Here is a 72,089-nt window from a genome sequence, read left to right as displayed (position 1 = left end):
TTTAGTTAGGGATTCTATCAAATTTTTTATTTCGGGATCGGGTTTTACCTCAAAAATAGATGTGGCCTTTGTAACATTGTCCTTTGATGACCTAGACGACTCAATGTGTACCTTTTTTCGCTTGTTTTTCAAGAAAAGTATAAGCGGTAGCTCCTTTGTCCATGAAGCAACCCTGGATTCATTATATCAAGAGTTTCTTTTTGATGATCGAAAGACCATTAAAGAATGAACGAACAAGGACAGACTTTGTCCGGTTGGTGATGAGGACATTCTAACAGAAGATCGATAAAATGACTCCATGCTTTCAAAAAAGATTTCACGAAAAGAATTTTTCAAGCATTTTTTTGAAGATGAAATTGAACTAATTTATTCCGAAGTGAATGGATTGTCCCGCTAGCCAAATTGACGCTTTCTCCGCTAAAGTGAATGGAAACAACCGAAGCAAGAGTTGTTCCTTAGAGGCTGGCTGGATGGTGAAATGTTGTGGCCAATTTGTTGCAGCCTATGAAGATGATTGTAAGGTTTTTCGTGATCCAAACCATGATATATAGGTAACAAACTAAAAACGTTTGGCGGGATACGAAAATCACCGACAATGTCCTCAAGTTTGATGTAGGAAGAAGGTCCTTCCTGTAATGCAGTATAGAAGTCCGATAGGGGCTTCTCAGCTGGTGGAGGATTGTCGGCCATAACGGCAGAAGTTAATGGCGATGAAGGATCGTGATTAAGGTAATTAACAGAAGAAGAACAATTTTTAGGTGAGAACTTACGCAATTGCTTATCGTATTTTTTTCGACGATACGTATGTTCAATTTCTTTAGTGGAACCAGACCTTAATCTCATGCAAGCATAAAATTAGATCTAATTTACAGAAGGAATTTAGTAGTACTCGAATTTTATTATTATCTTTAAACATTAGAGTTGAACAACGTTGGCCTAAGCTGCTGCTAACATAGCAGTGAAGCTAGGAATACGTGAGCATAAACCAATGGTCAGGTCACAAGAGAGATATGAGGGAGGCTTTCCGTGCGAGCACGGTTCTAATTAAGTAACCTCAATCTTTCAAGTTTCCTAGACACCGTTGGAATATGATTAAGATTTATGGAATTAAAATTTATGCAAAGGCGGTATTAATTTTAACTTAATTTTTTTTTAATTATTATTATTATTATTATTTTAAGATTTATGCAAGGGTTAAAATACAAACATGCAAATACGATCTACTCATACAATACTAGGTGCAGTAGCATGTGAAGATACTCTACTCATACGTATAGTTATACGAATACGCAAGCTTGTGTCATCGATAAATACTTCCATACGTACAGGCAAATATACATCAGTAATACGTATATGTACGCTAATTTGTAAATCGATATTACATAAACGTATATCAATAATAACAGACAAATTTGAATCAATCATACGTATCTAAATACATTAGCATGCGAATATATTATACATACGCAGATAAATACGACAAAACTAAGCATGCAAAGTATTATACATAAACTAAAATACGACTCTTGTATTGCATAATAATTCGATTTCGACAATACTCATTGAGATTGCGAGTGTCATATAGAGAGCAGCTTTACCCCATAGGGTTTAGAAACAACTTACCCAACTCAGATTTTAACCCTCGTTGGAATGTTCTCCTCTTTCTTGACAAAATCGACTTATTAGACAATACCGTGTATGTATATGTAGAGAAATACTAAACATGCAATAATAGACACTTATACATATAAATATAGATACCCATGCAAAACAGTACCGTTGGTATGTACATATACATTAATATGCAATTCATACCCACTTAATCGCATATAAATATTTATGGGCGTATTAATATGATTCATGCATATTTCTAGCCTAAGACGTAAATAATAATCCATAAACTAATTTATAATAACTACGTACATGGCATTCATGCAATAAAAAAAACAGTAAAACGTTGGAACCTGTAGCTTCCCGCTAGTCCGCCAAAGAGTGAAATAGACGTTTCAATCGTCGACGTGATTAATCCCAATAGATATTCGAAATTTCAGGTACAGGTCCGAGATTTAGGCCGGATATGGATCAAGGTAGATCGGGGGATCTTTGGAGGTAAATTATTAGCACCAACAGAACAAATGCACCCAGCGGACGCTGAGTTACACTAGCGACGCGAAGTCCGCACTGCGCGACGCGGATGATTATCCCATAGTAAGCTCAAATTTTCAGAGCAACCTTATATGTGGATGTAGTTTACGTTCCCAGTCCTAACTTTTTGTGCCTGGAAGTAGAACAAAAAATCCGTGAGCGAACAGGTTGTTTACGAGTGAAAATTTAAAAAAAAAACGTAAAAAAAAACGAAAGGGAAGAAAGGAAGAGAGTGGGGGTTTCCCCTTGATGCAACTTCCAATCTGTAGAACAAGTCCTATGCCTTTAGAACAGCAGCGGTGCCATTTTGATGTTTACTTTTTACTACGTTAGAGATTTGACTCTCTAATTTGATGCAAAAGCGAATTCAAAGTTCCTTAATCACGATTTTCGCGTTCGTAAAATTGAAGTAAGGATCGAACCAACCTAAAGGTTAGGACAACTACAAGTTGGTTGTTACTCTTAGGGAACTAGTGAGTAAGTTTATATTAAAACTAGGATTCTTACCTACACAAATATTAAATAAAAACATTACGATTCGAAATATGCAACTAAGACAAAATACAATTTACTAAATAAAAGGTGGAGAGCTAACCCTCCTCATGTGAAAATAACATTTAGTTATTGATTTGAAAAGGTTCATTTGATTCTTCCTAGACTCATAGACAAGCCCTAATGGAAGAAAACTTGATCCCTAACATGTATGGCTCATTTCTAAACTCATACATGTTAGCAATTGGAATCAAGCAATGACTTATCTCTAAGCTCATTCCTTGATTCCTAACTAGACACTACACCAACTATCATTTTGGGATAGGATGTAGGTCTAGTTGTTCTTCCTAACAACCTACCAAGCCAACAACAATTATTTTCCCTCACATGAGTTGGATTAACTCCCCAAAAAGGGAAGTTAGCTCATGATCCTTGGGATAAAGGATTACAAACTAGAAGAACAAAAGAGAGAGAGAAAGAGGAAGAAGAAAAACTAACTAAACTCACTTGCTTTTTATTTATTTTCTAGAAGAAAACTAAAGTTTCCTCCATTAAAACTATTACAAGCTTTCTTACAAAACTAAAAACTAAAAAATAAAAATGACTAAGGAACTAAAATAATACAAGGTAAGGAAAAGAAGTCAATGGAGTAAATGGAGTGTCCCCTTGTTTTGTTTTCTTCTTCATTTAAGAGACATCTCATTTCCTCCCATGTGAAACATCAAACCATATTTACTTCATTTTTATCCACCACATTAAAACAAAGTGACACCTTGCCTTTTTTCACTATTAACACCTAATCTAATTAATTACATGCAAGGTGTCAACTTTGCACCAATAATTTGTCATTTTTGTCTTAACATGCTCCATGATTGATGACTCATCCAATCTTGTGGGTCCTCATAGTGGGTCCTATGTGCAGTCCGATGGCGGTCCGGTCTTTTGGCCAATTTTACAACTTCCGCCTATCGCGTAGAGTTCATCATACGATTGTGCGGGTAGCTCACTTGTCGATTCGAGTCCTGGTTCAAGAGGTAGGAGCGGAAGTTTGATTCTTCCGTATGCGGATTTGGAAGAATTCATATATATGTCGTTCCTCATGCTTTATTGCGAGGTTTAAACCATATTTCCATGTTTTTTCTTGCGAATACACAAAAGTATGAAAACATATTTATTTCATGATTATTAAATACATAGTTAACCAAATTTATATGTCTCAACGGGGTTTCATAATACACTTTTGGGTGCTTATCACCTCCCAGGATACAACAGTGGAAGAGTCAGTCAGCAGCAAATGACAAACTCTCTGGAACTCTCAGTACTCCAGACATGGTTTTCTTTGTTTTGGAAGAGAAAGAATTGGATCTACTTTGGAATAGGAAAACGTTTTGTTTTATAGAAACTCGAAGTCGCAACTGAAGGCAAGAATCACGCAAGCACACTCGATCCTAAGGCAAGAAAGGCGTGATTTTGTTTTCAGGAAATAGCTGTTTTGAAACCAACCAAAAGAGAAAGAGATTTTTATTTGCAAAAACAAGCCCAGTACTTGCACCCATGCGAAGCCCAAATGGGTGGATTTGCACACCCCCCCCCCCCCGGCGCGCGACGTGTGTGGGCACACGCGCACTAAGGTTTTCTGGAGCTCCCACCTCTCGAGAGCCCCCAAACCAAGGCAGCTTTGTGTGCACGCAAGCACCTCCTTATATCTCTCTACACTATCCCTCCATAAGGACACAAAGCAATATAAACTTAAAAGACTTAAGTTTAGTAACCAATGTGGGACTAAAGCCCCCACACAATTTCATTCAAGATTCCAACATTTGGCAGTCTTAACAAGTAACTATCGGGTCTAGATTCTTACCTTCGTTAGAGGTTCACGGAGAGATTTTGATTTCAACAAGTGGAAGTTAATAGCCAAACTTCCTCTGATTTTTTTCAAGTCCCATAACAAGTCTGCAATTTTTACACTAAAATCCCTAAATTCTGCAAAGAAAAATTGGAATTTTTTTTTTGAACCCTATCAACAGCTACCAACGATATATAAAGCAAAAACAATTACCTGAGAGCCGATATTGGAAAGATGTAGAATAAAATCACTACTGTGGGATACAAGAAGAGAAAAGTAAATATTAATCAAGCTTTTCTTATTCATTAATGGTGGTTTTACAATGTTCTCTCCTTCCTATCTGGTTTACATGTGAGAAAAAGAAGAGTAAAGTATCGGAAATGAATCTGTCCTTCTCTCTTTTCCCTCTAATCCTTTTATAGTTTCCACATGACTTCATCCAATAGCTTTGTGACATGTGTCCATCCTTGTCTCTTTCCTTTGTACTTGAAATTTATATGAATATATCGACTCTCTAGCCGATATTGTATTAGACATTAGTGAAATAAAGGTGAATATCGGTATGTACGATATTTGGCCACCACAACGCCCTTTTTCGAAATTTTCAAATTTTATTAAGTGAAAATTTGAAGATTTCGAGAAGCAAAAGAAAAATAAACTTGAAATTCGATATATATATATATATATATACGGTTTGGCTATAGTGACACTCTTATTGTGCCACTCTTATCTCACACCCCTCTTGGTCCGTCAGATATAATCTCAGATGATCAAATCTAATTCTGCTAAAAAATGTGAAATTATGAAATTTCAAAATATTTCACGTGGGGGTATTCAAGTCAGTTCGTAGCTTCTTCTCAAATCCAAAATTAGATTTCGTAGCTTCTTCTCCAGCAAAATTAGATCTGAATCAAAGCTTATTTCGTACTCTTATGTCACAAAAGCAAACAAAAGTTCAACACCAAATCTAATCAAAGCCCACGAAAATCTGCACATTCTGTGAGGTTTCATTCCTATTTGTGGGTTCTTTTACATTTGACAGTGAGGGGTAAATAAGCATTGAAGTTTTCTTAGTTGCGGTTCGTAACCAACCAGAGGCTAGATAATAGTGTGAGGATAGGATGTTCGAACATTTGATACGTGTTGCCTTCTTTAGTGAATCGAGTAATATAATCCAGATGCAGAGCATGAATATTATATATTGTAAAAACATGGAAGACTTTCGACACGCCTTTTTCTTGTTCTAATAGAACTTGTCGACCATTTTTATACGTTTTTTTTTTAATCTTTTAAACAGGTTCTCTTTCCTTGCAAGAGAGCTCGAATTCTTGGTTACTGGACATTGTAACACCCACCTTTCTAGTAATTTTTAAACAGAAAGATGTCATTAGATATAACTGAGGAATGGACCTTCAGTTGTTTGAAGTGTCCTCCTGACCTCTTGGAGGCGAAGACAAGAACGACTTTGGTGGAATTGACATAACTTCAACACTTCCTTCTAACATTTCCAGCACTCTACTCAGTGAAGGTCGGTCTGATGGGTTGGTCTGTATGCACCACAAGCCTGCTAGAATCATTTTTCTTGTTATCTGTCTTTCTGCTTGAGAAAGTACCCCATGTAATTCTAGATCCTCATCTAGTTCAATGCGGTTGTATATCCAACTTGGAAAGTATATTTCACTAGTATGATCGACTGCTACATCAATATTATTTCTCGCTCCCGCCATTTCTAGAATCATCATTCCATAGCTGTAGACATCTGACTTGTGTGAGATGCCACCAAAGTTTCTACTGAACACTTCTGGAGCAATATACATTGTGACATAAGAGTACGAAATAAGCTTTGATTTAGATCTAATTTTGCTGAAGAAGAAGCTACGAAATCTAATTTTGGATTTGAGAAGAAGCTACGAAATGACGTGAATACCCCCACGTGAAATATTTTGAAATTTCAAAATTTCGCAATTTTTAGCAGAATTAGATCTAATCATCTGAGATTAGATCTGACAGACCAGGAGGGGTGTGAGATAAGAGTGGCACAATAAGAATGTCACTATAGCCAAACTGTATATATATATATTACTGTTCATCGATACTGTTCATAGATACTGCGCATCGACACTGTGCACCCAACACTGTTCATCCGAGATGGGAATTTTTGTAAGTAACTTTTCAAAATCCCCGTGAGATTTTTTTAACATCGAATTTAGACGTAGACGTCGAGTGTGAAATTTTTTGACATCAAGTTTAGACGTTGTGAGTGAATTTTTTTGACTTCGAGTGTATACGTAGACGACATGAGCTAGTGATAAAATTTTGACATTGAGTTTAAACGTAGACGTCATGAGTGAATTTTTTTGACATCGAGTTTAGACGTCATGAGTGAATTTTTTGATCTCGAGTGTTGACGTAGACGTTGTAGGGGGGATTTTACGTCACTAAACAGATAACACTTGTATGGGAAATAACCTAAGACTATAGATGTTCAGAATGAGACGAGGACCATCGGATTAGTTCTGTGAGTAAGTAATCTCATGCGTAGCACAAGTGTTTAGTGGACATGTGCCAAGCACATGACTGACCACCTTCCAACATAATAGTTACCCTAGTCGTTAGGAACTGATGTAGATAGTTCCTGAACAGAAGGAAGCTGAAGGTGGCGATCTTTGATAATAAGGAAGGAATCGTGAAGACATATCTTAAGAGTTACCTTGTAGATATAATCTTCCCATACACCATAGGATGTTATGATCAGCAAGGAAACTTACCTCTCATAAAAATATGGTCTAGATTCAGACTTCCATAATGAGGGAATTCCTAATAGGAAGATATAGTTCAAAGATGGAAGGGAACTCACAAGCGGTGAAAACATCCCTAACCCTAGGACTCTCAAAGCTCTTCCTATATAAACCATAGGGATTTCGCTCTTAAGAACTATGCAAGATAGGGTTTGATTCTCCATAATAAACAAGGAGATATGTAGGCAGCCGTCAGACGGTTCAACCCTAAACTCACAATCATCTCATCCATTCTCCATTCATTTAAAGGTTCCAAGATCACAAGGCACAGAGAAAGATTAGGAAAAACTCGAAAAATCCCCTACATCTAGTGGCGCCGTCTGTGGGGATGAAAACAGGTAAATATTCATTTCAGACGATTGATTTAGCTTAAAAACTCTTACTGTTGTGATGGCAGGAGCAAAGAAAACAAAGGGTGGCGCTACCACACGCAGCGTCGCTGTGTGAGAAGAAGAGCATGAGACACCTGAAGGGGAGGACAACGCTAGTCACCACGACGCCCTCCAAAGACCCATGACCAGCACCGACGCACCAGCAATTCCCGGTGCAGGCCCTAGGAATAATGCTCAAAAAGAGCGTCAAGATGGTGAGAATGCTGTCCTCACCAACCCAGAGTCTGTTCGGGCAAGCCAGGCAGTACAAGCTCTGGAACAGCAAAGGAGTAATCTTGAACGAGAAATATAGCTGTTGAGGCATCTGTATCAATCTGACACAGGGAAGGAGCTACTCATCGATCTCGATGATGATGAATTTCCAGAAGGTGGCCGTGCAAATAACCCGAGGCGTGGGGGCCCAGCTCGATGCGAGACATCTGAGTCGGAATACAGCAACTCAGATGAGGACTCGGATACAGCATCCGAACCAGAGTCAACTGACCAAGATCGTGATGTCAACCCTTGACATAGAAAAAGACCTCAAACCAAGAAGCATTCTACCAAAGAAGTTGCATGGGAAACTGAGAATAATGACCTGATCTGTCAGATGCATCTGATGACAGGTAAGGGGAGAAAAATGCAAGACTCCCTTGTCTAATCCGCCATAATGGGGGTAGACAGATTTCCTTTCGCATCACGGGTGATGAGGAAACCATATCCCCGTGGTTACAGATAACCAAAGTTCAGTGTCTTTAGTGGCAAGTCAGATTCGGTGGATCACGTATTCAGGTATCGTGCCACTATGGGACAATATGAGAGATATGACCATGTCATGTGTCAGGAATTCAAAGCCTCCTTGTCTGGATCTACGCTCTAGTGGTACCACAGATTACCTGGGCGTTAGATTAGGTCCTCAGAAGAGCTATTTAGGACCTTCATAGACAGGTACTATTCAACATCAAGAAAAAGGATGGAGAAGCATTGAGATCCTACATGCAACGGTTCATGGAAATTTCAATCCAAATAGAGTTTTGTGATGAACAGACTGCTATAATAGTTTTTAAACAAGGGTTGGATAAAAACAACGCCTTATTCAGATCTCTCTCCAGGAAACCACCCTGTGATTTAGAGGAACTCCTTGACAAGGTTGAAACTCATGCGGGGTGGGAAGAAGATGTCTTGAACAGACGTCAAGAAGCGAAGAAAACTAGTCAGACAGTTCCTGGAGTTCCTCAAGAAGGGAATGTAAATTCTTCCCCTCAAAAATCAAATAGAGACCGTAATCGTGGTCGCCAAAGGGCCAAATCCCCATCAAAGGGACGAATGCCCAGAGGGAAATACCAAAATGTAACCAGTAGTGTAGATGGAAAGCAATAGAAGAAGCAACGTGTGGAAGGAGCAGAAGAAGCTCTTCCCTCAATGGACAGAAACTTCGCCCCTCTGAACAAAATGCCAGATGAGGTTCTGGACTCGATAAAAAATCAGAGTTAGCTCAAATGCCCAGCTCCACTTAAGCCAGGTTCCTTGGGTACCAAAGACCAAAGAACCTACTACAAGTTCCATAAGAGTATTTAAAGCAATTTGTGGAAACGAAGCAGGCAAAATCTGATCTGACTGAGGAGATCAAAGACGCGTCGATTCAGGGACCCCAGTCTTGGACCGCTCAACGGCTGACTCCAGATAAATATGATTTCTTGTAAAGCAAGTAAACGAAGTGGATAAATCACTGACAAGGGTGCGCGATATCAAATGCGCACTGCCAAACAGATGAGGATCATGAACAACGAGCTGACTACAGGAGCTCAGGTTAATGCGGTACCCCAAAAAGATCCGCTCATTCTTTTCACGTACTAAACCCGACTGCCTTAACATCCAAAGTCCACATGAGGATGTGCTGGTTCTCACACTCCCTTTTAGAGATTATGATTTGCATCGCATATTGGTGGACCCAGGCAGTTTAGGAGATGTACTTTACTATGATGCATTCAAAAAGTTGCAAATCCCAAATGCGGAGATGGTTGCTACCAGCTCCAACCTGTATGGATTCAGTAGGGACAAAGCCCTCATAGTTGAGGAGATCCAGTTACCTGTAGCCACTGGTTCGGTAACTCTTATCATAAATTTTGTTGTGGTAAAAGCTAACACACCATATCACATTATTTTAGGCAGGACCTGGCTACACAGACTCAGAGCCGTTCCCAGCACCTATCACCAATGTCTTAAATTCCCACATCATGGAAAAATTGAGACAATCATAGGAGATTAGGTAGCTGCCAAGACGTGTTATGTTTTGGCAACAAAGCAGTCTGCACTCCCTTTTGAACCAATGGAGGTGGGGTCACTTTGCAAATATCAATTACAGTTGGATCCCCCTCTCCCAGACCTGGTCCCAAGAGAGAGGGAGGATCTCCCCTCACTAGAGCCGTTGGAAGAAGTGGATATTGGGGGAGGCATCTCGGCAAAAACCACTTTCATCGACACCATGTTGAGTTTTGAAGAGCGCATGACTCTGATACAGTTCCTCCAGGAGCACAAGGATGTGTTTGCTTGGTCGTTTGAAGAAATGCCAGGAATTGATCCCCATGTGGCATGCCACCAACTTAATGTCCGCAGTGATGCAGTAGTAGTCAAGCAGAAACCGAGGAAAATAGGTGCTGACATATCCAAAGCTGTAAAAGCCAAAGTTGAAAAGCTAAATGCAGCTAAATTTGTCAAAGAAATCAATTTTCCCACTTGGATTTCTAATATTGTCCCAGTAAGAAAGAAGAATGGGTCATAGAGAATCTGTATCGACTTCACGGATCTGAATCGTGCATGTCCAAAGGACAGCTACCCTCTGCCACAAATTGATAAATTGGTGGATACAATGGCTGGACATGAACTGTTGTCTTTCATAGATGGGTCGTCTGGTTACAACCAGATCCCCTTGCATGAAGAGGACAACAAGCATGCCAGTTTCACAACCGAGGATGGCCTGTACTACTATTAGGTCATGCCATTCGGACTGAAAAATGTCGGGGATACGTACCAGCAATTGGTTAACAAGATGTTCAAATGATTAATAGGTGACATTATGGAGGTGTATGTAGATGATCTTTTGATCAAAAGCCTAAGATGATGAGATCATCTCTCCCACCTGAAGCGTGCATTCGACATTCTCAGGGAGTATCGCATGAAGCTCAACCCTGCAAAATGTGCTTTCGCTATCTCATCAGGGAAGTTTTTAGGGTATCTAGTTACTAAAAGAGGAATCGAGGCAAACCCAAATCAAATCCGGGCACTCCTAGATATGCCCTCACCTAAAAACATGAAAGAGGTTCAAAAAGTTATAGGCAGGTTAGCAGCTCTGAATAAGATTCATCTCCAAGAGTTTAGATAAGTGCAAACCTCTCTTTCAGCTACTGCGAAAGAATACCTTATTTACATGGATGGAAGAATGCCAAAAAGTATTTAATCAACTCAAAACATACCTGGGGGCACCACCAATCCTCTCCAAGCCAGTTCAGGGAGAAGTCTTGGGTCTTTATCTCTGTTCGTCAGACTACGGAATCAGTTTTGTACTAATACGCGTGGATGAAAAGAAGGTTGAAAAGCCTGTCTATTTCTTGAGCCGCACGCTTCTTCCAGCAGAAACAAGGTACCCAAAACTCGAAAGAGTCGCTCTTGCACTTGTTTTTACAGCAGAGAAGTTGTGACCATACTTCCAGTCCCACACTATCAGAGTAATCACAGAGTACCAATTGCAGTCAGTTCTAGAAAGACCGAACAAGTCAGGGAGGCTAGCAAAATGGTCTATGCAACTGTCAGAATATGATATTATTTACGTTCCCAGAATCTCTGAGAAGAGTCAGGCACTAGCAGAATTCTTGGGAGATTTCCCAATAACCTACACCGGGTACGACTCAACTACCCCCATTTCAGATGACCACATCCAGCCTGAATCTCCAGAAAACCGCCTAGATCCCTGGGAGCCAAGCTTCGGGTGGCGGTTGTTTGTGGATGGATCTTCGAATGACAAAGGCACAAGAATTGGAGCTGTGTTAGTCACTCCTGACAACATGCGATTGGAGAAATCCAACCGGTTAGGTTGGAATGCTTCCAACAACGATGCATAATATGAAGCCACTCTTACTGGCCTCATAGTTTTTAGTGACTCACAGCTGGTTGTTTTTCAAGTTGATGGTGGGTACAAGGCTAGTGATGAACAAATGGCAAAATACCTAGAACTGGTAGGAGGCCTTTAGAGCAAGTTTGAGAAAATTCAGTTCTATCAACTGCCTCGGTTAACTAATAGACATGCAGATGCTTTGGCATATGTTGCCTCAATGTTGGGAAACAGCGAGTCTCGTTCAATCCCTATCGAGTTCCAGGAGAAATCTAGCATTCAGGTCCCAGTTATAACAGTTTGTGTTGTTCCAGCCATTACTCCAACTTGGATGGATCCATATAAGTCTTACCTCAAAGAAGGGACACTCCCTGAAGATAAGAGTATAGCAAGGCATCTGCTTGCAAAGATACATAGATTCACCCTCGTAGGAGACGATCTGTACAAGAAGTCTTTTCTGGGACCTCATCTCAGATGTCTCTCCCCAGATCTCGCTGAACAAGTTATGCGAAAAGTTCATGAAGGAATTTGTGGCAACCATGATGGGGGCAGAACTCTAGCTCTCAAGATCCTAAGGCAATGATACTTTTGGCCTTATATGCAAAATGATGCGCAAGTTTTTGCCCGCAAGTGTGAAAAGTGGCAACGATTCGCTCCACTTATCCATGCTCCAACAACAGAACTGCACCCATTGGCCAACCCATGGCCATTCACACAGTGGGGCACTGACATTGAAGAACCTTACCACCCGCGCTTGGCAATGTCAGATTCTTGCTAGTTGTAACAGATTACTTCACCAAGTGGATAGAAGTAGTTCCTCTTGTTTTCATTCGAGAACAGGACATCATAAATTTCATTTGGAACAACATTGTCTGTTGGTTTGGCATACCCAAAGTTATCATTTCAGATAATGGGCAACAGTTTGCTAGAGGACTGGTTGCTGAACTATGCAAGGAGTTTCACATCACCCGTCTATTCTCAACTCCAAGGTATCCACAAGGCAATGGCCAGGCTGAAGCCTTTAACAGGGTCATCTTGGATAACATGAAGCATAAATTAGATGACACGAAAGGTTTATGGGTCGAAGAACTGCCTAAGGTCCTATGGGCATACCGAACTACACCCAGGTGGTCAACTGGTGAGTCTCCATTTTCACTAACTGTCGAAACTGAAGCTGTCATACCTCCAGAACTGGTAGCTCCCACTCAGAAGTCAAATGTTGTGCACACTCTAGACAACGAGGAGCTGTTATGTAGAGAAATGGATCTCCTAGATGAAAAGCGAGAAGGTGCTGCACTTTGCTTAGCTACTAACCAATAGACTTTGAAGATATCATACGACAAGAGAGTCCGGATTCGATCTTTCAAAACTGGCGATCTGGTTCTCTGTGAGATCCCAGAGCCCAACAGCAAAATTTGACCTAACTGGGAAGGACCATACATCATCGACAAAGTTGGTCGAACTGGTTTTTACTACCTATACACTGTTGAAGGTGAAGTTCTTGTTAAACCATGGAACGGACAACACCTTCGCAAGTACTATCAGTAAATTGTTATTTCATGCTTTGTTATGCATATTTTACCATCAATAAAGTTCTTCACTTTGCAATCGAATATATTCATTACACGTTCTTTATTATCCTCAATGGACTAAGCCTTCAGAGAATTATTTGCTCACTATCTGTTCAATAATATTGTATGTCAATTTGCTTTGGAACCAGTGATACTGAGTAAGGGAAAGTCGAACTGTCAGTTCCTTTCTCAACCCATGCAGCTGGAATTGTATGCCAGTTCTTTTAAACTGCAAATATCCTCGATGGGTTAGGCCTCTAGGGAATATAGCCACGGTAAATGTTCAATAAACTGTATGCCAGTTTGACTTGGAACAAGAGATAGTGTTCTTGCGAGCCTGAACTGTATGCCAGTTCCGGGCGCTTTCAAAACATCAAACGTAAGGGTTGCTAGGAAGATCTGGGTGGGATCCAGATCCTAGCACACCATCATTGGCCTGGAACTATATCGGCATGATGGTGCTGAGGAAGACTCCTCCACTGCTGTTCAGGCGATACCCTTTTTATTTTTTAAAAATAAATTAGACCTATCGTTATTAAACACAGTGTTGTGCTCATGGCACCGAGTTGCTTTCGCAAAGGCATATGCCTCTATGCAATTGAACTCTTAGTTACAATTAAGTTGAAAGGGCTCCCATGATATCCTGATCAAATTCTAGTTATGGCTCATCTTAATCTGTTTAGCCTGTTACGGTCACCTATTGTTGTTCCAAATAAACTTTGGGGGCAACAGGGGTAGAGTATGCACAATAATATATGTAATATAACATAAAATACTTCGAAGGCATACATAAAATAGAAGAGCTACAGAGCTCAGTAAAGTAAATTGTATGTGAGCTACATAGCTCGATATTACAGACCCATAGAATAATTATTTTTGTGAATTATCAACTGAAAAGCTTATGAAGTAGGGGTAGAGTCAAACTTTGGTTCGCCATCAGTGCTCGCTATTGCACCAGCATCAAGAACTCACGCTTCACTCTCAGGAACAGACTGTGGGATTGGATTAACTGGAACGGTTGAAGGCTGAACAGAACACTCACCTGAAACTGGAACTGGCAAAAAGGAAGTTGAATGGGAGGCATGTCATCATTGGTGTCTTCTTCAGAGGATGAGGAAGCATCAGACATAAGTTCTTCCTGGATAACTGAGATGCTAGTGTCTATATCAGGAAACAAGATGAAAGGGTTGGCCACTCACCCCTGAGCATCCAACTAAGAGACATATCCAATAGCCTCAATAGCCTCCTCAAACTTAACATGTCTGGCAGCCTCGAACGACTCTTGAGAAACATCAAGTACTTTCAGAGCAAAGCGAACGACATTGTCAGCTGACCTCTTCCTCACCTCCTTCACCACTTGATAAGAACTCAGAGGTCTCTGCCATGAGGTCACCAGTCTTCTTATCAGAGTGAAGACGTTTTTCTTTTAGAGCTCTCTCATAGCCTGACATGACCTCATTTGCATGGGCAATGGCTTGCCTAAGTGTCCTCATCTCAGTGTTCCTACAGTTAAGTTCCCCTTGGACTTGATCATGTTTTGCTTACAGGGTAGTGAAGTAGGCGCGTAGTTCCAAGAACTTTGCTTTCCAAACGGCAGCATCAGCAGCTCCTTTTTGGGCTTTCTCCAGAGAGCTCCGAAGGTTGGAGATAGTGTCTCTCATATTCCTAAAGCCAGTATCAAATTTTTTCTCTTTCGCCAAGAGCTGATCAACCTGGATCTGCAGCTCCGCAGTTCTCTTCTCAACGGCCTCTTTCGCCCAGATTAACTCACCAGTAGCCATGGCATCAGTGGATGAATCAGCGGAGGCCGCAAAGATGGGGTCTTTCATAGCCAAAAAGTTAGTCACTAACTAGAGAAGAATATAGGGTGTGTAAGTAACGCAATGAGAGAAACCGAACATTGAACAGAGAAGAAAGTCTTACCATGGCAAGGTGAACAGCAGAACGACAATAGGACAGGCCCAAGGTCCCAGCTATATTGGTTTCAGCCTTGTCAACTGGAAGTCGCATAGCTTCCAACCCTCCAATCGCAATATTAACATCTTTAACAGAATGTTTGTTGGTAACAGGTTGTTCATTAGTTCGTCCCCAATGCCTCATCTCCACTATTATCTCCCTTTCAGGGAAATCTAGAGATCGAGGCGAGAAAGGCATGTCATCATTCTCCCTCCTCCTATCACCAAATCGAGGAGGGGGGAGAGAGATAGTCACAGCAGTGGTTTCAGCAATATCCTTCCCCTTGCGATTATCAGGGAAGGGAGGGTCAACAGTTAGAAGGACATTATCACCAATTTGTTCAGAACCTGTAGAAGAAACTGGAACTGGTGGAGGTACAGCTACATTCTTACAAGACTTAACAGGTGGGGGAATATTATCAAGAACTTTAAAAAGTGTATCTTCACTAACAGAGAGAAGGCGAAACTTCGTTTTCTGACCAGAGGGGGTAACATCATAAGCGGTATAAGACCTCTTCAAGTTTGAGCGGTTGGACGCATGCACTCCCCTTTTTAAATTACTGGCTACCAGCAGTTCATGATGCAGTTCAGGGCCCCTCCCGCTAATGATCACACAATCATCACTAACAATAGGCTCCTGAATTGAACCCGACGTCACAGCATCACTGGAGACGACCTCTGAACTCTTCTCCTTGTGGTTTCCTCTTCTTCTAGTAATCAGAGAGGATTCATCCTGAACTGGAGGAGGAAGAAGTCCGACATCCTGATCAACAGGAGGAGGAAGTGTTGTGCGCCCAGAATTCACAGTATTTATCCTAAAAGGGGAAAAGCCAGGAATAAGTTGCCGCAATTCTTCAATAGACATGTTGAGATATTCAAAAAGACGAGTGGGATCAAGAACTACCACCCAAGGCATCCTCTGTTCCTTGGGGATCTTCTTGATAATGTCCACCGTAGCAGCATCAGTTGCCGTTAGTTGATTCCAGGGGGAAGAGTCATCTAAGGAATAATAGCAAAAGATATTCAGGCAAAAGACTCCTATATCAAGTTTTAAAGTACCTAAGTAGGAAGACTTACTGGTTGGAGCATGGGTGTGTTTTCTGGGCACAGGAATTCCCATGGGATCACCATCGTCATTAAAGGGGCGAATATCCCAAGCATCACCCAATACACGAAGGTGGTGATCAACCCAGCCTTCGTTACTCTGCTTCCCTTTAAAAAAGATGATCGGATAATTCTTGTCTCTGGTCATGAGATAATAGTACGATTGGTCTCGAATACGCCGAACCTCATAAAAGTAACCGAACACCCAACGGTTGAGAGCAAATCCATGTCTCTTAGCGAGAAGGGCATAGTACATCACAGTTCTGTAAAACAGGGGTGCTGCCTGACAAAGAGAAAGATTAAAGTGAATCAGATACTATCGTAGCAATGGGTGGAGGGGAAGAGTGAGTCCGTCCCTAAGTTGACCAATGGTGATGAGCGCCACCTCCTTGTAGGCCAACTCATCAGATAACCTCCCCCACTCCAGGCCAACATCTTTAAGGATGTAAAATTTTGTGCGGATCAGTTCCAGGGAGGAAAGATCTCCGAAGTTTACAAGTGACCAGTTGGGATTCATGGTCAAGAAAGATGAAAAGTTTCAAGCTTTGGTTAAACCATAACGGGAGATCAAAAGGTTCAGTATGCAGAGAAAAGTAGCAGAAGAGATAATGCAAGTTCTCTCACCAGATCTCTTATATACAAATAAGATAGACGGTTAGGATGAACCCAAGCGGTACGTCTTTTCGGGATTGAATTGCTATCATTACCTTTTTCGGGAAACGGTGTGTCTGTTTGAGCCGTCTTTTCAAAACCTTAATTAGTTGGGTACGTCAGTAATTCCCAACAACAGTTTTGGAAAAAGGATTCTCGCGCCAAAAGCAGAGTCGCTTCAAGAGCCCAAGTGCTAGATGGCACGAGAAGGGGCATCTGTAAGGGGGATTTTCCGTCACTGAACAGATGACACGTGTATGGGAAATAACCTAAGACTATAGATATTCAGAATGAGACGATAACCATCGGATTAGTTCTATGAGTAAGTAATCTCGTTTAGTGGACATGTGCTAGGCACATGACTGACCGCCTTCCCAACATAGCGGTTACCCGATGTTAGGAACTCGATGTAGGCGAGTTCGAGCGAATGTAAGGAAGATAAAGGTGGCGATCTTTGATGATAAGGAAGGAATTGTGAAGACATATCATAGGAGTTACCTTGTAGATATAATATTCTCATACACGATTGGACATTATGATCAGCAAGGAAACTTATCTCTCATAAAGATATAGTCTAGATTCAGACTTCCATAAAGAGGGAATTCCTAATAGGAAGATAGAGTCCAAAGATGGAAGGGAACTCACAAGCAGTGAAGACATCCCTAACCCTAGGACTCTCAAAGCTCTTCCTATATAAATCATAGGTATTTCGCTCTTAAGAACTACGCAAGATAGGGTTTTATTCCCCATAATAAACAAGGAGATACGTAGGCAGCCGTCAGACAGTTCAACCCTGAACTCACAATCATCTCATCCATTCTCCATTCATTTAAAGGTTCTAAGATCACAAGGCACAGAGGAAGATTAAGGAAAACTCAAAAAATCTCCTACAAACGTCATGAGTGATAAAATTTTGCCGTTGAGTTTAGACGTAGACGTCATGAGTGAAAATTTTTGACATGTCGTCATGAGTGAATTTTTTTGACCTTGAGTGTAGACGTAGACGTCATGAGTGATAAAATTTTAACATTGAATTTAGATATAGACGTCATGAGCAAAGAATTTTGATGTTGAGAATTTTTTTTTTTTTTTTTTTTTTTTGACATTTAGATGATTTATTTTATTATTATTATTATTAATTTTGACATTGAGATGGGATTTTTTAACATTGCTTCTAAGAACAAGATTTTTTTACTTGAACCCGACATTGTTGCCAAGAACCGGATTTTTGACCTAATATCGACATTACTGCCAATACCTGGATTTTTTGACCCGATATCGACATTGCTACCAATACCTAGATTTTTTTACCCAAACTTGACATTGCTGTCAAGAATTGGATTTTTTTACCCAAGCTCGACACTGCTGCCAAGAACTGGATTTTTTTACCCGATATCGACATTGCTGCCAATACCTGGTTTTTTTTACCTGAACTCGACATTGCTGCCAATAACAGAATTTTCTTAGACTTGGTATGGAGACATTGCTACCGATACGAGGATTTTATTGATATTGTGCATCTTTCGAGGGCTTTCCTAGTGATTTCCCCATGTGTGGTTTAATATCGGCTGTAATTTGGAATCGGACCCAATGGATTTTTCTGAATATCAGAGGTCCAAATCAAGAAACACGGCATCTCGCCCCCAAGTGATCAAATATAAACTCCGTTTTCTTATTTCAATTCCATTAACATAATCATATGCTTCATTTCACCTCTGACCAACCTTGTCTTCTTTGTACAGCTCTCTTAAGAAGTAAAATTAATTTTGGTGCTAGCTACTATACTTGCTGCTTGAGATAAGCCCACCAGCTTCCGTTGCAGATTGGGATTCTCGTTTCAGTTCCGACTCAAATTCTTTGGCTGCCTGTTGAAAGCTTTTAACAGTAAGTAGTAACTCCAGCTATCACAACAATCTCCAGAACACCAAGACCAAACATGGATCTACAGTTAAATCCATTTCTTTCAGCTCTAGCTCTGTTTATTTATTTCCTTCACTTGAGGTATTAGTTGTTGGTATGCAATTGGGTTACTGAATTTGGACTCGGCATCGAATTTCCCTCCAATGATTGGTTTTCCATTTAAGAGATTAACTGTTTTTCTTGACTCTCTTGCCCAGTATCGGTATTGGGTATTTTGGTTGTGGGTATCGGTATCGAAATTATCTGTACAAACGAAGTTTGTGCCAGTATCAGTCTTCATCAAGTGTTCCGCCCCCGGTATCAATATCGATCCTGGGTGTTGCTGTTTTTGGGAGTTTGAGATTTAGATCAAGGTTGTGAATCTTTTAGGAGTTGGGTATCGAATTTGGGTTATGGTTTTGGAGTTTGACGTTAACATCAGTATCGGAATCGAAATTGAGCATCGAAATCGACGAAGTTGAATTTGGATATGGGTATCGAAATTGTTGTTGCTATATACTTGACTCGGTATCAAACTTCATCTGTTAGAACACATGACGCCCCAAAGTACTAATTTAGGTCTTTCTGAATATCGACAAATTACGAAATTGTATCAAAGCCTAGCCTAGTATCAGCTCCAAAATTTGATAACAATCAAATGATAACCACAAGTCCACAAGTATTGTAAAGGAGCGTTTTAGTTTTCTCCTGATTACAGTAGAGGAGGACGAGATGGGTTTGGAAGAGTCGCCGCAGATCGGGTCTTGGAGGTCGATACGTTGAGGTCGCCAGGCTTCGCCCCCGCAAGACACACCTACTTGTAAGGAGCCTGGCCGCAGACGGTCTTGGAGGTCGACGCGTTGAGGTCGCCAGGCTTCGCCCCAATGTTCCTTAGTGGGGATATTGCTCCCACACACACCCTCCGGTAGAATGGCCGGGTTCATGCAGCGACCTGGCGAGAGAAGACTCAACACTGGGTGAAGCATGAGCGAAGCTATGGAGATCGTTCGTTTGGGATGCCGAGTTGGAAACTGGCGGGAAAGAAAATTTTGCGTGTTACCGCACGCGATTTAATCATAGCGATTTGGAAAGGAATCGCGGTCGCCGCGGTATTCGAAGTCGAAAAGACAGTTCTTTGACACGTGTGGGCTATATCATAGGCGTAATCATAACTTCGAAAGGAAACAGCGGTTGTGCCAAATCAAAATCGAGGCAACCAAAAAAGGCATTTCCAGCTTCTTCTTCCGCAAAAAAAACGCAGCGGTGGCTTGCGGTGAGGCTTTTCTTCGTTTGCTTTTCATTTTCGCTTTGCTTTTTCTCGCTCCATTCAGGGTTTATTAAGTTGGTAGGTCGGTGTTAGGTTATAGGGTTTAGGGCTTGGTGATTCGAGAATAAGGTGACATTACAATGTCGGATTCCTGACGACACTCGCTTCGGAAGAGGTGGGGAGGTTTCACCGAAATTTGCGGAGAGTATGAAGAAGAAGATGAGGATTCGTTGAGTGGCGGTGATGATCGGACCAGAAGTGGGAAGAAGTTAGGGTGGCAGAGGAGGTTATTAGCCGATCCGGGAAGGAGGACGAGGTGGCTAGATTGCCCGGTCGAGGAGGATGACGCCGCCAGTGACCCACCCCAAGAGTCAGAATCACGGGCCGCCACTGCTTCCCGTTTCCGCGAAAGCAACGATGGGATTAATGTGCCTCGACACGGAAATATACCTAACCTAAAGCCGAAAGTGAAAATGTTCAGAAGTGAGGGGTACAGCCTCCGAATGGTGGAGTAATCATACGCGGAAGGTCACCGGTAGCCGGCTCATGCCTACCGCTTTCAAATTGGTTTGTGACTTCGAAGTTATCGGGAAGTCTCCATGTCATCATTGGCAACACCGGCATTATTCGTGGTGTTAACTCATTTAAACGCGAGCGGGAATTCCACATAGGTGTGCCCCGACATAATAGAGCATTACGTGAATGAGGCGGTTCCGTAATCAACTTTAGCTTGCAAACCATGCCGACGCTGCTCGGGTTGCGGTTGATGGTAAGCAATGAGGCTCGACGAGGAGGTCATTTGCAAGAAGCGGCAACTACATCGCAAATGGATGTAAAGGCGTGACTAGGATGTGTAGTCTAGCGGTGGGGATCGGGCTTCCTCTTGTTTGTTAGTGGGGCGAGCCACCGCTTCCTCTAACGGGTTCATCTCTTTGTTTTGTTTGCGATATTCCGTGCGGACTCGAATCGATCGCGGGGAGATAAAAGGTTCGCGACGGCTGAAGCTCTGGGAACAAAAGCGAGCTAAGCTCCGGATTTTGCTCATTTTCAGGAAAAAGCGAGGAGCCGCGATCCCGAGAAGAGGAAGGTGCAAAAGGAGCGAGCCTCTAAGCTCCGACGGCCGGCAAGCGATGGAGAAGCCGCATAAGTGATCCGATACCACCGCCGATTTCCCCAAGAGCTTGTTTCGACTAAACAATAACGCCGAAGCTTGATAAAGACCGACCACCGCTGGCACGCCCTCGCGGATAAGCGGTCGGCCGATATAATCGATGACGGGTCGCGATCCATGTTTGGCGAACCGGACCATTGCAGAGGGAACAGTCTTTATCATCAAGGCGTGGTCCATGCGTACGCAGTCGGTCGAATCGACACTTCTATGAGAACTTGGCGGGAACGCAAATGCTCGGGTCCGGGTAGCCAAATAAGTTAAAACCGCCCGGCGGGCGTTCTCCTCACGCAAGAAATGATGTATGTGTACCGCTAAAAGAAGGCAATAACCGATGAACGACCGAAGATACTTGGAAAGGTTACCTTCGGTAGTGTACTCTTTGCAACCCCGCTTAACGCACCGCGAAGTCACTAAAGATGGAGCTCTTCGACACCGAAGCCGCAAATGGCCATCCTTAGTCCCCTAATTAGCCAGACTGGGCTTCATTGTTGGAAGTTGCAAAATCAATCGCATCTGACTTTTCAATCATATTTCGGTTTGGGAAACTAAGACGACTCCGATGCCGCTCCACCGAGATTACTTCTTTCTCAACCATCCACAAAGAGAGACCGCGCGATTTGACTCCCCGCTTTGGTCCGGGAGCTCGGTTTCTTGTTCGGTTGGGGTCCTCGACCGGAAATCGCTAGGAAATCGGCATGACGACCGACCTTTCTCGGGAGAAGCGGGGACCTAACTCTACGTGGTGTTCTCCGAAGTTCTTCTACCAAACCGCCATTCGAAAGTAGTCTTGTTTTCTTTGTGGAAGGACTTTCTTCAATGGAAGGCCCAGAAGAACTTTGATTTGATGCGGTATTGGAAAAGTACAAACTTCCGCAAGGAATACAACAAAGCAAGTACGCTCGCTCCGGTGAAGCGAATAGTTCTTTTTGGGCTAGCGGAGTGTCTTACTCGTGAAGTAGATCATTTCTCTCGAATTGTTCTCTTTAAAGAGAACTCCAGCCGATGGCGAAATCGAAACGCCGATAAAGCCCGGTGTCTCTCCATATAATCGGTTTCGCTAAGACGAGGCGTGGTGAGATACTCTTTGAGAGTAAATAATGCGATGATGACATTGATCACTCCATGAGAACGGCTCGCCTTTTGAGGAGTCGCAGGAACGGTTTACATTTATCCGAGGCCCTTGATATGAACCGTTGAGTCGCACCATTCCCGGCAACCTTTCGTATCTGTTTTTTGCGTGGGATCGGGCATATCTAAGAACGCCGGATCCGGGGATTTTACCTCGATCTTGGCTGCGACACTGATACCCTAAAACTTCTTGAGGGCGCCCAAAGAGGCATTTTTCCGGGTTCAACTTCATGCCCAGACGGGTAGTCCGGAGAACGCTGTTGTTCTAAGTGGGTGAGGTGATCACCGGCTTTTGCTTTTGACCACCATGTCGTCAATGTAGACCTCCATGGTGTCGCTTAACATGTCTTGGAACATATCCGCGACAAAGGTTGGTATGTAAGCTCCAAATGTTCTTTTAGACCGAACGGAGGGCGTTGTAACAATAGATCCCCTTGTTCCGTAATGAGCGAAGTCTTCTCTTGATCGCCTCGGCGAGTGGGATTTGGTCAGTTCCATCAGACGCATCCATAAAGGAGAGGAGTTCATGACCACAGTTTGGTTCCACACGGTCAATTGATCGCGAGGGCAAGGAAAGCTATCTTTAGGGCGGCCTCGATTGACATTTGTGAAATCGACGCGATAAGTTTAACCGTGCCATTCTTTTTTGGGGGGGCGACATTATTGGCAATCCACTTCGGGTAGTCTACCTTTCGATGAAACCGACTGCTGAAGTTTTTCGACCTCGTCATTGACGGCTTTTGAAAGCCGCGAGGGATAGTCGACGAGGTCGTTGTTCGGGACCGGGTTCAGCATTGGGGTTCACGTTTAATTTGTGGCAAGCGAGGTTAGGATCGATTCCGGGCACATCGATATACGACCAAGCAAAACATCTTTATTCATCGATAAGAAATTTACAAGTTGGGATCCGAGTGTGGGTCGAGGTTAGCCCCACATATACAAAACCGAGGGTCGTCTTCGTGGCAAGATTCACTTTTTCTTTTTCGCCACCGGGGTTTTATTAACCGCGGCGAAGCACTACTGGCTTACTCACTTCCGGCAGAAGCGGCTGAACCGCCGGTGGGGACGATCGACCGGTCACGATGGTGGGCGAATTGCGCTGTGAACGAGCGGGGTAGCCACGTAACCGGGAGTGGACCCGGCTCGCAAACACATTGATGTGCGGCTGCTATCGCACCGCGGCGACGCGGCATGGGGGAGAGACGATCACGAAACTTTAAGACGGCCAATCGTTGGGTCGTGAAAGCTAGGTTTTCGCCGGTGCATTAAGGACTTCGGGGAGCGAAAAGTGTATCGGCACGATGGAGAGAACTTCGCATTAAGAGCCCCAGCCGTTCGCTTGGCAGTTCGGGGTGGACTGCGACTAAGTCGCGTGCCCATTAGGTGGAGAGAGGATCTTGGATGGTGGGAAGCAATTCCACGAAGCAAATATGATCGCATGTTGATTGGACACGGTTACAATGGTACGCTTCAAGTTGATTGCTTCTAAGCTCCATCATGCCTCGAGGTCCCGGGAAGCGGAGAACTTGATGTAAAGTGGATGATGCGCCCCGCATCCGATGAATCCAAGTCGTCCGAGGATGGCATCAGATGGCGACTTGTCGTCGAATGAGAACCGAAAGTATTACAAGTAATCTTATCCTCGAGATCCCAATCGTCATTGGTAAGATAATGTCACCAATGGGCTGACGCTCGAGCCATTGAACCCGTAAAGGGGAGCGATGGGTCGACGAGACGGACTTGGGAGGTTCATCTCTTGCATGGTGTGGTAAAATAAAGATGTCCGTGAACCGCCGGTCGATCGGGATCGATTTGACATTATCGGTCGCCGATTTTGACATGAACGACCAACGTCATTATGAGGAAGGCCGGACTTTGCTTTAAGTCGGCCTCATGAAAGTGATATCGCCTGCTGGCCGCGACCGGAACCACGCTTGCGCGGAGTCGCCTGTGGAAGTAAAATGATAGACTTCCGGAAGGCCGGCCAGGACGCGTCTTTTCTCGGGGGGAAGAGGTCACGAATCGTCGGAAAGGTAATCACATGAATAGTCGCGAAGCATTGTCACGACGATCGGACGAAGAGTCTTTCTTCTCGTGGCGAGAACGACACGGGAGCGCCCCTCACCGTGAGGACGAGCCTGCACCCCCAAGCGGTGCGGTGAGGTGGAGATCGACCACGTACACGACGAGGCCGCCAACTTGGACGCAGGTCGCCATCGGGAATGCTAATGTAGTGTTTGATATAAATCCTTCCACCGTGTCTTGGAGATAATGCTTCGAGCCCCAAAGATGCATCGGTTTCATGGCACTTTGCTTTATGAAATGCACAAAAGGCTTGCAGTCGTCGATCCGGGTCTGATGGTTGGTTGGAGGAAAAATGAAGGCGCTTTTAATCTTATCCAAGATGTGGGGGAACGGTCGGGACGTTGAATTCTCGTTGTTATCCGATCGCACGAGCTCTTTGGGGCATCGCGACCCGCGCTTGCCCCGGGAACGACCCGAGACTCTCGGGCGACCTCGCGGCTCTCGCTAAACCATGGAGTTTTAAAGTTTCTTGCAACTTGATGTACTTGTCCACGCCTTTTTCCGTGACATTGTCTCTCGGCGTTCCTTCATCAACCACCTAGCTAGGTCATTTGTTCAAGACTCGGCAAGCATTCGAAAAGGCGATTAATGGCGAAAAGATTCTTTCAAGCCACTTTCCATGCACGCTAGCCGATTCGGCCTTGAACCGACCTAGAATTCACGAATAGTTTCGCCTCCTTGAATGATAATTGAAACAGAGAATCAAGATGCGCCTTCTTCCGTTGTGGACGATCGGTCGGGCTAACAAATCGATAAAAGTCGTCGAAAGTGTTTATAGAATCGGACTTCGCTGAAAAGAACGATCGAGGCGCCATCCTCGAGGTCGGGCCGGAAATAATCTGCGATGGAGATAATCAAACTTCGGGTGAGTCGTAGAGTGCCAAACTCGAATATAGCGCAGCCACATCTTACGACGGGAAGGTGTCTTGGCCGCCGCATACGGGAAAGCGTGGGTTGGATAAAGTCGTGGGGAGAGGATTTATCGAGGACCTCTGCGGTGAAGCGGAGATCTGGCCCGATACGCCTTAAGCATCTTGTGTACAACTGCGGTCGAAGTCCTTCTTCGCAGCAGGTCCGCCAATCCTTTGGGATAAACTCGTTAAGGCCGCCGATTAACGCCATTGATGCCGTGTTCGCCTCCGTTGCCGACTTGTTGTTCCGGTAACTATCCACCGAAAGACGTAACGAAGCATTTTCCTCCCCTCGAAAGCAAGGAAATGCTCTCATTCGTTATTATTCCTAACCGTGGGCAAGGTTTCAACTTGATCTTCTATGCTAACCATGCTTCGCGTGGTCGGAGAGTAGAGATGGATAAACCGATCTAAAGTGGCTCTCCGATGATTGAACCCATGCACGGGCCAATGTATGTAAAGGGCGTTTTAGTTTTTCGATTACGACATGAGGGAGACGAGATGGGTTTGGACTTTGATGGGACCGAGGTATTTGTTAACGAAGCGCCCACGATCTTCTCTCTCTTTTTCCTTTTCGGGGAGAGAAGAATCAGGTCCGACGAAGTTCCAGGTAGATGGTATTTATAGGATTCGGGAGTGGAGATCCTTCGACACTTTGTGTACCCTTTGTGTACAAATGTAGGGTAGAGATCGCGGAATGAGTCTTTGGAGTGGTTTTGGTGTGAGTCATACCGATTGGGAGTTGGCGCGGTAGTCCCTATTTCCGGTGGTGGGAAATACAAATAAGATTTTGGCAATGATTACATCCGCGGGCGCCGCTCCTCCTCGCAAAGTGTTCAGATCGAAGTATCTTTGTTCGTACCACCTACTTGTAAGGAGTCGCTCGCAGATCGGTCTTGGAGGTCGATACGTTGAGGTCGCTTGTGCTTCGTCTGCAAGACACACCTACTTGTAAGGAGTCGGTCGCAGATCGGTCTTGGAGGTCGATGCGTTGAGGTCGCTTGTGCTTCGTCTGCAATGTTCCTTAGTGGGGATATTGCTCCCATACAAGTATCATGCATCCAGCACCAACAACACATGAATTTGATCCTCTACAATCACAATCAGATACCCATATTCACCACCAATAATCATATAACCAAATCAGATTTTTCAATATCCTTCTTCTCAATCAGCAATCATCATCACAGTATTAACAAATTTAATTCAATAACAAATTAAAGAATGAGTTCAAGAAACTTATAACAAAATGAGTCCAAGAAAACTTATCTCGATAGTTTGATTTTTGGTTGTTCGACGCTTTTGTCATTCACCAACACTATATTCATTTTCTCAACCAAGATTCATCACCACTGTTTCTAGCTCCATCAATTCATCATCTCAAGTAATTTTTATCAAGAAGCCATCAAAGAAAAAACCTATCTCGACAATTCAGTTCATTACTTCTTATACTGTTTTCGTTTCTCTTTGAACTTCATGTTTGAAGTTTTTTCATGAAGTTTTAATAGTGGAAAGCAAGAAAAACTCAATTGACCAATCAATCTCTTCTTTATCAGAACGTAGATTCAAAATCGAAGAAGAAGAAAATAAAAGTTTTCTTGTCTTCAATGCACAGACGACGCCAATGTGAGATACAATAAGAGAAAAATAAATATCAACTAAGCTTTTCTTATTCATTAATGGTGATTTTACAATGTTCTTTTCTTCCTCTCTGGTTTACATGTGAGAAAAAGAAGAGTAAAGTGTTGGAAATGAATCTATCATTCTCTCTTTTCCCTCCAATCATTTTATAGTTGCTCCACATGACTTCATCCAATAGCTTTCCTTTGTACTTGAAATTTATATGAATATATGGATTCTCTAGCCAATATTGTATTAGACATTAGCAATATTTGGCTACCACAACTATTCTGCTACTTTACTGGTGATGGAGAACAATACTAATACAAATTTAGAGATAGTCCTTGAAAAGAGTAAGTTTTAGCGCCAGAATGAACTTGCAGTGAATAACATATACAAGTTTGTGCTACGTAAGATCACAAGATAAATTCGAAAACTTATGTACATACTAGGAAATAACTGTGAGAAATGGGCAAGCGTTTTCTCTTCTCCAACTAATCGGCATACGCGTTGAATGGATTCATACAAGAACACATATACGTGTGTCCTGTCCACTATAAAATGAAGATTCAATTACAAATAACACAGTAAAGAAAGAAGAAAAAGTTGATGAATACTTACGAAAAGTTGCTTCTTGTCCTAGATAATTAAGAATGGCGGGAAAAAGCGGTCGTTTTAAAAAAAAAATCGATAAAAAAGACAAATCTGATGACATTTTCGGTTAGACCCGTTTCTCTCTTCTTTGAACCGTATTTTGGTTTGAAACTTGAAAAGGCCCATCCAAAAAGGCCCCCTCCATCACAGATAATGAGTTTGGGCCCTACCCCGCTTAAGTTTATGACATTACAGAAAAGCCCTTTTACGAGCTTGGGCGGGCTATACGATCCTGGGCTTATTTGTTTTCTTCTATGCAGTCTGCAGGCAAACAGTGTTTAATAATTATATCGTCTTCTATATCCGTAGTTTTAAATCATGCCTCAAGATTCAAGAATCATGTTAATTTTGAACTATAGTTTATTTTCTACTAGTATACTGCATTGCAGTGGGGCGGGGCGTGAGCGTAGTATATCATCTATTTGGCTCACTTTTTTTATATATATATTAAATAGTTAGTTCAACACTTCAACTATCATATATGTGGGCAAATTGGTTATTATTTACAGACAAGAAAACCATCCGACTTTAAGCTATTCTTGGTGGCTTTCATCAAGTTTAAGGCAAACTTTGTTTTAAAAACAAACAAGAAACTTGATGTCTCTAAATTGAGCTAATACACTCTCCCAAGTGGCCTTTCTCAGATCATAATTAATAAGTTTAAAGTCTTAGAAGTATGGAGTTGAGAGAGAATTTTATGTTGGATTTGGCTTCTTTAAAGTTGAAAGACGACCTAAACCTCCAAAAAGAGTTGCAACGGTTTCGAAAACAACCTTAGAGCATTCGTTTAGCTAGTTAATTAAGAGAGAAAATGGAGTGACACAAGAAATACCTCAATATGGTGTTGGTTCCAAGTGGTTTGTTAATCATGTTAGGATACCATTTATTCCTTCTCTACAGAATCATATAACATCCCTGGTGTACAACTATAGGTTATGAGAATCATAGCAAGAGAGCTTGGGTAAAGAGGATGATGATGCAGGTAAGACTAGGATTTTTTATCGCCTTCTGCGGTATGCTAATAATGTTGTTAACTTAGCAAAATTTTCTCACAACTTGAATGGATCTTTCCCAGACTGAGTGATCATCAGAAAGAGATTAGTATTGCTATTTCTATAATCTCAAGCAACACTGGTGCATCGACCTCCTTTCGTTACATACTCCGTTACTCTAAGCTCATTCATTGGTGCACAAGTTGCAAGCTCAGACCAAAACTTCATCAATAATAGCATCAAATGTATACGGCGATAGAAGTTCAACAATTGTGACCATCAAGTACATTAGCATCCTATTTTCTTGTCGCGTTTGCCTCTTTCATTCAATCAGACCCTTAGTGATCATGGCGCGAAGCAGTCTAGTGTCAAGATCATCGAACTCTTGCGAAGCATATGTGACCTTCAATGTTTTAACACCGCTACCACCTCCAACCAATTGTACCCAGTCTGCCTAGTTTCTTTGCCAATACAACATATGGTGCAAGCTCGAAAGCACTCAGAATCGAGACAGAGTTCTGAGATCAATTCTTTCAATCTAGATGAAAACTTGAATCTTACTACTTAAATATACACAAGGTCATGCACTTTGAATAATGCTAATGCCACAAAGTAAAATCAAACAAACACATGAATCTTATAAATGGTTATCATACACCTAATCAGATCTCTTTATCGTGATACCACAAACACATGAATACCATGCTTGTCCCACAAGATTACTATATTCTTAACATAACACATGTGAGTTTTGAATTCATAACTCAACCGAAAAGATAAACCGATTTACAAAACTATACAGGGATGCAAAATTATAACATATGGAGATTAAAGCAAACACATGAATCTTATAGACGGCTATCATATACCTAATCGATCCCTTTATCACATACCACAAACACATGAATCCCATGCATTGTCGAAGACTATATTCTAAACATAACACGAGAGAGTTTTGAATTCATAATTTAATCAAGGAAAACCGATATACAAAACTACACCGGGGATGCGTAATTTTAACATATGGAGATTCAAGCCAATTCTATACTAACACTTTCTAAAAGGTGCGTGCGGGGCTCCCATTGGGCGGTTGTTACTTTAATAAATCGGACCAAGCAAAAAAATTTCACTAGAAACAGAAAGAAATCCTAAAATGCATAACAAAAAAGGGGAAAATGTTGTGGACATACCTCAAGAGGAACCATGGGTGCATTTAGGGATGTCCATTCCCGCCTTAAACCCAAAACCCGCCCTAAAACCCGAAAAAACCCCAAGACCAACCCCCGCCGAGCCGACAAAACCCGAACCCAACCCGGACGGAAATACATAGGGTCGGGTTTGGTCACACTATCTAAACCCCGGACCGACCTAAACCCAACCCGACAGATAATTTGGCCCTAAACCCGTTAAAAGGGTAAAAAAGCCCAAACCATATCCGCATCCAAACCGAACCCAAAACCCAGGTTATATAGGGTAAAATGCCCGACCAAAACCCGAACCCGAACCGCACCATAATTCCCAACAACTATATTTTCATTTATTATCTATTTATCTTCAACAAATTTTTTAGTCTTTTTGCTCATTACTATTTACTTTTTGGTCTTCAAGACAAATTACCTTTGACCGCACTTACTACTCTACTCTCTCTTCCTCCAACAACTCTCCAAGAACAAGACAACCCAATCACACATTCATGATGAAGAGATTGGTGGGTTTGATGGTGCTACTAAGTTTGCATTCACTCGTAAAATTTATAAAGACTTCCTCAAATATCTCTTTCTAAATGTGGTCACCAAGGCCGAAAGTAAATCAACAGTCGGATTCACACCACCACAATAAACCTGAAACTCCCAAAAAGCCATCAATCTTATTGTCAAATCAACAGTCGATTCACACCACCACAAAGAAGTCGAAACTCCCAAAAACCATCAATCTTATTGAAGTTATTGTCTTGGAATTGCTTGCTTTGGTCTACTTTTTCTTCTTTTGCTTTTCAAAAATGCAATCGCGGTGTTTTGAATCTTTGACGATTGTTGGGTGGCTTTAACGATGTTAAAGTTAAAACAGATCAAATCCATTAAAAGTTAAGATGGCTTTTGATTAATTAGATGAAAAGAGTTTTTTCTTGAGATCTTGAGATCTAATAACTGAAAATGACGCTCCCGATGAAGAGATTTAATATTCTTTTATTTCATATATTTCGGTTTTACCATACCCGAAAACCCGAACCCGAACCCGACGGTGCACCAAATATGTGGTTAGGGTAGGGTTTGGTCACATGTATCCAATAAATACCGAACCCGAACCCGACTTTCAAAAGAATAGGGCGGGCCCGGTAACCCGATACCCGCTCAAAACCCAAAAATCGGGTTCGGGCCGGTCGGTACCCGCTTGGACATCCCTAGGTGCATTCACAAAGCAAGAGCAAGAGAGAGCTCCCCTTCAAGGTCCCAACAAAAGCATCAGCTATCTCAATGGCCACTCCTTCCCGAAAGTTATCATAAACCATTAGAATCCCGATATAGGAATACAATTGAATAAGCATGACTAGATGATACAAATTGTTCATCTAATATACCGTGTTTCCATGGTGCTGGCTCCAAGATGTGGAGTTACATTTGCAGAGGTTATAAAAATTACCTTTTTGAAAGCATCCATAGTATTACTAGTTGAACGAAAACTTGAGGATCAAGAAAAAGAAACCAATACTAGAAACCTTTTTACTTTTTTATTAGTGTACTGATAGCAAAACAGTGTACAAGAAAGTTACAAAGATCATACAAACTAGAAAATAGAAATCTAATTAGAAGTGACTATGTCTTACAGATATAAAAGTTCACATACATTATGTAAGAATCTACGTAAGAATCTACAACAAAGGTCCAAACCGTCAGAGGCCTCACATTAATAACAAAATAAGCATGTATACATAACCTGCATAAATTCATACGTAAATATCAAAGTAAGGGTTTGAGAATCCATGCAAATTGAAGGATACATGAGGAACATATATGCATGTTAATTTATACTTCACATGCTAACTCGAGTTATAAGTGGAGATGTCAGATGTCACATTATAACTTACACTTATTTTCACTGCCAAATCGAGGTTTGCATCATCAAAAACTATACAAGTCGCATTTCCACCAAGTTCCAATGATACCTGCAAATCTCAATATCCAAAATGAAATTATAAATATGGTGTATTCTACCAAAAAGATATATGCAGTGCTTAATAAATGTCTAAGATTCAGGGTAAATTGTATCATTTGTACTTCAACGTACTCAAAACAACTATAGTCCTTCAACAAGAGTTATACAATATGTGATTTATATCTCACATTTATGATGTGCATCAATCATAAAGAGTACAATCCAATATAGTGATCAAGTTTTCTTCATATATCTAGGCCTACCTTTTTAATCGTTTCCTATTTGACCTGCCATCAATTTCTTTCCCAATTTTGTTGAGCCCGTGGAATGTAATCTTCCTCACCTAAAATGGGAAAAAGAAAAGAAGATGCCAATGTTGAAATACTAACTGAAACTCCACAAGGAGATTAGTTCACGCCACCATCCAAAAAGAGTTTGGAAGTCAAAAGGTACTTCACCGTGGACTCTCAAGAATAGTGTCTCCAATCTCGAAGCATTTCCCACAACCACATTCACAAAGACCGGGTTTATTTGACTTCATGAGTTGCAAGAGGCAGTAAAAAGATAGAGGATGGTGGAGCATAATATCACAGTAGAAACTTTATAATGGTATCAGTGAAGGGAAATAGTATGTTTTCATGAGAGTATGAGACCCAATGAATGTGAGGAAGTAATAGTCCATGGAGTTCGATAGACGACACTAAGAATGAGACCGTTCAAAACATAAGTAATGAGAATCAAACTTAGCATTTCTTTGAAGCCACCAAAACAGTTCACTTCAGTTGATGTCAATTGCAAAACTCATCAAATCAAGTAAAACCAAAGGATTCTAATACACGAAAAGTTCAATTGGTTCAGTTGCAAGTTTTTAATTGACTAAAAGTCTACAAGAAATAAATGACCAGTGGAAAGAAAAAAATAAAAAATAAATCGTCGTGTGAAAAAGAAAGCATGGAACTAAAAGGACGACAATGTGGCCGTCGTTGTAAAATATAGGCAGTAAAGTTTACCGGTGGTATGCCAACTTGAAGAGAAAGCTTGGCCGCTGCTAAAGATGTCAGGGGTGTAAGTTCAGAGGGCTTGATAACTACTGTACAACCACAAGCTAGAGCGGGGAGTGACACAAAACAACATAAATAGAGAGCTTATGATCTTCAAAAAGGCATAAAGGTATCAACCAAAAACAAAAAGGTATCCATATTCAAAATCTCAAACTATATGCAAAAAGGGTTAAACTAGAGAGTATACCTTGCGATTTTGCGAATGAACATTGCTAAAGGGAAGTTCCATGGTGTAATCACTCCAATGACACCAACAGGCTACAGAAGAAGAATGATGCAAGACCTTTAATAAAGTAATAATAGATCCATATAGATAAGGTCCGAATTCAATTAGAAAGCTTAAAAAATCCAGTATAAAGGATGCAGTGCTTTGCATTCTTGCTCCCCTCTCTCTGAGAATTCAAAATATGAGTGAAAATTAAGATTGTCACCAACAGTTTTTTGCATCTTCAGATCCTTGATTGAATGTCAAATAAGAGAATTTCTAGTAAAAGATATTTGAATGCTACTACCTTACTACTAATAGAGCCATATCAGAATACACAATCGAGGTTTATGCAACCAACTAGTCCTTTTGGTGGTACTAAATAGAATAACATCTTCCCACATATTGAAATTAGTCGGATTTACTTATTGTCAAAAATAAGTATTTAATTCCAAATTAAGCAAAATTGTAAGGAGAGTTCGCAACTGCTACCAAATTTAGTTTCAAAACCGTAACAACAAAGACTCAACCATGTCAACAAGTCCCATTATATTCCTTTCAATAAACACGGTTTTCTTTGTGAAGGGTGGGGACTTGCTTGATGAATAATATCAAGTACTTCCTTAAAGTTAAGAGAAAGATGCACCTTGGTCTGATCTAGTCCTCTTGACTTTGAAACTAATTTTTTTTCGAACCTCCCTTTTATCAGAGATTAAAATACATGCTCCCACTTCAATACTCAATAAATAACACAAGAATTAAGAAGTACTATTAATGGCATCATTGTATCAAGTACTTCCCCACACTCAGTTAATTAGTTTAGGAATACTTATAATTGAAAGAGGACAGCAAGTAAGGTTTTGAGTATGTCAACATTCAAAAGAAACATCAAGTTAAATGACGAGCTTGAAAGATGCTTGCCTGTTTTAAAACAAATAATCGGCGATCAGGAAGTGGTGTCGGAATGATATCACCGTTTTGCTTCCTCAGCATAGTACTCGATAAAGTTAGCTCCATAATTTACCTGTAACGTACATGAATATCAAAATCAAATTGTGGACCTTTGAAAGCAATACAAAAGCAAATGAACACAAAGTACCTTGTCATTAATAAATAAAATAATGCAAGAGTCAAAAGCGAGGAACTACTAAAACATGTAAAGAAGATTAACAAAGATAATGTGAATCCCCAAAACTTACTTTTAAATACTTCCGAAGCGTAAGAGATAGCATCACTAGTCTCCCTCCTACCCATGCAAGCCAAATTGGCTATCACATCACCAGATTGGCGTGGATCATAGACCGCCATTACATTACAAGAGAAGCAATTTATTTAGTTAATGTTGCAATGAATAACAGAAAATAAAGAAAGAAAGTATAGAAAAGACCAACCTCAATGGTTTTGCCATCATAAGCATTAGTCCATTTGACAATTTCCCTCCTATAAGACCTTAACCTTGTAAGAGACCACTACTTAGCTGATCAAGAACACTTTTCAGATCCACACTCATCTATCAAAATCACATTTGAAAAGTCCATTCTCAAAACAAGAAGTGAATATGTACGTAGTAAATGAAAGACTTAAAAAAAAAACAAAAAAAACAAAGAGAACCTACACAAATTAGATCAGGAACATTTATAACTTGAAACCTTAGTGCAAATTGGAGGATTGAATACTGCGCCACACCATCCTCAAAAGCCATTTCCAACTTGCAGATTTTACCGCAAAATGGCTTAATGAGAGCCAGAATAGAGAGACGATTGGGAGATTGGGAGAGTTAGATCCAACGAGGTCGGATGTGGCTGTGTAAAACAGCAGACGGTCCTTTATCACTTAGATTGTGAGGATAGGTTTGATGGAGGAGAGATTGGTAGAGATTGGCGAAGATAGGAGAAAATGAGAAAATAAAGGAGGGGGGGGGGGGTACGGTCAGACACAAAAGAAGTGTTATTTGGGGGTACGGTCAGACACAGGAGAGAGTGACACGAAGCAATTGGTTTTTTAGGTGACTTAAGAAAAGCGACCTCAAGAGTTCGCTACGCTCACGGATAAGCCTACAAATAATAGAATTTCTTTTTTTCCTTTCTCCCTGGTTCTTCCTTGATTTTTCAGATTTTCAGTGAGATGGACGCGTTCAACTGTTCAAGATCAAATATATAAAAGTAGAGGATCCCAAGGATGATGGAAAATATTTATAACCTCAAGATCATATGTAAGTTCTATACCCCCTATCAACAGAACCATTTGAGCACACTAACATTATCTCAGCTTTCTTTGGGGACACTAAGGCAACTCCACTGGGACTATCTAAATTGGTTGCCATCAGCCTATAATGTGCTTAGGTGGATAGGTCAATAATTTGTTTATTGATTTATGGACCTGTTTAGACAATCTGAAATAACAAAACTGGTCAAGAGCATCACCCATTGATTAAACGGTTCAGAGTTCAAAGTAAGCATCCATTTTACAATCCATTTACAATAAACAGCCCAAAACATTACACAGAGAATGCTGTGCATATCAAGACTGACAGCACATGGATTTTGTAAAGTGAAAAATCGATGATCTTCATCAAAATATGTGAGGTGCACAATAATACAATGTTTTTGAATTTGGCCACAACTTGCTGAACAAAACATTTACATACAGGATTTGTGGCGAGTGAAAAATATTGTGGGAAGAAGAGGATATGGAACAGAACTTTGGAGCGCTAGCAATATCAATGCATTGATTAGGATGCCAACGATTCTGATTCCAGCTTTGGGACTATTGCCGATGATAGTTCGACATGTGAGACACGGACAGCTCCGATGAGCCGCTCTGGTAGCTCGTCCATCGAATTGGCCTGGGGAAGAAAACATAAGTAAATAAATAAGTAAAAATGATAAAACGCTTAATTGGTTTTCAATGAAGGAACAATGAGTTTCTCATCTGTAATGGCCTCTACCCAATTATTTTAATTGGTTTTCATCTTTAATGGCATCTACTGATCTACCCGATTATTTTAGTCAAACATCAAAACAAAAGAGAAGTTAGATTTTGTTTCCGTTTTAGTCATTTAGATGTTAAACTCAGAAATACTATCAACTGCTCATACACATGCAATCCCCACAGCGTGAGTATCAGTTTGCTAAGACCAACTCTGTATTTATCTGTAATCACCGCATGTCATAAGTGTTACTCCTCTCCCCCACACCTCCAACATTTTAATAGAAGAGCTTCATATGTGTGGGCTTATGTATCTATGTCCAAAACCACCAACCTTTTTGCAAAGGCAAAGCCTATCCCATTTCACCAATTGGATTTTAAGAACATCCATCATCCCCTCACCATAAGTAGCTTCTATTGATCTTCACAATTTGTATAACAAATCCTTTTGCAATTGGGAAGAGAGAGAAAATAATTGGGAACGTTACTGAGGGAGGAGTGAGCATCCCACCTTTGGACAAGCATTTTCTCCAACCCTCCAATCAATAAGGAAATCCTATTCCATACAGCATTATGGCCTTGGACTTGCGGTTGGTAGCTAAGGTAGGCCCAAGTAGGCAGTGGGAAGGGGTTCCACACCACACCATAAGAAGTTGAAGACCTCTTGTAGATAAGTGACCTCTCCCCTAAAAAAGCTTTAGGGCAGAAAATTACAACATGTCCCCTAAATTTCTCTTCTTTTCATCCTCCATCTAGTTCTTCCTAAGCTCTGCGAGTTGGCCACTTTCTTTGTTTTTTTATATTTACTCACTAATTTTCCTAGAGCCAAAAATGTCAATTTTGATGAAAAGTATCAATAAAATTTAGTTGCTATTATATTTTGTTATTTGTTTTCAGATCAATAAAATATAATTCGCAGATGCAAGGGAAGCATGTACAGACGTACAGTACACCTCATGCTACTTCAGCAAGTTGCTAAGTAAAACAAAACCCAAAGCCACCAAAACAACAATACATTAAATATGCCGATAACATAAAATCCCAATTACAACCAAATCTTGGAAGTGCACCTGTACAAAAGTTTAAATTCTCCTAGCTCTATCAAACAAAATCTCTTTTACGTAAAGAGTAATACTTTGAAGCTCCCTCTTTTCATGCAAAGATCCTTTTATTCCAATCCTTGCATAAGACCCAAACAAACAATCGCTTTGGGGATATTATTCACTAACCACATGGCATTGGCAAGATGTCCTTCCGTAAAGCTTCATTAATGTTATTTTATGAACCCTATGGCTTGTGAAATGAGTTGAAGTGGACTCTCCAAATGCTACTCAAGAGCAAAGATATAAGAAGATGATCCACATCCTTTTCCTCATTCCTCTACAAACAGAACAAACATTGGGGACGACAAGACCGTTCAATTAAGTTGTCTATTGCCTGTAACCTCTTGAAAAAGGCCACCCAACCAAAGCATGCAACTCTATAAGGAAACGTTTTGGGCCATATTCTCTTATGCACAAAATTAGTATCCAACTCGTTGCTTTAAAGAACCTCCGAGGCATGTTGCTTAGCAAGGGCTTTGTAATTAACTTTCACCACAAAAAAAAATTCCTTGTTTCATAGTTCATATTTCACACCATACCATTACTACTCCCTTCGAGATAATTCAATTTTGTTGGCACCAAACTACACTTATACAAACATCATTAAAAGGAAAATAGATACTGATGTCATAAGGATATCAAGGTTCCATAAATACTCTCGCCTCTTCGCCATTATGGACTAATGATCTTCCGCCTTTCCATACGGCCACAACCATCTCACATAGTATGAGCCATGTATTTGCAACCAAGTCCACCATCTTTTTCGAGAAGAGAAAGCCTATATGACTTCACCAAATAATTCTCCAAAGAATCCTCAACCACCCGAACCAAATCTTTTTAACACCTTATTGACTTGCTTAGCCACCCCTTTTGGAATGGGAGAAACAAAGAAAATCGTTGGCAATGTTATTAAGTGTAGACTTTAGCAAAATAAACCCACCACCCAAGTATTTATCCTTCCACCCTGTTAATCTTGTGGATATTTTCTCAATCACCTTAACCTATATAGCATTTAACTTAACTTTAAGATCCTAATGCAAAACCAATCTAGGAAATAATCAACACGACATTCAAAGTGATATGCCATTTCATTGATTTTAAAATTGGTCATATTGATAAGCCATTTCAGACCATATAACAAGTTTCATAAAAGTTCGTGCATTTTCCATAGATGTTGAGTATTGCTAGTGTCCTTGCCTATTTATGGGGAAGGACCGTCCTACCCATACAGAGACAAAAATAATGTGATCTACTTGCAAACTTCAAAAGAATTCTAAAACCGATATGTTGATTAATTCAGTTCAAATGACTCCGAGTCCTTTAGACCATTAACCCCATCTTCGCTCCTCTCCACCACCACCGGTCACTTTTAGCACCGCCCACACCAGTCACCGTTAAGTAACTTAACATTATCGCCACTCCCATTTCTCTCTCTTTGTTCACCTATCCTTTTTATTTTACTTTTTCTGCATTCAATTTCTTCTTCTTCTCCACTCCACAACCACTCACCACATGATTGATTTCAAAATTCAAAGAGTGTGAACTGTTGGAATCTCTTTGTGAGTTTGTGTTATGAACTTGTGATTTATTTGTGACCTTACTTTTTTTGTTGTTGGTATAACAGGATTGGAAACTCTCCTAAAAAAATACCCATAATGATGAATGGTGATAATGCAGAGAGATTTAACTCTTTCAAATTGTTTCTGGGGTAAATTTTATGTTCTTGATTACATCTATGTATCACTTCAATTGCTATCATTGGTGCTATGCTGTTATATAATCCCAAATTTGTTAATTGTTTGGTGGAATGGAATGGGGGATTCTTTGTTTTGAATAAAATGGTAAATAAATAAGATGATTGGATTCTGGTGGACGGCGGTTGGTGTAGTGGGTAGCTGCTTTGGAGAATTGGAGGTGGACAACACCTTTCTTCAGAGCCTAGAAGGAAATGGATTGACTCATTGAACTTTACTTTTCCGATCTTGTTACTAATGAATTGAAAGTTAAGAACCTTTAGAATAGGTGAGTAAGTCACTCTTTTTTGTCTCTATAGAAATAGGATGGTCCTACCCACATAGAGGGGCAGGACGAGTAATCCTCGATACACTAAAAACACATGGTGTCCACGATTTGTAAATGTGAAACAGACAATACAGTAAACTCTGTAATTGAGGCCTTAAACCAATAAGAAGACCCATCCTCAACCATCATACTCACCTCTTACTAATTACCTCAGTAATAAAAGTAAATTTGAATGGTGAAAGCGGATCACCTTGCCACATCCCCTAGAGTTTCTACAAAAATTCCCTGTGGCACACTGTTAATAAGTACCAAATGTTTGGCCATTAAAAAATTCCAAACACCACTGAACCCCAATTTATCCATCACTAAATCAAGGAAATTCCACGCCACATTCATATCTTTTCACGTTGTGGGGTTGTTTTCCTTCTTTCACCTTGGCATCAATAATCTCGTCAAAGACAAGGCAACCACAATCAAAATTTTGACACCCTTTAACAAAAGCATTTGGTAGTCTGATATAATGCCACCCATGACCTTGTTCAACCATGTACCTATAACCTCAGTTAAAACCTTGTACTAATCCGTAAATTATGATTTCATACTCCCCATTATTTTCTGCACCTTCCTTCGTTGGTACGAGGGTGAAAAAGGTGGTATTTAGCCACCAATCACTGAAACACTACTGTAGAAATTAACTAACCACCTTCATGACATCATTCCTAAAGAAATGCCACCATTTCAAGAACAGCAACAAAGGGAAGCCATCCAATGTGGCACAGCCTCTTTAACCTCCTCAGCTTCCATTTGTGTGGTGCATTATAGAGGTTCCCATGGAATCATAGCACGTGTGGAAATTGCATTTTTCTTTTCCAGAAAAAGAGTCCTCCAATAAGCAATTTCGAAATATTATTGCACCAACCCTTTGCCTTGGCCATCTTGTGGAAGAAGTTGGTGTTCCTCTCACCATCCTTAATGTCTTCTACCCTATTTTATTTCTAACGACTCTACCTGTTAAATCATCCCATATTTATTACCTCTATGCAACACTTTTAGTTACTAATAAATTATGCTGATGCACCAAAGAAAATATTTAATTAACATATAACAGTGCAGAAATGCAACTTAGCAGACACGGGATATGCCTCGTGCTTGCTTGGCACTTCAGTAGCTTGTGAGACCCATTGGAACATCCTAACCACTCTATATCATTTTCTACTTGGGAGGTAACAAAAAGGAAAATTCAGGATGAGAAAATCAGCTGTTAGTTTGGGTTTTTGTTTAAACTATCTGCTAGGTGCACCCCTTACATGTGTAGCTATTTCCTGAACTTTATAAGGTAATGCAGCAAGAACATTCAAGTGTCTTTGAGACTTTAACAAGACATTATACCTGTACTAGAAAAGCCATGTCAACCACCAGCGTAGTAATTACACCGCAAACAAGACCTAAGACTCCATTAGCAACAGTAGAGGAGCCGATATCAACATCTATCTGCACATACACAACTTCTGTTAAACAATAGTAGCATTCCCAATAAAGTCAAACGTTTATAAAGGATATACTGCAAGGCAAAGCTAAGTGAGAGAATTTGTTACTTCTAAGTACTTTGAACCACGAATATAGTTACAATCAACAGCTTTTCCCAATAGACAAGGAGTACTACCAACACTCTGGCGCACAATCCAACTGCCCTGCACAATTTAATACCAGGCATCACTAACACAGAGAAAGCACAAAAGGATAAATGACATTTTTGAAATGAGAACCCATATTGAGATGAGATGAAAAGGAAATAATTAAAGATCAAGGAGTCTTATAAGCCCCATCCCATCTTGCAACATATTTCCCTCTACCAAAGTAAAATCACTTTATGGTGTCTTAATTCCTATACACAAGTAGCTGGTGTAGAAACATGGAATATCAGCACCGAAAATTGCAGACATGAGCTTAGACCAAGTGACTTGCAGCAGTCAACTCACTCTTCAGCTGATTCCAGACAGTATCCCAGTCACCCTAACTAGGCTATCTATTGTAGAGTCTTGCCCAAAGGACCAAAACATCTAAATATCTAATGAAGAACGAAGTACATGAGATGTAATTGATTTGAAACCTTTATTATTAATAATAAAGGGGTAGGGGACCTCGTTAAAAACCCCGCTTGCCAATCAAAAAAAAAGAACGAAGTAAGATTTATAAGAAAGATATGCAGAGATCTCAATTAGATAAGATGAGAAGAAGTGAGTTAGAAGAATAAGAGCAATTGATTAAGAAGAAGATGAATACTAGGGAGAGGAAAGAGATAATAAGATGATAGAATAAAATAAACTTCAATTCAATTGATAATAATCATAATAGTTGGTTCTACAAAACAATAGAGAAGCCATATTTATAGGCCCTCAATGACACAGGTATCAAGAAAGAGACCTACAATTGCTCTGCCTCACTCAAATAGTCCCACATGCTGAAGAGATCTGGGAAATATGATAAACTAAAAAGCAGTACTTCCTCGATCTAGATCATCATATTAGAAGTTTCTTGGTGTATTGACTTTCAGAAAATGTGTATAATATTGCAACATTGGGCCATCAGCATTGAGGAAAAACTCACAATTCATATGGTCAGGACTCTAGGTATAGCATAGCAACGAAAGAGACAACATAGTTATTTAAGTGGTGACATGCATAGATGAGAGTCTCTCTAATCTCTACACATGCATATGTGCAACGCAAGGAAAAGTGAGGCCCACTTTCTCCAAGTGCTAAGTTCCTTATTCCTCCAAAATTAAGAACAGAGAATAGAATGGAACCTTTGGAACTGATGGAATGAGCTTTAGTCTACTGTTACGGAACTCGTCGTCACCATCAACAAAACGTTGCAGGAGTGATCCAGGTATTAATTGTTGTGTTACAAAATAAAATACCATACTGTAATGTGTTGATCCAGGTACCTGCAAGTATACCGTTTCAATAAATCTAACAAACTCTAGATCAATGAAAAAAAATATCGGGAAAATATACAAGAGCATCTTACTTGCAGATTTACTGCCAGGGAGAAAAGTCCCTTTTCCATCGCAACCTACACAATCAAAACAATTATATTTGAATTACAACACTTCATTTCGGAATGGACACGATCAGTACACTAAGTATAAGCATAAGAGATCTAATAAATGTTGCATGAACACTGGTCCAAGTTATCAGAATTTTAAGTGCCAGGAAACTTCAAAAAGTAGGACTCATGGAATCAGTATTAAGTTTCTGATGTAAATGTGTTTTGCTGAATTTTGGAGCGTGTTCATGGAATCAAATTCAAGGACAAATTCTTTCAACCGCGGGATATTGGTGCATGAGCATAGCTGCTAACATCAGCATCGTGTCAAACTTGCAGAAAATCAGTTCCTTTTAGTAGTTATTCTATTTTTAAATTAGTTTTTAAATTAGGAGTCAAAGTTTGATTAGGATTGGTAATAGATTATTAGTAGTTTCTTTATTCAATTGCAATTAGATTGAGGAATAGGACTAGAATCAGAAATAGGGTTTATTATTTAAAGGCATTGAAGCCTCATTGTTATTTGATTGGATAGTTTATACAAATTGTTTAATTTAGAGTTCAACTGACGGAAATTTGTTTTCCCCTTGAAACCCTAATTTTGGGTGTTTATCATCGAAGTTTGCTTCCGCCTTCGTGCTATATTAGCTTCAGTTAAACAAAATACATATCAGTAATATACTTGTAAATTGGCAGAGTAGGAACTAATTAGATGTGACAATTTAGATGTACTAAGGACATATAAGTGATATAACTGCAAAAGTAAGGCTCTAAGATTCCTGCCAGTTCGTTCGACTGCAGAGCACTGAATGATCCATTCCACTCATCCTAAATATTTAAAAAGTAGTTGCAGCACTTCCACTATTAAATCTCTTTACATGTTAAAGAAGGCCAAGAATGTTTGAAATGCAAACTTCTAGATAGTTAAAAAAATTAATAGTGTTTAACACAAATTAAAGTATTAATTCCTAACAAGACATTCTAAATAAACCCACTCTTTGATGGACTTTACAACTAAAGTTGGGATTTCCATTTCTTTGTCACCATCTTCACATGTATATTTCCTATATACATATGGAAGACATTCTGATATAAGGATATTAATATCCTGACAAGGGCTCTGGCAGTCCTCCATGCTTTGGTTACTTAGCATGCACCAATACAGGGAGACAGCAAACTATCAATTCAGGATTTCTGTGAGCAATCCTTGATTTATTTTTCTCTTCTAGTTGAGAATAGATTTTTTTGCTCAGTATAAACCTGAATACATCAACTTCTGCTTTGGGATAAATTAACAAATGGCAGGCCTCACCCAACTGGATGTGCACCATCATGGGCAGGAATATGAACTTCTTAGTCTACAGTTCAATGCAGCTTAAACTAGAGGGAGAGGACAAGTTTTAACACTAACTTGCACAGCACAGCCTTGACGCCTTGCAACATGGTCCATCCTTTTTGAATCTTTGAACCAATCAACTGCAACAAGCTCCATAAGATGCTTTCCTGCCGGAATCTGCAAGCAAATTAGTGAGTGAAGCAGTACCATAACATTTCACCCAAACCCCGCTATGGAAAAGATCGGCATAAAGAACATCAGAATAACCTTGGTTTTGTCATAACAGAAACGCTTGCTCCGGACTCTAAAGTTGTTCCCATCAGATACTCTCCAACAATCACGACTATTATCACGGTCATCCCTTCGTAGGTTGCCAGAATAACAGGACAAATCAATTTGATCTGTTGGCTCCTCTTCCAATGCTTCAGTTTATCAAATACGTTTTGAATAAAGTGTTAACATTAAGCCGAAACCAAATGAGCTATATATTGATCGAATTGACTTGTTTACCTGGTCGCTTGATTTCATTCTCAAACCTATCTGGGAATGCCTGAATTTGTTTAAAAATCATATTAAACCAAAGAATTGTGACTCACAAAAATAAGAAAAAAGAAGCAAATGGTAGACCTCTTGTTCGGAGTCTTGTATTTGAAACTCTTCATCTTCATCGGAGTATTCATCCATCAGTACAGAATTTCTACTGGCATTATTCATTTGCTCCAGAGTTGGAGGTTGAAAAGATACCTCTGCGGTTTTCCTATTTTTCTTTGAAGAAACAGCATCCGAAGTCATGTTCACCATAACTGGGATCCTCGGAACCGCGAGTCTGTCATCTGTTTGAGAAAACCATTCACGGAGCCCTGTAATAGTTGAAAAGCAGCATATAAGATCAACTAAAAAATATCCACTTCTTTTTGGTAGTATTATATCCTTACGATAAAAAATTATATAAACAAACAAAGACTAAGTCCCATTGATGCGGATACATGTGTCGGCATCCGATATGGCGACCTATATGAGTAAGACATGTTTCGACCAAATATGATCAAAATACTAAGTGGTGACAAAAGAGATGAATAACGTAGAAAAGTAGTGAGAAAAGTGATGGTGATCGAGAGAATGATGAGACTGTACCTTTCGGTTGCCTACGTACCCAAATTATCGATAGGATCAAGTCTCAAGAACGTAGTTCTGTATGAAAAATAGTTTGGTATTTATATAGGTAGAGTAAAGACTTCTTGTAGCTTAAGTAATTGTAATTGAATATAACTCTCAACTGATAATTATCTCTTTCATAAGAAACGAATCTGGACATAAATTAATGTACGTAAATGGTAAGTCATGTGGCTAGGGTTCAGCTCTAGACACATGAGTTAGTGGGCCTGTACATTGATCCATGATATTGCAAATTGGGTTTTAACCCTGTCGATTAAACGAATAAAGTGGAGACTCCTACCAATGGACGTTTGCCACGTAGGTGGGGGTCGAAACACCGCCCCCTCTTTGGCATGTGAACGAAGTCCATATGACAAAGAAATGAAAATTGTAAAGAAAAATCGTAATAAAAAAGAACTAACACAATGATTTGTAGAGCAGTAGACAAACATAATGATTTATAAAGCGGTAGACGAACAATGGTGTGAACTGAAAAATTAGTGTGATGGTGAGATGAAAGTAATGACATAAAGAATGAATGTAAAGAACTAAAGATGAAAAAGAAAAAATTGTCAACTAATTTGCATGTAGGCGTTGAATGTGGAATTAAGTGAAAATGGTGAAATTAAAGTTGGTGGCCTAAGGCAATTAGAGAAAAAGAATTGGCTAATAAAAATGTTCTTAACCAACAAGGGCTTGGAATATGATAGTGAATAAAAACAAATTTTGGCAAAAACATGTGCGGGCCTAATAATAATTGGAATAGGTGTGGCTATGAAATTTGACCGGATTGGAAAGGAGATAGAGCTAGTGTCCCGTATAAGTTGGACTTGAATAATAATTGCACATGGGCTAGAATATTTGAGTAGCACGTGATTCTACTAGGATTTGAAGAGAGAGAAATTGGAAGTATATAAAAGTCACCTACGAATATGGACTTTCTCCCGATATGATATATCGTTATAAACCAGCGAGTCTCCCACCTTACCTTAAATTGGTTTGTATAATAGAATTATATAAGGACTGGGATACTAGACAAACACAAGAACGGTAAAAGGGAAAGAATATATAAACAGATGGAACGTGATGATAACTAACCAAAAAACAGTAAACACAAGCACAGATAAAAGAGAGAAGTCCAAGCCTAGCACAAAACTTAGAGAGAAGTCACAATCTATCACTGATAAACGAGAAAAAACAAAAGTAAACACCACCTTGTTAACAAACGTACTACACCATTGTGACAGTGAGTTTCCGTATTGTGCCTTCGTTGGTTTCGATGAAGAAAAGTTGCGGGTAGATGAAGAAAAGGTTACTACTGTGTTTGTTGTTTATGAATACGGTTTCGATCTGATAGTAACTTAATCGAATTAGTCTAAGGCCTGTCCAAAAGAAGAGGATTGAACGTTCACCAAACAAACGATAGAAAATAAATCTCACAAGATATTGGCTCGGAAAATCAGCCAGATAAACAAATTTGAGTGGAAAATTGTAAGAAACACGTTGACCAAAAAATCGTTTTGGCTGTCAGTGATATGAATAAACAACGAAGTGTAGATAATGGTTTGGTTTGCATTGGTGTTGTATACATCAAAAAGGTATATTGAACCTGTGGTGTTGAATTGTTTGGGTTTTCTTGCTTTTAGTTAATATGATTGTTGATTTATTGATTAAGGTAGGAAGAATTGATCTGACGAAAAGTTTTGTTTTTGCTTTGTGTCGCAGGTAGAAACGACTGTATTATAAGGTAAGGTGGGAGACTCGCTGGTTTATAACGATATATCATATCAGAAGAAAGTCTGTATTCATAGGTGACTTTTCTCTACTTCCAATTTCTCTCCCTTCAAATCCTAATAGAATCACATGCTAGTCAAATATTCTAATCCATGTGCAATTACTATTCAAGTCCAACTTATACTGGCACTAGCTCTATCTCTTTTCCAATCCGGTCAAATTTCATAGCCACACCTATTCCAATCATTATTAGGCCCGCACATGTTTTTGCCAAAATTTGTTTTTATTCACTATCATATTCCAAGCCCTTGTTGGTTAAGAACACCTTTATTAGCCAATTCTTTTTCTCTAATTGCCCTAGGCCACCAACTTTAATTTCACCATTTTCACTTAATTTCACATTCGACGCCTACATGCAAATTAGTTTACAATATTTTCTTTTTCATCTTTAGTTCTTTACATTCATTCTTTATGTCATTACTTTCATCTCACCACCACACTAATTTTTCATTTCACACCATTGTTCGTCTACCGCTTTATAAATCATTCTGTTTGTCTACCGCTTTGCAAATCATTGTGTTAGTTCTTTTTTATTACGATTTTTCTTTTCTTTGTCATATGGACTTCATTCACATGCCAAAGAGGGGGCGGTGTTTCGACCCCCACCTACGTGGCAAACGTCCATTGGTAGGAGTCTCCACTTTATTCGTTTAATCGATAGGGCTAAAACCCAATTTGCAATATCATGGATCAATGTACAGGCCCACTAACTCATGTGTCTAGAGCTGAACCCTAGCTACATGGCTTGCCATTTACGTACATTAATTTATGTTAAGATTCGTTTCTTATCAAAGAGATAATTATCAGTTGAGAGTGGTGTTTCGACCCCCACCTATGTGGCAAACGTCTATTAGTAGGGGTCTCCATTTTATTCGTTTAATCAACAGGGCTAAGGCCCATTTTGCAATATCATAAATCAATATACAGGCCCATTAACTCATATGTTTAGGTCTGAACCCTAGCCACATGACTTGCCAGTTACGTACATTAATTTATGTCTAGATTCGTTTCATATCAAAGAGATACTCATCAATTAAGAGTCATGTTCAATTACAATTACTTGAGCTACAAAAAATCTCTACTCTACACATATAAATACCAAACTATTTTTCATGAAAACTACGTTCTTGAGACTTGATCCTATCGATAATTTAGGTGCGCAGGCAACTGAAAGGTATAGTCTCATCATTCTCCCGATCACCATCATTTTTTTTCTAACTACTTTTCTACGTTCTTCATCTCTTTCGTCACCACTTAGCGTTTTGATCATATTTGGTCTAAACGTAATTGGTGCCGTCTGCGGGTCTTATTCAACACCCTTGATCACGTTCTGCAAAAATTATGACAAATACTAGAAGAGCTCAAGGTTCCGATGCAATTACCGATGATCATCGCGAACATAATGTTCACGGTCAACTTGGCGATAACGGACTAATCCCTCCTACTCCTTTTCAACAACAGGTTGCACGCGACCCTACTGTCGTTCTAGGTCGTGTGCAATTGGGTGTTGAAAAGGAATAGAAGGGAGTAGTCCGATACTGCCAGGTTGACCTTGAACCTCACATTCGCGATGATCGTCAGTAAGTGCATCGAGAACTTAGGCTCGTCTAGTATTTGTCATAACTTTTGTAGAGCGTGATCGCCGGTTTTGAATAAGACCCACAGACGACGCAATTATGTTTCGACTAAATACGATCAAAACACTAAGTGGTGACGAAAGAAATGAATAACGTAGAAAAGTAGTGAAAAAAGTGATGGTAATCGAAAGAATGATGAGACTGTACCTTTCGGTTGCCTACGTACCCAAATTATCGATGGAATCAAGTCTCAAGAACATAGTTTTGTATGAAAAATAGTTTGGTATTTATATAGGTAGAGTAGTAGACTTCTCAGTATTCTTAAGTAATAAGTAATTGAATATAATATAACTCTCAACTGATAATTATCTCTTTGATAAGAAACGAATCTGGACATAAATTAATATGCGTAAAAATGGCAAGCCATGTGGCTAGGGTTCAGCTCTAGACACATGAGTTAGTGGGCCTGTACATTGATCCATGATATTGCAAATTGGGCTTTAGCCCTGTCGATTAAACGAATAAAATAGAGACTCCTACCAATGGACGTTTGCCACGTAGGTGGGGGTCGAAACAGGACACGAGGACACACCTAATTAGAAAGAAAACTATTACTATTCCTTAGTTACACAACTAGTTCTTCAGGTCAAGACATTACAAAGTGTCTCCTTAATAAATAACTATGAAAGTGGTATATTATGGAGTTGTAACTATGTTAATAGATTATTTTCTTAGTCTTTTAGGGTATAGAAGAAACCCTAGTTTGAAACCGTATGCACAACGTGTCCGTGTGTCCGACACGAGTGTTCGTGTGTCCGACACGGATTTTTTTAAGAATATGAAGTGTCCATGTTTACTCATAAATAAACAAAAACCTTGAAGTCAAACTAACAACATATAAATATATAGTTTCAGCAAATTCAGTTTGCAACTACTTTCTTGTTACCAAGCTATTTAGCTATACGTCTGTATCCCGTTACGCATCTTTGGTCAAAGACTGGAGTACGTTCCAGTAACCCTATTCAACTATCAAGCATGTAGAATATGAAACTTTGAAACAAAGACCTAACTCAGTTCCTACAAGTGGAGCTTTAATATAAACCAATCTTGACCTGCATCTAAATGCAATAGTCCTATGCACTCAATTTTGTAAAAACAATGATATGCAACATTCTTAGCTCTAAAAGACCAATTCAATTATCAAAAGAAAATAATAATAATAATAAAAATAATAAATAAATAAAATAAAAATCTTAATAGAAGTAAATAGGATCAGGTAAAGGGACTAAAAAAACAAAATAAAAAATAGAATGTGTAAGGCTGAGTCCAATGGTTTTGGACTCTGCATCTGTATCCCATAAAAAAACAGTATTTTACAGATACAAAGTTGAATATTGTGTCCAATGGTTGCAACAATATTACGCCAATTCATAAGACGTAGAATGAGATCCCCATAATTCTACCCCACTTCATCTTTCATCTGGCCCCACAACCAAAAAAAAAAACTATATATTGATTATATTCTATTCTACGCCATATCAACCAGCGCCAAATGAAAAACAATTTTATTTTACGCCAAACCAACTTGCGTCAAACATACTCTGTACTCTCTAAATTGCTCAGTATATATAAAGGGTAATTTGGAGATAGAGAGTAAAAACCACCGGAAGTGACTCCCCTTTTATGGGGATAGGGAGCCATTGGACTCAGCCTAATAACTATCAAGGAAGTTCATCAGAAAAACTCCAAATTACTAATCAAATTTAACTTACCAGCAACACTATTCAGAATCTGGAGGAGGCAATGTTGCTGAAATTGTGGGAAATAACCCACACCCCAGCCTTTCAGATCAATCTGCATAAGATGCTGTACCTGCGTTCGTGGTCTTCCATTTCGTGGTTTGAGAGGAGAAATGTTGTATCCTCCACCTACAATCAGCAAAATAATGATATGCACATACCATAAATTAACATTAGCTAATTTGATATGGAACGGGCAATTGTCACAAGAACCTTTTAACAAAACCATAGAAGAAAGGACAACACCTACTCTCAACATGCGCCCTAACAAATCCAGGTTGAGGACCACAGCTCTCATGCTCTCTAGAACGGAAAAGAACAACTGCAATAGAAATCGCAGTGAGAGATACTAAGTAAGACTAAGACAAAATGAAGAAAAAAAATAGAAAGTGGAAACAAAGCTAGTCAAGAGAAATACTCACCATAACTTCCATCGTCATTACGGCGCCAGTAACGAACATAGCAAAGGTCACGAGGCCATACCACCCTGCAACAGCAAGCATTGTTTATAATTACACTCTTTAAGGATGGAGTTCAAAGACACTTCCCAACATTAGTATATTGGATAATAGTAGTCCCAGTGGGAAGTTCAGCACTTCAATTTGGTCCTCATGCACAGACAAAAGTAGCAGCTACCAAAAACAGAAGAATATCTGGTACACTGGATTGGTGGACTTTTCTAATCATTCCTTTCCAATGTAATGAAAGATAACCAAGACATAAAAGCAAGGAAGGTAAATCCAGAGATGAAGATTCCCTTCTATTCTCCTGATTTAAGGATAAGAGGGATACAAGATGGGCAAAAGAATCCACCTAAGAAAATAACTCCTGTGATAAGCGGGTGCATTAACTTAGCATTCTTGTTCACGGTTCTAAGATCAAAATTAACATTTTAATGTTTTTTTTGGGTATAAGCTGAAGACTATAACTTCTACCTTACGTAGGAAGCAGTTTTACCGCACAAATATAAACTAAGTCTACAAGATAAGCTAACTGAAATTAGCAAATGGACTGTTTTTTCGCTTCAGCACAACTCTACAAATAAAAAGATCTCCTCCTAAGAAAAAGTTGTCAACTAAATATCTTAGTGATGACATCCCAGCAATTGACTACCAAAGCAGCAGAACCCAGATGCAGCTGGCGCACTGGTAAAATCGAAGAGGTAGATTTCCTGAGAAAGTGTGCATCGTAGATATCAGAAAGGATGTATTCCAACTCTTGACAGCTTCTGTAGTAAGCTGAACCAACCCAGTCATGTTACTTTAAATGAAATATTGAGGTACCTCTATCAATTAAAGGCAAGTGGCTAAGGGAGCATGTAAAACACGGTAGCCTCTCACCACAGGCATTAAATTGAGTGTGTTTCCACTCTCAACTGTTCCCCTCATACTAGGTTGAATTACTACTTTGGCAGTTGGCACTGTCACCAGTAGGATAAACTAACATGTCTGACAATGGTCTAAAGTCTAAAGCCAGCTCAACTTTGGCTAATAGCAATTAGCATCAGTTTCTTGGGCTATTCAGATATAGAAGTAGTGTCTAGCATTTTAGGAACAAATAAACTAACAAGAAAAGTTGCAAATATATTAGAGAATCTGTATATAGTCTCTTTTCCATTAGGCATGTATCGTTAATGGGATCAGATTATTCTCCCCTAATAAGGCAATTTCCCCCAACCTGTAACCTGATTTGTATCTCTTTTTTATTCTGGTGACACTATATTGATAAAAGAAATGTGAGGTCCAGACTTACAGTAGAGAGAGAGACTAATGGGTGTTTGATTTTTGTTTGGTCTGACTGGAGAACTGATCACTACATCTAATGTTGTATGAAACTAGAAACTGATGGCCTCATCAGGCATATGGCCTATATCGCTTCCCAAACTTATAATTCTAGTCAGCTAGATGTTAAACCTGTATTCAATCATCTATTCACATGGCTAAAAATGACTCCATCAATCAGCTTTCTAATCAGAAAAATAATACACTAAAAACTCATTTTCCCAATCGACCCGACTTATAATCAGGGAAAAAACCCAAGCAGCGAAACAAGTTGTCTTTCTCAGACATGAAAACAGTCAGAGAGGATCATGGAAATCAGTCCTCAACTGACAACAGATACGCAAAATCAACCAAAAATAAAACTTGCAGTGAGCATATGACTAAGCTAGCATCATTAAAGGAAGCCGTCAAATAGTACATTGAAAGAAATAAAATACACCAAAAAATAAACCACGGCGTAGAAAAGTTGATTGAATGAGAGAGAGCTTTACATGGGAAACCAGTCTAGCTGCAGTCTGTGATAAAGTATTGCTGTGTGTCCATCAACCTCCTCAACTAAGCTACCGTATTGGAAACTGCAGTCCCACCTACAGTGAAAGGCATAGAATCATAGATCTTAGAACCTTATAAAGTTAGTTCACTACATACTACTTCACAAACCATGAGAAATGTATTAAGTGTTTAAACTAAAAAAGGGCTTTAAGAGGGGGAGAGAAAAGATCCTTTTAAAAGATAATTCTGCTTTCCAATTCACAAAAAAAGCCCAAGTAACATGGACACTTCATATTCTCAAAAAATCCGTGTCGGACACACGGACACATTGTGCATAAGAGTTCTAACTAGCATTTCTTCTATTCCCTAAAGACTAAGAAAATAATCGATTAACCTAGTTGCAACTCCATGATATGCCACTTTCATAGTTATTTATATGCAAGGGGCTGCTTTGTAAGGTCTGGATCCCAAGAATTAGTTGTGTAACTAACGAATAGTGATATTTTTCTTTTTAATTAGCTGGTGTCCCCTTGTCTTACTATATAGGTAGCCGTGTCAGACACTCCATATCCAAACACCGACACATGTATCCGTCTCAGTGTGACTTGGAAAAAAACAAAAAAAAAAAAAAATTGGTGAGCCAAGGATTGCAAAACATAAAAAGCTTTAAAAACTATGGTGTATCCCAATAATCAGAAGCCACAATGGAAGACTTTCATATGGAGATATAGAGTGGAGAGGTAACATCTAAGTATCAGTAAATTCCACCAGACAGGTCTCCGCAACAATAAAAATATATTAATAAAACCTTTGCATTCAAAACTTGCGATGAAATATTGTATAAGAAATGGATAACATATCCGGACATTAAATTTCAAGAACAATTCGCATCTTCTTTTACTGAAATTCCCTAACCCTTAGCTGAAAAATACTTGTTGTAATTTGTAACAATAACTACTTTCCACGAAATAAATAAAATAAGAACGTAATTGGACTATAACGACTATCAGTTTAAAACAGAAAAATCTTACTCGAAACGTGTCCCATCCATGCTCATTACAAGCTCAAATATTTCTTCACAGGTAGCTTCAACGACGCCTACAGCCTTCATTGCCCTGCTACAGCTCCTTGGCTACATGTGACACACTAGGCATGAATGCATGATGCATGTAAAGTTGAAAAATATATAGAAAAATCACTACAAAGGAAAACACAGTGACCGTAAATGAAATAGTGTGCTCAAGTGGTTAGCACATACAAGGTAATCAACTTCAAGAAGCTCTTCAAAAATGCGGAGTCCTGCAGATATTGAAAGCACATCGCATTAGAGAACATATTCTGCATTAAAACTTAGCATGAACTTGTTAAATTTGGGCATTCAACTCAAACCTTTGGCAATGAATAAAGCGTCCCCGTGATTTATTTATATTAATGCATGGCTTTAGATAACTAATACGGGATTATAAATCTCAAACACGTCCCCTCACATGAGGTGTATCTTGAACCAAACACGTGGACAATTTTGTAAATGGGTGACAAGGAGTACATGTCCCCTCTAGGCCAGAGAAATAGCTTTTGCTACGATACAAAATTAAATTTGGGCACCCAACTCAAAACGAATTGGCAATGAGTGGAGCTGCCCCAGGATTTATGTATAAAACTCAACAGAACTAAATTTGATGATGTTAATACTTACCATTCTGACATTGAACCAAGCGCCAATGCTTTCTAGAGAACACTTGATTACTATTATTCTGATTTGACAAGTCTGAGTCGTCTCTGGTCCAGTCAAATACTGACTCAGGGATACCTGCCAATTAGGAACAAAGGTGATATCTGGCTAAACGCCACAATATAAAATTATGAGGAAGTTTCAAAACAGGAGTTTATTCCTAAAGTACCATTCCCTATTGTTGTTCTGCGTAATAAAGTTGGATGGCTCTCCTCTTCGTCTCCCTGACCACTACACCTAGATATAACAATCAAAATTAAGAAGATGTATTCATGACATAACATGGCTGGAAGTATGCAGGATTGAAGGTTCTACTTGAGTATGTGTTAAAGACTCTTGAAGAACAAACAATAGACTTCACTAGTCGCTAGTTAAAAACATTTGACAATAAGCACTATTTAGAAGAAAATGAAACAGGGAGAAAATATCATAATCCTGTCTGATTCACGTACACACTACAAAGTACTGTGGAAAAGAGCGTTTTTAAACAGAATACAAGGAAGATAACAAACTTGCAAGAAGAAAAGATGTGATAATTACTTACTGACTTTCACGGTCAGATGACGAGGCAGCCCTTCCATTATCCATGCCAGGTTTATATTCAAACGAAACATAAGGTTTGTTACTATTAGTGATCGGAGACTCCTGATGCTGCAAGAAATGGCCTATCATCAGCCTTTTAACAGTGGTTTCATCCTTGAAAATTGAAATGTAAAAACTATATCAGGCATTAACAGGGCATAAGAGGACCTGTGAATTTGAAATATTGAAAGCCTACAAAGCTACTGGGTAAGAACTTCTGAAGAATATTATCTTCCAGCAAAAGAGGGTATTCCTTTTTCTTTTTCGTTTTTTTGTTTTGTTCTACTTTTTGTTCCATTTTTGGTGATTCACTCAAAGAAGTTTGTGAAGAAAGGTTCAAAAGATACATGAGAAAGAGATTTCAGCATAGCTGCACTTTTTGATAGCTTCAATCAGTCGGCAAATATAACCAAGAAAACAAACAACATGATGTAGTAAGGAACCTGATCAATGACAAGTTCAATCTTCTCCTTCCAGATTAATGCCTCTTGAATGTTAAAAGCCGCCATCTGAAATCAGAAGAAAGCCTATAAAAAACATTCTCCATGGAAAATAGGTATAAAATGCAAAAAACAATCAATTCAATACAAGGGATTGAACTTTCACAGTTTGAAGGTTGAGTAGTATCCCAATAAATTTTTAAAAAAAAAAAAAAAATAACAGTAAAATTAAAGAAAAATCCCAATACTAACTGTCAGAGAGTAAAATTTATCTTGAACAAGCTGTATGAGAAATGAAACAATGGAATCACAACAATGGCTACTTTAGATTAAGATTTTCCCATATGCTATGAACTATGCTTTAACCCTTTCAACTTTGAGTGAAAGCCCAATAATTGATGTCAATGAACATAAATCTTGAACAAGCTGTATGAGAAATGAAACAATGAGATCACAACGACAACATAAAATCGAGTGTCTATCAAATAATGTTTAACAAGATGTGTGAAACTATGGTTGCCTTGGACAGTTAACTTCTTTTTAAATGTACAAGAAACGAAACAATGGAATTACAATGACTATTTCAATTGAGAGTTATCCTACAATGGAACTACAATGACTATTTCAGGTATGATCATGGGTACTAATTCCTCGATCCAAGCTGATCTTAGGTTTAACAGAATTGTGTTCTCACACAAGAGCACACATTAGAAAACATTTTCTGGGCTTCAAATCAACTTGTCAAGGTCGAAGATTGGAAGAGTTTCCTACATCACATTTGGGCCTTCCATTGGGAGCTAGAAGCAAGTCCAGGGCTATTTGGACTAAAGCAATTGAGAGGGTGGAAAGTAAATCAGCGGGATGGAACACTAAGTAGCTTTCTATAGGAGGGAGGTGCAAATTGGTAAACTCTAGTCTCTCTGCTATTCCAAATTACTATGTCTTTGTTCCCAATTCCTAGGGGTACATCTAATCATTCGTGATGCTATCTAGAAGATTCGTGCGGAGTGGGAGGAAGGAAAGAATAAGATGCACATGGTTAAATGGAATAGGCCTTGTCTACCAAGGGATGAATGAGGTTTGGGTTGCATACACATTTTGTCTTGGGGTTTGGAAAGGCTATGAATTAATCTCTAATAGAAATCGGTTTGGAATATATGGGAATTGATCTGACTTCTCTCGACAGAGGGATATAGGATTTGGAGATAAGATGAGGAGGAGGAACTTTAGAGTAATAGTGGACATGTATGAAGAGGGGAAGAGCAAGTGGCCTTTGAAGGAACTGAGCATCCCTTTGGTAGGACTCTTTGGAGGAGAATTACAAGTAAATGGGAGTATGGGACAGCTTTAAAAATGGCGTGTCTTTTCTTTCCGGAACAGGTGAGACCATTTCCTTTTGAGAGAACGTTTGGATGAGTGAAATCTCACTAAAAGAGCAACTTAGTGACATACGAGAGTTAGAGATCGTTGATTTCAGATTATTTCATGAGAAGTAATGAAGGGGTTTTGTGGAATGTGTCACTTAGAAGAGACCAAAGAGATAGGGAAAACGAGAGCTTCTAGTCTTTCTAAGATTCCATGGGAATAGATTTAGGGAGTTGGATTCAAGGAAGTGAATTTGAGAAAAGAAAGATGTGTTCTCAATAAAATCTTTTTACTTGGTCTTGGGCAAGAGATTTACCTTGCAAAACTTGATCCTAATTCCCAACATAAAATGATTGGATGAACTCTATCCCAATCAAAGTATCCTTCTCTTGTTGGCTTGCTTATTTGGAAAGGATTGAAACTATTGATAATCGTAATTGAAGGGGTACATATCTACCAAACCTTTGTTCACTTTGTGGTGGAAAGTATTGATCATCTTCTTGTCAATTGTCCACCGGTGAACGATGTATGAAATTTTCTTCATATCGTTCCGTAGATTTTAAAATCCACCATTAAATGTTAGAGAATCCTTGGCGAAGGAATTTGATTGCAAGTGTTTTGTCTAGCAAGGCCAAGTTGCTAGCGGATCACAATCCTAGTGCAACTGTGTGGACCTTATGGAAAGAGAGAAACTTGGGGATTTTCAAACACAAGGAAAAAGAACTATACAAGATAGACGAAAGAAATCAAAAAAGATGTGTTTGATTGGGTTAATGTGTGTCTAAGCTGTTAAAGAGTGGGTTATGCAGATTTTATTTGTATTTGGGATACTCGTGTAACAGAATGCTATGTTTGGGTACAATCTGGTAGCTTCTTGATACCAAATATCATTATATGTAGCTTGTCTCATGTAACATTTGAATTTTAATAAATTGAATTGAGTTTTGTCGTTGAAAACATATCAGATTTGTGTCCCTGAATTTTGTGGCAAAAAAGAGGCTTGCTTATTGTCAAGCACTTCCTGTGCACTAAGGACAACATCAAAATCTAATGTCAATCTACATAATCATCTAGCAAGATTAAGGAAGGATCTGGCGTGCATTGTACAAACTCTTCCACTCTTTAAATTTTGGAATGGAAACCCTAAAACATCACAAATTCATTTGAGATTCTTGAGGCAATTCTTATAAATCTCAACTCTACCAAACTACATCAAGACAATCACAGTTCTGCCTCACACACCCAGTAGGTAAACACTTCCAGCATTACCTTCTCAATAGTTCTTCTCAAACAAATATCCTCCACTACGGGCATCTCAAATGGAGGGTGTAGAATTACACCTCCACATGGGTGCCACTGGGATTTGACAACTCCTACATTCTAACATGTAGTATAAAGATGTCCACACTGGATAGCTTCCAATGGGAAACATTTACAAAATGGAACTTTAAAACACAGGCATCACTTGGAGTGACAGTGTCGTCCGAGTTAGAATTAAAGAGAAACATCACTTGGAGTGACGTCCGAGCTTATTTTATAAAAGTAGAACTTACTTATTTTAAACTCGTGTGTCACTCCAAGTGACATCCAAGCCCGAGTCCTTTACCAACTTGTATCCTTATGGAGAATTTTCCACTAGATCTATTAGTTATTAGCTGTTGTCTATGGTTTGCATCCCCTATTGGGACGGTATTTTGGAGATTGGGGGTGTAAACTTTACATCTTATATGGTTCACCACCACCCCCTGAGATGCCCTAAGCAAGTTTCTATGGAGAAGGGTTTTCAATGAGGGTCTCCAAATGTACTTTTTAAAGTAATGACACCGTTAAAACAAAAAGGCTAATCAAACCCTGTAAGCGAAACTTGGATAATATACCTTATACAAAACAAAAACCCTGAATTAATATGGCACTAATCCATTTCGTAGCATTATCCTGTCCAATCTGTTCTTTCACTAGACCTACACTCCATCTGTTACTTTTTTTTTTTACTGATCGATCCTACACTCCATCTGTTCCTAAACAAAAAGTCTGTTAGTTCTTCACCACAACCTGTCACCCTCACATGGCCCTTGTTCCTTTGTTTTGTTTACTCTAACTTTAATGATCTTCAAGTGTATTTTGTATTGCTCGTTATTCTTTCAAAAAACAGGAGAGTCCCTATTCTTTCAATAACGCTGGGGGTTACCGATTGCAAAAAGATAATTTTGCAGCATCATTTTGACGTTTCCAAGTCTCATACATTTGCTACTGTCGTAAGTTTACCTTTACAATTCAAAGTTGAATGGGACTTGTTGACTGATTAAAGCCGCTGAAATTTCCAATTCTAAGCGAAGACTACTTTAGCATAAGGTGAAACAAGGAGAATTAAAATAAAAAATAAATAAAATTGCAGCAGGTGAATAACTATCCAAGCCATTATGCACTTGATTATACTAATTACACAAAATAGAAGTAAAAGGGAGGATAGTAAAAGACAACAGCTTAGGAAAAAATTCAAGTACGGAAAAGATCGCACACCGTAATCCGATGGTATTTCTCTTTCTTGTTATACACGGACAAGACATAAACCATCTGTCATGAACAGACCAGACAAGTCAGTTCTAGAAAAAAAGCATAATTCAACAAAAGTTTGAACAAGAAAAAAAAACGAGAAAACTACAACAGCATCTGACAGACGAAGGAAAGATATAGAACAGATGACTGTACATACCAAACGAAGTGAACATTATAGTGTGCAAAAATCTCGTGAATGCAAGAAGTGTCTACAAACGCAGAAAATGGCATTGACGCAGTGCCAGGTAAAACACTGCACTGGGCCATCCTGAAAGGATCTCCCAAAATCTCAATCACTAGAAGTAACCTTCATGAAGTTGATCATTTTAACTTCAAGGAAAATTATATGACATACTCTTTCATGGTACCAAATGGAGATGAGTTAAGGTATTATTGTTGGTGGAGGATGAAATCCTGACCATCATGATCATTTGTACAAAAGTCCGCTCTATCTAAAACTTAACAACATCAATCAAAAACAAAGGAAAGTAAGCCAGCCCCTACTGATAGTTCTAATTTACAAGATGCCAAAGACAAACAACTACTCATATTGAGGCTGCTTTACTAAAACCACTCCAAAAGCCAATACCAGAAGCAGGCCATCAATTCTATGCTAATATCCTCAGGAAACATTGCACTAATCACTGTAAGACAAGACCGATGCACTAAAGAGAGAAATATCAAGTCACCTCAAGAATCAATCAACTAGTACAATAGTGTCTCTGATATGCACGGTAATATCTGTACTATTTGGCACATTAGTCACATTGGAAAGAGGACACAGACCATCTCTTTGTCTCAACCACACGAAAAAGTAAATGTCAAGGACCTTGACGGACCTCTTGCAACGACTTTCCCTTACAAAAATCTAATCCAAGGAGACAACCTATAAAAGATAAATGGAATTTCAACAAAAAACATGTTCCAAAGCATCAACCTCTCACTACCATCAGCTTATGTCTCTTTCCCTCGTAAGAGAACAAAAAGTTGACTCTCTACTTCCAAATTCAGCACACTGAGTGGATTAAAACTCAATTCCAAAGGGAGAAAGCAAGAAGCGCACAGGTGATAGGTAATGTAAGAGCACTAGACAGTTACAAGTGGCCAAGCAAGAATATCAAGGTAGGGAAGTGGGAAACTGCCTCACCCGTGACTACAAACAATGTAAGTATAATTGATTTACTAGCAAGAATGACTGAACAAGGATGATAGTAATTCTCGCTTTAGTATGTATCTACCCTAGAAAAAATATTTTTTTGCAGTAAATGGTTAAAAGGTGCGCAGCAACAGTCTAAATACTAATACATTATCACTCCACACATTATTCTACTACTTAGCATAAAAAAGAAGCGCACACACACAAAGAGAGCGATAGAGAACTGACATGTCCGTGGTGCGTCTTCAAACCTCGATCCTCCACTCTACAGTTGCCGTCTATAAGTAAAGTCTTAATCGGAACCTACAATATAAACATGTATATATATCTAAGGAGTGAGCTGAAATAAAACAAACATAAGGGGAGTAGTAAGTAAATTACCACATTATCCTGAGGTTTTCTCTTGTAATAAGCAAGAAGACGAGATTCAAGAACGAAATATCTCATATGAATAAACGACCGTCCGATCTTTCTCCTTCCGTATCTTACCATCCATCCTTCATACACCACTTTCGCCATCTCCCTCTCTCTCTCTCACTAAAAAGACATTTGAATCTGAGAAAAAAAAAATGAATATTCTTTTTTATTTTATTTTAATACGGCTCGATCTCGGTAAAATTGTATGGGCCGGAAAAATGTTTTTCAGGTAGAGCGAGGAGAGAGAAAGAAAAAAAAAAAAAAAAGGAGAGAGGGAGTGAGAAACTAATGAGCGATTTTCACGACTTTAATTTAAAATCAGAAAAAAATATATATATATATATTATTAATATAAAATGTAGGTGAGTCAGATCGGGGGATTTTTAAGCAGGCGTTGATGATGACTACTAGGTTGGCGGGAATGAAAATGAAAGTGTTGTATTAGTGTTGTCGGGTTGTGGGGAAGGGCAATAGTAGGTCCACGACTACGTACAAAGTTGCCGTAGGATTATTAAATGAGGGGTTCAGATTTACAATTCAGAGTCCCCACACTATATACGTGTTTGGATTTTTCTGATTTGGAGGGATCTGGATCTAAGGTTGGACTTTGGAGGAGAAATGATTAGGTTCTGTGTCAATACGCGTAATAATTTTCACTATTCTGAAAAAGCAATCATTTTTTTTTTACATACCCCCACAAAATGCACATTATTTCCTGTTATACACGTAATACTACGTGTTAAAAACTTAAAATAGATGCCGGAGGAGGAGCTATAGCTTTGGAAACTGTCAAGGCATAGTGGCAGGAGCAATAGTTAGGAGGTTTAACGGTACAAGTGCAGATAATCGAAGCAGAGCTAATTGTAGTGGATGCTGCAATAAGTATGACCACTACACTTGAAGGACCATAGTTCCTTTTGAGGGAGACGATAATATCTCAATAATGGAGACCATACAGAGTTGGAGTAATCCATGTTCATGTATCTGTAGTTTGTTACATGTAAGAAACTTAAGTTTGAGAACCTCTTTTAGTTTCAAGCCAAAACCACGGTACACAGCTCAAAGTTATGTTCGGCCATAGTTTGTTTCCTGATCAACGATACAAGATTAAATTAAAAAAAAGAGTAAGTTTCATTTTATACACTTTTTATACCATAGTTTGTACCATGTCGCCCCACAACTTTACCTACGTGAATTATTACCTAGTTGTTTGTGGATGTTTTCAACTAATCATAAAGATTACCTCTATAAAATTTTAACTCATTTGAGTAACTATGTCAAAAGATGATTACAAAATTGAAAAATCTGAGCCGCAGTTAAATATAAATATAGGGGTCGGGTTAGAGTCACTCCCAATCCACTCCCAAGACTTACAAAATGAATTAGGACTTGATTTTTGGTGGATATGATCTGCTCACAATGTAAATCATCCTCGCAAAAAAAAACATCATATTTGGATATGTCTAAACACCCCACTTTTCGAGTGAAAAATGAGCTACGGCAGTTGATTGTCGTCAGTGTTATCTTTTAGCGGCACCCTTGTGTCGTGGATTTGTTCTGTTGACATATATGAGAGCCTCTAATATATTAATAGAATTGACCATTCACATAAGTTCGAGCTTATGGAGAAATTGGCAATTTAACATGGTATTAGAGCCACTAGTTTTTTAGAGGTCTCGACTCCTCAATATCCGAGATGTGACAACAACCTAAATACCCAATCTATTACATAACCCTTAAGAAAATAATAACACATACGGAAAAAATCTAAATAATAAAATATTGTTAACAATAACTTATCATTATGAAAACTTGCAATCAAAATTAAGTTACAAACTTCTTCACTTAAAAATTCATAAAATAAATTAAAACATGTCCCCAGCAAATTCCACTACATCTCTGAGGAAATATGAACCGACATCTTATTAAAAATAAATGCTAACATCAATCACGAGTAGCACACTACCTTCTCGAACATCAATTAACCCTGTCTAGGCTGATCGACTATGTTCATATAAGAACACACCCGATTAACAAACATACAAATCGGGTCAGCATTATAAATAATGCTGATATGAGTAGCCTTAGAAAAACCATTTAGATATACATAAAATTTCGTTCCTTATATGGCAGGTAGTTTCTCCACCGAGGCACCTTAGCTTAAGGTAGTCAGTTCCTTCATAAAGGCACCTTAGCTTCTAACTAAGAGTAAATCAAACATATGGTATCCTAGTACTTACATTTATGCATGCTCTATCGCAGAGTGAGTCCTCTCTGCAAGAATAATTAGTTTAACATACTCTCCTGCAAAGCAATTTGTAATAATCATAGCATAAAATGAAGCTTAACTTGACAGTCTTAAATCAATAACCACACCTAAGGAAAATATCATATCAGTAACATTTATCAAGTGTCCCTAATAACACACCGTCTCTATGTTTTACCTAGTATATCTGGCTGCCAAAATCGTTACCCAACGCCGAACATGTACACCCACATGTCTCCCCTCACATACTGGACCACTCCGTGCGTAACTACCCTAAGCAGGATATCGCATATTGGGTAACCCTCACACGGAAGCCATTATGTGAGTAATGCCACTATTCGGCATAAAAATAACGCGCGTCTCGTTCTAAAGTTTGTGAACGAAATAATCAAGCCACTATTCGGATACGCCAGAAGGGCCATTCAGATTCATTGAAACGCCAGAAGGGCCAATCAAATTGCACACGCCCTACACAGGGCTAATCACATGAGTTGTGGTAGCTAGGTTATAGGATTTTCGTTACGTAATTTATTCAAATGTATACATCTATGCATCTTAAAATTTCCCTCTCTTCACGTGCCAATATTCACACAAGATCAACGTCAAATCTATATTAGATACTGACAAACAAGTTTATACAAGTGTCACTAACATCCTATCGTCGGATTTGTCCGTAAAATTCAATCTATAACATTTTGGAAAAAGTCAACAGTCAACGGGTCAACAGTCAAACCCAACGATCAAATTTAATCTGTCGGTGGTCCCAACTGGTCCTCACCCAAATCCATATTTAAAACAAATCAAACTTTGGTCCTAACCGACTTGGCTAAGCTGACCTGGTTCCATAACTTAAGTCGTACCCCCGGCCCATAAACTGATCATCTATGCATCTTAAAATTTCTCTCTCTTCACGTGCTAATATTCATACAAGGTCAACGTTAAATCTATATTAGATACTGACAAACAAGTTTATATAAGTGTCACCAACATCCTATCGTCGGATTTGTCCGTAAAATTCAATCTATAACATTTTGGAAAAAGTCAACAGTCAACGGGTCAACAGTCAAACCCAACAGTCAACAATCCTAATCGATGGTCCTCCCAACTGGTCCTCACCCAAACCCATATTTAAAACAAATCAAACTTTGGTCATAACCGACTTGGCTAAGCTGACCCGGTTCCATAACTTAAGTCGTACCCCCGGCCCATAAACTGATTTGGTCCAACTAATCGAAACAGACCTTAAAATTATTTAACCCGGCCTATGTGATTCACTTAACATTCTATGGACCAGCCCACATAAACATGTTAAACTGGCCCAAAACAAAAGATAAAAGAATTGGCCCAAAACAAAAACTGCTGTGGTCCGGCCCAACTAATTATTCCCAGATCAAAAAAGTTACACACCGACCGGGAGCACTAGATCGCTCTCACGGTCATCCCCTTCCCAGCACCAACAGCTAGCTTCCAGCCACCCAAAAACCTTCACACACCACCTAAAACTAACCCATCGAAATTTGTGTGGGTGAAAAACCCCACAACTTTACTTCACCAAGAAACCCCAAATTTTTAGTTTCGAAAACACCTCTCAACACTTAGATCCGACCGCCATTAATGTTCTTGAAGCTTTCAACCACTCTCAAACTTGCCCCCTACCACCATTCATCAAACAACCAACCCGCAATACAAACAAAATAGTTCCAAAAAAAAAATGAAAATAAATACAATATCCAACCCCTCAGTATCGTAGTATTGAATATTTACAGGGGAGGAGGTTAGGGAGCTCGCGCCTCCCTTCACAACCACCTAAGGGTTTCGACAGTTCTATAATTCTAACAAGTTTTAACATTAACGAGAAGAATCGTTGCTGAACAGAAAATGAGCGGAAAATGAAAATGAACGGAAAACATATAGTAAATGTGGTACTATAGTAAAGTCATCTCTGTGTATAGACGAGAAAAATGAAACTAAACTACTCACCTCTCTTGTTATCGTGAAAAAGAAATATCGAAGAAGACTATGCAAGAACCAATCCCAGCTAGCTAGCAAAATCCGCCGTTCTTCTTCGTTTTTGCTTGAGTGTGATGTTAGTGTTTTTGAGAAAAACTACTTTCTCCGGAGACACCATATATTTTGCTTAACTTCCAATTTTACTAAATATCCTTATTCCTAACTATGGAAATCTTATTTTCTATTAAAAGTATTATATCTATTAAGTTCCTTATGTTAATATCTTGTTTCCTTCTTATTTAAAACTTTCCGAAAATTAAAGATAATCTATACCCAACATTCAAAATTCAAATACTAGTTTCCTATATTAACATTATTCAAAATTACTATTTGGTATTCCCTCATTTCTCTTTCTATCAAAATTCAAACCCACATACTAGCACGTTGACTAGAAAATAAAATCAAATACAGACATACTAAATATTGTTACGAAAATAATGTAAAAATAAAATAGGGGTCTTACAGCAAGTTTGTTCTGTTGACGACATCAGCTTGCCGTGGAATTCCAGTAGAGTAAATAAATGCATTTGGCATCAACTTCCTTCTGATCGAGCATGGTTTTTCGATCCTTATATTGAGATGGTATTAGATTGTAGTATTAACTATACAATAACAGGTACATCGACATGCATATAAAAGATACGACACTTCCGGGATTCTAGTATCACAACTATAGTGTCGAAAAAGATAATCGCAAATCAACTTAGCATTTGCATACATAAATTACACCAAAAGTTTCCATGTGAACCAAATCGTATTGAGATCGAGTATTGTGCTAATTAGCAATATGATTTTTCCATGCCCATGCAATAAAACCAGATATGCATTAAGCGGTTTATAATCTGCAACAATAAGATTGCATTGCTCGACTCTTTTAAAAGACTAATCTGGAAATTGCGAGACTTTGCCCAGAGAAAACCATAACAGAAGGGATCACCACGCCACCACATAGGCAGCAAACCTTAGCACCACCATATCATTCAAAGTTATACTCATAGGAAAATTCAGTTCCAACGGGTATATCTTGTTTGGCAAATATCCCAACTCTAACTTCCCCCAACACATTCCACTTCCTTGTTTCAAAATTTGGTTGGTTGGAAGTTCCAAAAAGTATGAACCGAGAGTCAAACCAGAAATTTTCGAGTAAAAAATAAGTTACGGCAGTTGATTGCCGTCAGTGTTATCTGTTGGCGGCACCCTTGTGTCGTGGGTTTGTTCTGTTGGCGGAATATGGCTGTCGTGGTATTTTCATCACTCATAGTTTAACGAAGTAAATTTTCATGGAATTGAAAATGGCGGGAGTTTGGTTTCGCTAGGACAAGAAAAGGGATGGAGGAAAAGTGTCGGATGAGAATGAGAAATATAAGGTTTGGATTTCTTTTTTCAAACTTGGGTGCCTACTTGAACAAAAAAAGGTGGGGTGCTTGGTGGGGGGGGGGGGTGGTAAACCCATATGAAGAAGGGACATATGTGGAATAACCATTATTCCACTACCCTTTTACCAAATGGGTGCTAGTCCCATTTATAGGGGTGTCACTACTACATAAAGGCTCATTCCCCACGGTAGGTCAAAGAGTATATCCCACGGTTTCACTAATAACAGTGGCTAATAGGGCATTTGTCACGGTAAGAACAGCTTTTCTAATTTCGGCACAAGCAAATACCACTAGTCTCATAAAGCAGTGGCATATAAAGTGCCATATACCACGGAACGACTCAAAATCAGCTAATTTGTGCTTTGGTATTCATATATCCCACAGTTTCAACGAAAAAGGTGGCGAATGTTTTGCAAAATAGCCTGGATACCGTGGAAAAAGGCAGCCTACCAAAACCGCACCCTACCTTCAAAAATGAAGAACAAGCTCTCTGCATCACTTGGTCTTCCACCTCTAAACCCATTTCTTGCGCTACTACCTTTAAAGTCTCACTAATTTCGACAACCTTTTCACTCATTTCAACGACACTCTCTTATCTCCTCCAAACAACAATATCACATTCTCTTCAATTTCCATTTCAATGGAACAAAAAATTTCTACCCCCAAATCAAAAAATTGGATTAACCCCACTGCTAAAGGGAGTCCAAGACATAGATTGATTACCGACCGCTCCCTTCCTGTGGTTCTGTTCTCCTGGCTTTTCAACTAAAGTTTGATTCCTCCTGTGGATGTAGTCAAACGTAGAGGAAGAGCTAAATCTCAGTTCCGCCCACTTACCCCTTCTTCGCGTCATGATCAGCCGTTATTTCTTAATTAGTCCTCGTACCTTTACGGCATGAACCTTATATCTTAGAGAGGTAGGGAATGAACGCTCAATACCTTCGACGGAAGAGAAGGTAGCAGTTAAAGATTCAAACTTTGATGAAAAACTTTACAACTTTTGAGAAAGCACTCATTGGTTCATCAACTGGAGGTATGGCTGGTGCTTTTACTTATGTCTGTCTTTTACCTTTAGACACTATTAAAACAAAGTTACAAACCAAAGGGGCAACTCAAATTTACAAAGGAAGTGTAGATGTCATTGTGAAAACTTTCCAAGCAAAGGGGATATTGGGTTTCTATAGCGGCATTTCTGTAGTAATTGTTGGTTCAACTGTTTCTTCTGCAATTTATTTTGGTACTTGTGAGTTTGGAAAGTTGTTTTTATCGAAATTTAGTAAATACCCATCTGTTTTAATTCCACCAACTGCTGGTGCAATGGGGGAATATTGTGTCTTCAGCTGTAATGGTGCCGAAAGAGCTTATTACTCAAAGGATGCAAGCTAGTGTGGTGGGTAGGTCTTGGCAAGTTTTGTTGAGTATATTACAGAAAGACGGGATATTGGGTGGTTTATATCTTTGGTTATCTGGCTGACTTTGCTTAGGAATTTACCTGTTGGGGTGTTGAGTTATTCGTCGTTTGAGTATTTGAAAGCCGCAGTGTTGGCTAAAACTAAGAAAGGTCATTTGGAACCATTTGAGAGTGTGTGTTGCGGGGCGTTAGCAGGGGCGATAGCAATGGCTTTTCTTCTCGGTAAGATTTGTGGATAATATGCTTGTTATGTTATTTTGCTTATAAACTTGTTGTTGGTTAAGTTTGAATTGTAGTGTGCTACTCAAGTTGGAAGATATCTTGTGACTATGATGAGTACTGGAGTCATACTTGCAATTTGGATTTCAATTGTCAGGTTTGAATTTTTCATAATTTGGTGGGACATTTTACAATAATTTGGAATTTTTGGATTGAGAAAGTTTTGTGTGAATTTTGTTTGAAGGTGGGAACAATCAATTGGATACTTTGATATGGTATAGTTGGCTTGGGGGAATTATAATCGGAACGATGATTGGTTCCAATATGGTTTTGGAAGAACATTATAAGGTTGGTCCAAGAAATATTGTCATTACTGGAAGGTAAGATTTCTTAGATTAGTTTGAAATTTTAATTACTTTCAATTTAACTGATATGTTCATTTTACTGTGATTATTCTTCTTCTTCTTGTTTTTGTTGTTCCCTTCTCAGTCTGTTTTATGTTTAATATAAACCAAAAGAAGGAAATAGGGAGTATGTTCTTGGTAATTTGTTAAACAGTTGAAGTCGTACTTGTCTAGTATTATGCTTGAAGATAATTGTCATTGTCTTTTTAGGTTTGTCAACCAGATTCAATTTAAAACATAAAAGTACTTGCTTATTGGAGATCGGTGCCAAGTTCTTGATAATTATATCCTTGTGAATGATTCCTTTGGTTATGCAACTGTTTTTCATTGTTTTGTGACTTGAATACTAATTATGTTTGATTTGATGCTATACCCGATTTGAAACTGCGTTCTTATAATTATATCCTTGTGAATGATTCCTTTGGTTATGCAATTACATTCGAATATTATAGCTCAAAGATTGTTTTGAAAACTTTTGTTTTCGCTTATTCATCTTTTTCTTTCTGTCTATCTGTCTATGGCAGTTTCAATCTGTCTATCTATTGCAATGTATTTATCATCTCTTCCTATATTTCTTCTAATTAATTAGTTTTGCTAATTTTCAACAGCTAAACAATGCTGGCACCAATAAAGGTTTTAGATCCTTATTGCAATTCGTAGATGAAGATATTGAGCAGGTGTTTCTTTTTCTCTGAATTCATTCATCTGAGTACTGCTTGTTCCAGAAATGTGGTTTTCTATCACCTTCCGCAAAGGGGGTGGTAATAGTAAAGGTCCAATGCCATTAATCAATTAGTGACCATATGTTTAATGTGCTAAGAAAATTGGTGACATAAATCTAAATAGTAACCATTGCTTTCCATGATATGAAGGATTTTGGCTTTTTTCTCAACTGAGACGGATGGTCTACTTTAGTTACTAAGTGTACTTATTCTTCCCAAAGGGGCCGGTGGTGCTTAACTGACATAGTTTTATACATCATGATTGTATGAATAGATTGTCTCAACAAATTTGGTTGGGTCTTTGCTTTGCACATGAGAAGCCATGCGGGTGATGAGATCCCATGAAAAAGGAGGTCACATATTTAACATGGATGGTGCAGGATCTGGAGGTTCTAGTACCCCTTTAACAGCTGTGTAAGCTCTATTCTTGTTCATTCTTAATCTAATTTTATTCATTTTAAAGTAAACAGCAGTGTTTGTGCTTAGCATCTAAAAGTATGGCGGCAAGTTTCAAGTTGTTGTTGAAGGTGTAGCCGAGGCGGCTCAGATCCCAGACGCTACTTGGGAACCTAGCGCCTTGCCTCGTGCTTGACAACATATATCTAAGATTGTTTATTATTTGTTAATGCTTTTCACTCAGTTGTGACTACTTTGACTTGTAGATATGGTTCGACCAAGTGCGGTATAAAGGCGCCTTCGGGCATCACTTTTGACAGACTGCAAGTGGTCGAAGGTAGGAGTACATACAACATCTCCAGGCATGGTGCTTACAGATTTACTTCTAAGGTACATTTTTCATGATAAGTTAAACTTCTGTTTATAGTAAACCGAAAATGGTATGGTAGGTTCCTAAAGATACACTATCAGGCACCAAACCCCCAAGCAATCACATGCCAATAGTAAAGAGTGTAGGTATTACGTAATGAAGTTTATGAGAGAAATAATGGAAGCTTGTTCAGATAATTCTTTTGAAAATAAGGTATAAGTCGTCATACACTAGCATTCTCTATTTTGTGGTAATCTTCATTATTTAGTTATTATATTACTCTATGATCTTTGATAGTGCAGATAACAAATCTATCCCTCAAAGATACATACACACAAGAGGAACTTGATGTTATTCGACTTGAAATTCTTAGATTCATCCAGCATAATGGAGCGTTCGAGCCAAGCGTTGTGTCTTTGCTAGGTTTTGACCCATTCCAGTTAAGGTTTGGTGTTTGGTCTCACCATTTTTTTGATATTTTAGATGGAACAAATAGATTGCTATTTTGATTGATGGAACAAGTTAGGTCATTATTATTTTGATAGAACAACTAAATTTGGATGATTATTTCATTATTAATGACTCGAAAAAGTTCAAAACTCTTTTAGCAATTCAATGTCTTCGTGTTGGATGTCTAAATTTATTTCTTTTGTTCGTGTTGCACTATGAATTGTTTATTTGAGCAATGTGTTTTTAAATCTAGTGTGGATATATATGGTGAAAAAGGCAGGTTGCAGGTTGAATGAATATGATTAGAATTAAATAATTAGGGGCTTTTAATTTTTTTTTAAATGACTATAAACCACGGTTTGGTAAGAATCGAGGTATAAGTAGTTTATATACCCCACGGTGTTTATCCAACCGTCGTATTTAGCATCACTATTCCCCACGGTTCAAATCAAATAGAGCATATTGTTTAGACTATTAACCACGGTTTGGAAATACTAATACCAGTCAAAACCGTGGTATATAAGAGGTACTATTTCCCACGGTTTTGCTAGAAGTATTTGTCACGGTGGTTGTTACCACGGTATGAAAACAGTGGCTAAAGGCTTTTTACCACTGTAAATAACAGTGGTATATGAGTTTTTCTGTAGTAGTGTGTCAATACTGTGACCCTATTTGAATGAGCTGAAATTTTGCTCATGGTGGGGAGATCAAATCTACAAAACATTCTCAAGGCCCTTGACCAAACCCGATCTGAATATTGTTAATGTGTGTTTTTGACAAATGTCCCTAGCTAACCCTAATTCCCTAATTTAAACTTATTTACCTACTTCATCACTACCGAAATTATCTCACGTTTTCACCAAATCCCAAGTAGGAAACAGTTTCAACAAGATGGACCATGCCAAGACTAATCCTAATAGAGATAATATGTAGTGTAATCAAAACAACATTTTTAAGAGAGAGATGAGGGAGACATTTTAAATCATTAGTTATAGTTTTTGTTTTAAATAATTTGTTATAGTTTTTATTATTCAAGTAACTAAAATCAACAAAAACATTTCTTTCTCTCACCAAAATCCAGAGGGTTTAATTATAAATTGTTTCTTTATATATTCTCCCCTCTTCTAGAGGTAGATTGATTGATTCCTTACTCATTACTATACCATACCTCAAGACCATTGAGAGTAAGGTTTGAAACATAGGAATTAGATAAGTATCACTACACCAAAAAGGAAGTTTGGTAACGGTAATAATTGTTACTAATATTTTTACTAACGCTTATAATCGTTACGTTTGGGGTGTTACAGTCACTTGCATAAAATTTTGTAACAGATATATCCGTTAGTGACATTAGTTTAAGTAACACTTATATCCGTTAGTGTTCACATTTTGTAACACTTACCATACGAATGAAATTTATTCGATGCATGCCATTCGTCACACTTATGACTGTTACTAATGTCATTGAACAACAATCAACATTTATTTGTAACGGATATAGCTGTTACGGTATGGGGACGATTTTGAAAAAAAAATATAATTTATATTTTAGCCCGTTTGTTTTGGGCTACCTGTACCTGTACGTGCACCACCTAGAACACAAAATTTGCAGTAACTCACCACACCATAGAAACTTTTTTTAAAAAAAAGCTCCATTCAAGTCATATAACCATGTAAAGAAAAACAAAATACCTGCCATTTCAAACACAATTTACGCAAACTCCACCATTCAAGTCTTAAACAAATATATTTCGTTGATCATAAATACCAAGTCTTAGACATAAAAAAATATGGTACTGAATCCAACCAAAATTTACCACACATCTAATTTATTACAAGTACACCTAATCTGTCAAACTCAAAACTTCATTTCTTTCTCTTACATGTATTTCTACATATGAGGCATGCTTCACAACACCAACACCTGCAAAATAGCAAAGCAAAAAAAAAAAAAACTTATTAGAAATGATGTTACCATACTGTAGTAAAAATAAG

At 39.0% G+C, this 72,089-nt stretch overlaps 1 protein-coding gene and 2 pseudogenes across 4 annotated transcripts; 1 reads left to right on the top strand and 2 right to left on the bottom strand.

Annotated features, from left to right (window-relative positions):
- Positions 1-5,895: 5,895 nt before the first annotated feature.
- On the bottom strand, positions 5,896-6,300 carry LOC147525358 (PR5-like receptor kinase pseudogene; annotated as a pseudogene).
- Positions 6,301-35,585: 29,285 nt separating this feature from the next.
- Positions 35,586-60,884, bottom strand: LOC147525357 (protein ENHANCED DISEASE RESISTANCE 2-like). Of its 4 annotated transcripts, none has more exons than XM_086606685.1 (22): positions 60,435-60,884; positions 60,282-60,356; positions 58,862-58,915; positions 54,980-55,045; positions 54,499-54,650; positions 54,124-54,191; positions 53,919-54,032; positions 53,481-53,521; positions 53,254-53,354; positions 52,222-52,317; positions 50,372-50,436; positions 50,200-50,271; positions 49,923-50,078; positions 44,252-44,484; positions 44,135-44,174; positions 43,892-44,046; positions 43,700-43,801; positions 42,271-42,315; positions 42,047-42,187; positions 40,836-40,931; positions 40,630-40,731; positions 35,586-36,032 (listed from the first exon to the last, which is right to left on the bottom strand). In XM_086606685.1, exons 1-22 carry the CDS (start codon positions 60,570-60,572, stop codon positions 35,919-35,921), a joined length of 2,226 nt encoding a protein of 741 aa, XP_086462811.1. In that variant the 5' UTR covers positions 60,573-60,884; the 3' UTR covers positions 35,586-35,918. The 4 variants fall into 4 exon arrangements, with proteins under 4 accessions (XP_086462811.1, XP_086462819.1, XP_086462828.1 ...); XM_086606693.1 differs by having other exon boundaries at positions 54,124-54,185; XM_086606702.1 differs by having other exon boundaries at positions 54,499-54,605.
- A 5,092-nt stretch (positions 60,885-65,976) lies between these two features.
- Positions 65,977-69,679, top strand: LOC147525356 (protein MITOFERRINLIKE 1, chloroplastic-like; annotated as a pseudogene).
- Positions 69,680-72,089: the final 2,410 nt, after the last annotated feature.

This window comes from Coptis chinensis, chromosome 1 (genome assembly GCF_015680905.1).
Source record: "Coptis chinensis isolate HL-2020 chromosome 1, ASM1568090v1, whole genome shotgun sequence".
In the NCBI taxonomy this organism is placed as follows: domain Eukaryota; kingdom Viridiplantae; phylum Streptophyta; class Magnoliopsida; order Ranunculales; family Ranunculaceae; genus Coptis; species Coptis chinensis.
Note: the sequence above shows the minus strand (reverse complement) of the source record. Positions and strands in the feature narration are given on the sequence as shown.

Bases quoted from the DNA above. Each gene is read 5' to 3' on its own strand.
- LOC147525357 (XM_086606685.1), bottom strand. From the start codon at position 60,572: ATGGCGAAAGTGGTGTATGAAGGATGGATGGTAAGATACGGAAGGAGA. The intron at 50,437-52,221 runs GTAAAGCTCTCT...TTGCTGTTGCAG, and splicing joins CAGCTAGACTGGTTTCCCAT to GGTGGTATGGCCTCGTGACC. The intron at 50,079-50,199 runs GTAGGTGTTGTC...TGCTGATTGTAG, and splicing joins TGTTAGGGCGCATGTTGAGA to GTGGAGGATACAACATTTCT.